At 46.2% G+C, this 72,089-nt stretch overlaps 1 protein-coding gene across 1 annotated transcript; it reads right to left on the reverse strand.

Moving 5' to 3' along the window:
- Nucleotides 1–19,210: 19,210 nt before the first annotated feature.
- Nucleotides 19,211–23,651, reverse strand: ZMYND12 (zinc finger MYND-type containing 12). Its single transcript, XM_085652448.1, has one exon. The coding sequence runs from the start codon at nucleotides 23,584–23,586 to the stop codon at nucleotides 22,507–22,509; it is 1,080 nt and encodes a 359-aa protein (XP_085508574.1). The 5' UTR covers nucleotides 23,587–23,651; the 3' UTR covers nucleotides 19,211–22,506.
- Between the last annotated feature and the right edge of the window lie 48,438 nt (nucleotides 23,652–72,089).

Here is a 72,089-nt window from a genome sequence, read left to right on the forward strand (position 1 = left end):
TACCACTACCTACTTCTGCTGAGGTGGTGCTTGTGCTGGATGTAGGACGCTGCCGGCCCTTTGCTAATGTAAAAATGGAAGCTGGAGGTCGTGTTGGTGTTACCTGTGTTGGAGGTATGCGTGCTACATCCCTCGCAGCCATTTTGGATAGTGTACAAATGTTGGTCTCAATCTCCTCAGGCCCGGGAGTGATGTTCGTGATGACTGGCTCATCATCATCATCATCATCCTGCTCTTCTACATCAACCTCCATAAGTGTAAGGCTTTCTGGAACCTTCCTATTCCCATGCCTGCACTTGTGACGTGTTTCCCTCTCAGACTCAGTTTGTGGCTTCCAAGTGGCATCTAGATCATCAGAAGGGGGGCTTGGTGAAGAACTTGATGTACTAACCCTCCTTTTTCTTGCTGGGAATTTGGAAGACAGTGGAACTTCTGAAGGAGTGGCTTCATCTTCTTCCTCTGCATGAGGCTCAATTTCCTGAACTGCCCCTACTTTGGGAGGAACTACAGCTACTATTGCGGGCGGTGGTTGTGGCTGTTGATCACTTATCTGCTGTGTTCCTTCCTGTGTTGATTGTGTACTACTTTGAGATGGCGATAAGTTTAGTTCAGGCTCAGCATCACTGCTTTCCACCATAAGGCTGGCTACCTCTTCCACACTCATCTGCTTTTGCCTGGGTTGGTGGATTGGGCCAACTGATGCAGAGGTGCTGCCCCCAGCTTGGCCCCCGGACACCGCTGCTGCAGGAGTCATTTTTGGTAGGCACACCAGACTTAAGTGACACTTCCTTCTTCTTCTGTTCCTTCTTCTCCATGGCAACTTTCTTGGTACCGGAGGACCTGCTACCCGCTTTCTTTGGGGGCATCTTCTTCAGATGTCAAAACAGCACTCAGTTGCACAAGTTGCAGAGATGCCTGGTCAGGTCACTCACACGTCACGTCGTGTACAGCAGCAGGACATCGGTCTGGCACCACAACGGTCGATGATGATGACACACCTCCTCCGTCTTTTGTGCACCTAAAAGCAAAAAAGCCAGAGGAACATCAGACAAAAGATCAATAATATAATATATAACTTCTTAGTGTCTGGTGGGTGGTCATAATTATTAAATTTTATGAAGTCAGTGAACAACAACAGTATAGCCATTTATGAGACTGACAAGGCCAGGGCTCCTGGTGTACTTGTACTGTGTACACTCAGGAAGAAGAATAGCAAAGAACAAAAACATAAATGTAGTGTAGCCTGTTTGCCCTAAATAAAAATGTGTGCATCTTATGGGATGGATGCAGTATCAGGGAGCAACAACAACAAACATATACACATAAACTAAAGGCATTTATTTACCACAGTCAAAAAGTGAAATATACCCCTGAAAAAAAGTAAAGCCCACATTTTACAATTCAATCCAAAGCCATACATGATGTTGAAATTTAACGCACAACACAAAAACAGTTGTTTAACTTCCATGCACCCGTGATGATTGATGAGTAGTACCACTGGGCCTACTGTACGACTAGGCCACAAGCTTGGAGGCCTATGGAAAAAGCACAGTGGCTGGTACCACAAAATGGCCGCCACCACATGGCCAGGCCACTCACTTAAAAAAAAGAAGAAAAGGTCAGGAATACAAGACAGACAATGGCCTATTGCAAAAGCACAATGCCTGCCTCCACAAAATGGCCGCCACACGTGCTCAGGCCACCCACCACAATAATAACAAAAAAAGTGATTAGAAAGGACAGGAACAGGAAGTCGTAGTCTCTGTGGAACTTACTTCCTCTCCTAAAAATATATTTTTTTAAATAAAAGTGACTCCGTGCTCCAAAACTACAGCTGAATGACAACCTGGGGAGTTTTTGTAGCAAAATGCACAAAATCGGCGTTTTCGAGAAGGATTTATGTTGCTCGCAAGATATTGTTTGCCAGATTGCAAATGCTGCGTGTTCGGGATCGTGACCTGTACAAAAAGGCTTTATCGCGTGCGCGAACACGCATATTGAGAGCGTGAAAATGACAAAAACTGTAAGTCCGCGTTGTCGCGCTGTGCAGAGTTACCAAAAGTACGCGAGCTGAATCCCTAGGGTTACCTACTGGCTGAAAAGCCCTATTTATTTAACACAAACCCAAAAACTGCTATTCCACCCCAAAAAACACCTTTTGCAATGAAATCCAAAGCCATCCATGGTGTAAAAAAAAAATCAACAGACAACACAAACTGTAAATTTAAATAATGCACCAAAGATTTGAGGCTGACTACCTCTGGGCCTACTGGCATACTAGGCCACAAGCTTGGAACAGAATGGCAAAAGCAAGCACACTGCTTGGATGGCTCCACAAAATGGCCGCTACACACCCACAACAACAAGAAATGGAAGACAGTCAATGTAAGCCTATGGCAAAAGCAGAATGCCTGCCTTCACAAAATGGCCGCCACACACATGGCCAGGAGGACACAACAACAACAAGCATAAGCCAAGGGGAACAAAGAAAAGAAATGCAGGCCTTTATGGAAAAAGAAGCACACACTACTAAACTACCACCACAAAATTGCCACAAGCCACATGGGCACTCACAGTCACAACAGGCCATGGAAAACAATTAACTGAAGCAGGCCTATATATGACCGGACAAAGGAGGCCTGCTAAACAACACAGCTTTAATACAAAAATGAAAATGAACAGGGCTACGAATGGATTGGAAAGAAGTTACACATCAAGCACACACATCCAACAAAGGTATTTCACACACACACACACCAACAGTGAAATACACCACAGCCACATTTAGCATTTCAATCCTATGCCATCCATGCCTTATATGATGTTGAAATTCAACAGACACCACGAAACATGGACCCATGGGTACCCTACTGGCTGAAATTGCAGAGAAAAACAACTAGGCCCCTATTGAAAGTACAGGCCTCCCACAACAATAATTTTTAAAAACAATGAAAATCCCAGAACAAGCCCCAATGAAACAAACACACCAATTCTCCAACTTACTTGTAGTAAATTAAATCTCAAATCAAAAAGTCCTCAAATAAATCCAATCCAATGGTATGATGCAGCAGACAGACACAAAAAGTGATCCTTCCAGCTCCAAATCCAAATGAAAGTGAACAGCACATGGACAAAGCACTGGGAGGAGCCTGCTGGACAGGAACAGGAAGTTGTAGACTCAGGGGCACTTCCTTCCTCTTGAAAAAAAGAGTTAAACAAATTAAAGGACTCCTTACACAAAAGACTACAGCAAAATCACAATCTGAGGAGTTTTACTGAGCAAAATGATCATTTTAGAGAAGGTTTTATGAAGCTCAAGAGATATTCTTTGCCAGATTGTAGTTTTTGCATGTTCGGGATCGCGATCTTACCAAGACAGCCGCCGGAAGTCAGCTTGCGCGCCCGAATGACATGTTCACGTTCGCACACTCTCGCGGGCTTGGGCAGCCATATTACAAATCTCGTGGCGCACGCGAACGGACAGAGAAGCAAGTTGGCGATCGCAGAATCACGGTAAGACGTTACCACGCGTGCAAGAATGAATATTGAGCGCGCGAGGAAGTGAAAATACTACGCTACACGATAGATTGCGTAGCAATCTGCAACTTCGCGCTCTACGCGAATCGCAAAGTTGCCTAAACTTCGCAAGCTCCGCGAACGGAGCGTAGTTCAACGCCCAGGCTTAGTTCATATGCAGTAAGTTGTATATGATTTCCACTTTATTCTTAAAGAATGTGGCAAACACATTGCATCTCTCCTCAGAGGATTGTAGGGAGGATGAACTCTTATCTCGCACTTTGGGGGAGTTGGCGGCCATATTGATCCTTTCTTCATAGGTTGTGTCTGGGCTTCCTTAATATAATTGTGATATTGTCTAATTGCTTTTTTGTACAGTGTCTTAAGATTGAGGGCATAGGTCTTGCTCCAGTTCCTTTCTAGTCTCTTGCATATTTTCTTTTGGGATGCTAAGTGACAGTTGAACCAGGGAGCTCTTTTGGGTTGACATTGAGTTTTCGTGTTAGGTTCCTAAAGCATTTTTCCACTTAGTCCTTGATCCAGTCCAACATGCATGAGTGGGCCTCGTTGGCATGAGGTCTGCATCAATATGGTTGCATCTCTGGCAACAGTGAGGGTCCCCACCATAGACTACCTGGAGTCTATGGGGTATCATATATGTCATGTGTAAATTGTTAACCGGTGTATATTTAAATCTTGTTTTTCTCGAGACCTTCTTGGGATAAGCTACAAACCCGCAGCGATGCAGTGAATTGGAGCTCCAGGCAATAAGGGAAAGGAGCAGTCAAGGGTAACGTCCACCATGCAGTTAAAGTCTCCCCCAATGATTAGGTCTTCAGGAGCCATTGAAGCCAGTGAAGTGGAGAGCCCATGTAAGAATCTGGTCTTGATTTGGGGCATCAATACTGCCTAGAGTAGTGACCCGGCCCAGCAGCCTCATGGTCAATAGGACATAGCTTCCCTCCTTGTCTACGGATGTGTGTAGGGGCACAAAGGGGACACTCACTCTAATCCACATCAACACTCCTCGGGCGTAGGCCAAGAAGGAGGTAGCAAACAACTGCCCCCTCCATTTACGGCCCAGTTCTCCACTTAACTTTGCTTAAGATCTGTCTCCTGCAACATGACTGTTTGCACTCACCTCCTCCACAATAATCTGTGTATATTATGGAGTTTTGTAGCCGATCCTATTCCCCTAATACTCCAGGACAGTAATTTTAAAAGGAATGGTACAGCATCATGGAAAACCAAGCGTCGCATATTCCCCCCCCATCCCACCCACTCCCTCCAGTCCAGGATCCCATAGCCAAGAATCGTAAAGAATCGTAAAGTCATCCCTGCAAACAAAGCCAAACGCAACAACCAAAAACTCCCATAAACATAAACCCCTTATCCTAAGGGCAGCCTGGCAACAGCCAGCTGCTGAAATTGTGAGAACACCAACATATTCATCGGAGAGTCTCTACCAATCCAGGGTGAGACTATCCATGAGGGGGTAACAAACGGCCTACTGACAGCGACTCTCCACTCAGTCCGTGGCAGCCCAAAGTATTAACAGCATTCAGGTGGGCCGCACAACTTAGAGTCAGAGTAGAACCAGTCACAGTTTGCTGCATTACTGCTAGAAGGGTTAACTTCAGAGAAGGTCACATGCTGGGTTTATTTTCAGCATGAATAAGCTGTCTGCCTGTGAGCAATCTGATTCCAATTCTCCTGTCTCCTTCCAAGAGACAAAACTAGCCTCCGAGGCAGTCCCCCGCATGTTCACAATCTCGACTACCACTTGAGGGGCAGCAGCCCTTTCCCGTTCCCTTTGAGAAGGATTTGGCTTCTTTGGTATTCCTCCGCAGGGCCTCCGCTGGGGTCTTTTCCTTACCACTGTGGCCTGGGGGCAGGCTCTGCCCTCTGGAGCGTTTGTCCAGACCTGTAAGCCTCAAGCCATTCCCAGGCATCTTTGGGATCATCCCAAAAGTGTTTGGTTGCCTCCAGGATTATCCGGAGTCTAGCAGGGAATATCAAGGAGCATTGCAAGCTGTCTGTGCAAAGAGCTTTGTTGACTTCAAGGAAAGAGGCCAGTTTCTGTTGTACCTCAACCGTGTAATCTGGGACTATGGAAAACATATTGTTGTCCACAACAAACGGGCCTTCAATGTGTTTCATCTGGAGTAATATATCTCTATCTATGTGGTGGAGAAGTCGTACCACCACTGGGCCCTAGGGGCGACCCGGCACAGTGCCTGTTCTAACGTGCAGAAGGCAGACAGACCCTCTGGTGCGAGGCACGGTTCGAGATATGCAATCATGTCTTTGACTTCCACCCCTTCGGGCAGCCCCACCACTCTAATATTATTGTTTCTATTGTGTCCTTCGGCGTCTTCTATCCTATGTTCGCAGACTCAGAAAATTCCATAACTTGGTGTGATATTGTTTGTTGCGTAGGTTGTAGATCAGCAATCGAGTTTTCGGCCACATTGACCCTTTCAGGTAGTTTGTGATGTTCTGCTCTTAGCATCCCCGGTGCCACAGACACAGTGCTAATATCTTGGTGCAGAGTAGACTTAGTGTCATCAATAGCTTTAAGTATCTTAGATACTTGCAGCTGAATGGGGTCTTCCAGGAGCCTGGGGCCCGGTCCCTCCAGTACCTGCTCGTGGGTGGCATCATCTACTTCAGGAGGTACCCCCGTTGTCCTTGTCCTGGCTTTGCCAATATTTACAGTGTTTAAATGTCACTATGTAGAAGGCAAGCAGTACTCAGAGCCACTGTATGCCACCAGCTACATAGTCTCCAAATATATGAGGCAGGAATTCCTCCAGGAGCGGTTGTATAGTATAAGCTCTATTATATCTCCTACTGTGTGTAAGATGTTGTCTCCCTGGGTCTCAAACAACCATGGGTCACTTTGGTAAAGTGCCTAGAGGGCTGCACCCCTGCCCTCTAGGCACTGCGAGGTGTGGTTTGGTCAGCGATCAATATCTTTCGGTGTTGTGGTAGGCTTTCCCAACTCAGCCGTAAGATGTAGGTGTCTGCCCTCAAAGGCCTGCCAGTTTGTAGCAGCCGGGTACTTTCTCTGCTTCCTTAGGCCTCACAGCAGGTCACAGGGGCCCATCCCCTACTTTGATAAGCCAAAGTCTCAGTGTGGGGGGCTCAACCAAGAGGGCCTCTTCTCGCAGCTTGTGCCTGATACAATGTCGCTCACCGGGCTCTGATCTGGGGTCTGAGTTCACACGCCACTAAGCGGGCTTTAAATCTCCATTTAGGCTGCCCCGGGCCTAGTTCCCGCTTACCGCAACTGCCAAGTTCTCTGCCCTGGGGTGTCTGGACTCCCCCGGATCCTCAATCGGTGCCACTGCTGGTACACCGTCGCTCCTCTCTCCCAGGAGCACTCACCCTGACCAGCAGTGGATAGCAGGCACTCCTCCCCTATGGCATCTGCGGCAGGTCCGGCAGGTCCACCCCATGTCTTTCTCACTTCCTTCAGGCACTCCACTGCACTTTTCTCATCTGCCACAGGTGAGCCCGCCCTGCCCACTGCATCCTCAGTGGCGAGTCATGCAGTATTGCTCCGCCTGTACCTTTATGTCCCCGTGATTTGCTCAGCCTCCAGATGTGTATGGCCTCTTCCTACGAATTCTAGCAAAGCTCTGCCCGGTCTTGGGCGTCTCACCAGATCGCAGCTGCCATTTGAGCTCCGGACCGAATATTCAATAGACTCTGTGTTACAGCATTAGACCACAGTACGCCATTGCAGTCGCAGTCCTTCGTATCTCAGGATGCCCCGTTACTTAGGACATGCCGTGCAAGCTGCATTAGCCACTCCGGGCTCGGATGGTTGGGGATAATAGACAGGCTGGTGCGGAGAAACAGGTTCTCGCATCCGCCATCTTCGGCCCCTCCACCCCATGCCTTTAATTACAATAATCACTGGAGTTTTTTAGTACAGGCCTTATAAGCAGCATGTATATATCAAGCCACTCGGGGGAAAAATAGAGTCAAAACCGGTGCAGAGACAAAGTACAATGACAGCTTTGCAATGTCTAATACTACAGTTAATAAGAAGAGGACTCAAGGAAATAGTACGAAGTCACATAAAATGCACTATGGTTCCCTCTCCTCCCTGTTTCAAGTACACCGCACGTAGTTGTGCCACTAGGTTTGTTTGACCACATGCTACGAGATGACAATACACGAAGTGTGCCTAATCCAAATCTTATATAAAGGGATCTTTTCAATTCCGAAAACAACTGGACCATATGTCGCTCATATAAGCAACAGGGCTTAATTTCATGAAATTGCAGCATTCATGTGTCACTCCACTGAGCGGTGATATAGGACCAGTATTTCTCTTATGTTAGTTGCACACTTGAGGACGACATTGACTCAGGATTTGTACAATAAACTTGGCAGGCGGTAGCTGTGAAACTGCTTGCAGCATAGCTGTATCAAGATATTTTATGGGACTTATTCGTTTTGTGTAATTCACATATAACTCTTTGATACTTGGCAAGCTCTGGCTTTGTCCATACACCTTACCAATACAGAATTGGTTTAATTGCCAAATATGCTTTAGTAGTTGCCATGCCTAGGTGCATCCTAAGTGCAAGGCCAAGACATAATAAACGTTATAGAAAATGTTTGTCATATTTCATCAGGCCTGCGACCTTTTTATAGCCATACATCTTTACCCCCTAGCGGCCAAAACCTTCATTCGCTATGCTTGCAACGCAGGGGCACTTAATCTACGGACAGCATTTGCACATTGACTTAGAGCAGACTAATTTTTCACCACCTGTTTAGCCCAGGACAATGTTTCATCAAATCAGACGCCCAAATAATCATAGTGGCACAGGTTCTAGGGGTCTACCATATATTCTAAATATATGTGTTGGATTTTGTTTGTAATTTAGAACCATAAACTGAGCCTCCTCGTTATTAATCGGCCCTTTGCTTTAAAATAATACTTAAAACCTCTCAATAACTTGTGCATTGACAGTTCAGTGCAGGCCAGGAGTACTGCATTGTCGGCAAAAACAGGAGTATGGCAATCTTTAGCTCTTCACAGATTGGTACATCCAAGTGCAAGGCCAATAGAAATGTATCAACAAGGTTGATAAAGATGTTAAAAAGGGCTGATGCCAGCGTGCCGCTCCCTCTGACGCCGATGTTGATCCCAAAGCTCTCTGGGATTTCTCCGCCGGGACCCTATCTAACTATGGATGAGCGTCCTTGATGAGGTAGTTTTATGGCATCTGCAAAAAGAATACCTTCCTGGAGAGACTATTTCTACTCGATGTAATCTTATCCTGGTCAGACAACTGATCCAGTGACTTCAACACAATGTTCATGTACAAAACCAATGACGTAATGAACACAAATATATTTATGAGAATTGAATCCAAAAAACATCATGCCCGTTATGAGTGATTACATTACAAATAACTCTTATGATACAGCAGTACATCAGCAAACCAACCATACCACACCCTTATGATCTTTATATTCATATTCATTACATTTGGGGATCTAAGAAAGTGCATGAATCCTCCTAACCATAAAGGTCCAAGACACCCAACTCCATACAATATAAATATTCACATTTCCCCTTTGAATGAAGGACGGCAATCCCCATGTGATGTCATTGATGTTGTTAGAAAGGACAAAATGTTTACGTTTCAGTCTCAAGTCGTTTATGGCAGTTCCAAGCTTCTCTGGGATACTGAAATTTAGCAAGTTTTGAAGAGCAGTGGCTGTAGTGTGGAGGCTGGCTCACAGGAAAGCGAGCAGGCCACTCAGCGCAGCAACATGAATGTAAGACACCACACAATTAGTTCACATGTCAGTAAAATGGCCCAGAGCGACCAACTGCCCCTTTATTTATCTCCTTGGACAGAGCCTGGCCCTTGGTGTGAAAAGTCGATACATTACATGGTAGAGGCCGGGTGCCACTCTAAATCCTAACATCTTTTAATAATCCTGAGATAGTGGCTCATGCCACCTGGGTGGAACACACAAAATGTTGCAGTCTCTGACTGAGAGCAGGGTTTGGCCTGAGAACGTACTTCTGGTTCCGAGAGGTGCTTTCAGTTCCACACCCAGCAGAGTTGCCGTAACAGATTTCCCCAGCCGAGGAAACCAGTAGTCTTCTGTTTGTACCCAGCAGTGAAGTGCCAGCAGTAGCGGGCCCTTCATTTCGGCCAGTGTTCAGGGGGGCTGCTCCTCCACAGAAGTGTGGGCGTTACGAGTAGGGGTGGGCGGAATTTGTGAAATTTACTTTCGCAAATTATCGCGAAAATGTAAAAAATCTCCGCAAACACGCGGAAATATTGCGAAGATGCAGAAGTTTTTTTCCCGCCCGTTCGCGGTATTTTCTGCGTGGTCGCGGCTCGCCAACTTACCCATGCGGTTGCTCGCGGGCGCGGCCATCTTGTTTTCACTTGTCTCGCGGTGCATGATCGCGAGAAGAAAGACGTGATCGCGCAACGAATGACGTTACTGCAGGCGCGAACTGTCGCGAGACAGCGCAAATGGCTACCAACAATCCAACATCTCGTGGAGAACGCGACCGGATCGGGAAAACTTGTCAGCGAACGCGGGGATGCAGGTACGGCGATCGCGCGCACGCGAGAATGTATTATTTTACAGCGCGAACAAGCAAAAAATTTCCGGTAAAATGTGGATAGCGTAAATTTTGACATTTTCGCGCTCTCCGCGGAACGCGAAAATTTCAAATTATCGCAATTTCCGCGAGCGGAACGGAATTTTAGCCCAAGCCTAGTTACCAGGCACTTTTCAATTACTCCAGCATCCTCCCCGACATCACCTCCCACCAGATCGGTAGCAGCCGCAACCTCCTTGAACCATGAGATGTTTCTCGCTCCTGTGCGGTGCTCTCACTAAATGGTGAGCACGGTGCCATGGAGTGGCCGCTTTCCTCGAATAGTCGGTGTTGGGCCTTAGTCTCCCAGTCCAGCACACTTTTGTGAAGTGGTTGGCTTACCTGCACATCGAGCATCTCTTTCTCTTGGATGGGCACAATCCGAGTATCTTGTCCTCTAGGCTGCACTTGGTTTGGGGTTCACACTTGGTTGGCACTCACTGAGGCACATGCATATGGGGCTGGGTCAGGTTGAGCCTTGTTTACTTGTTGCTTTGGTGCACTCGTGCTGGTAGGTAGCTGTTCCTATCTTTCTTTGCTCAGTCTGCCGCTTTGAGGACATGTGGGTGCACAGGTGGCTGTAGGTAGACTGTGCAGCAATATTGTGAGAGGGTGGGCCGAGGCCTGGCAACGTGGTGTTCTTTTCTTTGTCTTCAGCAGTGCATGCATCTTTCCTGTTTCCTGTTCTACTTTTGTGCTTTGACGTCTGATCAGTTATTTACTCTTGTTTTTTTTTTCATTTTGTTCTCAGTAGCTTTTTAAGTGTCCATTGCCTGGATGTCCATGCTTGGCTCAGGTTGTATGCAGGAAGTACTGGCCCGTACATTCCTCTCACTGTCTTTGAAAGGGCTGCAGGCTTTCCTTTCTGCCCCTCCCCCACCGGAGGATGTGTGCATCAGCGATTCAGGCAGTGCATCGAACTGCGACCGGGCTGCGTACTTCAGTTCTCTCTTTTGGGAGTGAGATGGCCTCCAAGCAGGCACCACGTTTGCAACAGCAGGAGGACATAGCAGGTGTCGGTGAGGCCGCACAGACCAGAGTGGCAGTAGGCAGGGATGTATGTGCACCTTTAACAGCTGCAGCTGTGAACATGGAGCACGGAGGTGCTGGGGACTCTTCTATGAACTGATGGGTGAAACAGCTGCCGGTAGGGTAGTGGGAGCCAGCTGGAGCATGCCACATATGCCGGGGGCCAGGGCGCACACTCACCCGTTCTACCGGCACCAGGGGCTGCCAAGGAATGCAGAGGGCGATCATCCACAGAGAGGCACTCTCCTTTGATTCGGAATTCTCTGCAGCTTACCAGAAACCCGGGCAGGGTTGTGCTGACCTTGTCGCCAGTGCACCGTGAAAGCTGGCTGGCAGGAACAGGAGCAAGTCTCTCAGCATCGTGACATGCTCGTAAGACACCACACAATTAGTTAACGTGTTTGCAAATAGCCTCAAAGGACCATCTGCCTCTTTATTTATCTCCTCGGACCGAGCCCTGCCATCAGAGTGAAAAGTGGATCCATTATATTGGAGAGGCCAGGTGGTAGATACAGTGACCTCTCCACTGAATTGATCAGTGCAGTTGAGAGCATTGCAACAATCTGCAGAAATATTTTTGCTTTCTTCCATTCAAGGCTTGCATGCCCACCACCCACCGCCACACCCGACTTTTCTTGGTGTTTGATGGATCCCGCTCTCCCATTCCTGCTCCTGGTTCACTGTTACACATCTTAGGCTACAGACCTACCGTCTGTTGTCCTCCCTGCTACATTTGCCTACCTGAGACTGTATTATACAAAGTATTCCGGGGCACAACGGACATTTGCACCTGCTATTCATGCCCCAGGGGACTTTGGTATTACAGAAGGGGTCACAGACGCTTGTACGGCACCTTCTGTAATACAGCTAGTGCTGGCGCATACATAGCGCCAGCGCTATCATCAGAGGGCGTGCCCTCATTTGCTTGGGGGCGTGAGGGAATCTCTTTACCTCTGTGCCCACGCCATATTATAGCCGGGACGCAAAGGTAAAGAAGCTGTCAGGAGGTGTACTCATAGTGCACCACCTAAAAGGGATGTTGTGTCTTATACTTATTTACCATTTTGGTGTCATTAAACGCTTTACACACCTGTCTCCGAAGTTAAGCGTGTCTGTTCATTAGCCAAGCTGCCAGTCGTTGAGCAAGGATTCGCTTATTGAAACTTGAAAGGACCTTATTTGTTATAGTAAAGAACAGAAGCACTCAGAGAAGTCCAATAGTCAGATATTAAAACCGGAGAACACAATAGTGAAGAATTCCAAGATAGGTTGATTATTTTTATTATTTTTCGGCACATCGACAAGTTCGCTTTCGTGGGACACTGACAGGCTGTGAGGCTTATCCTGGCCCAGCTTGTGATAGTCTTTTTACTCTACGAAATACATTGTGTCTCTGTTGCAATTACTCAGTACCAGATTGACTTTCATAGATATTCAATCAATCATATAACTTGTAAAGCGCACTACATACCTGGGCGGGTTTCAAGGCGCTGGGGCGGGGGAGGTGGGGTGGTGCTGTTAGGGGTCGAAGAGCCAGGTCTTGAGTTGTCTCCTGAAGGTCAGCAGGTCTTCGGTTTGACGTAGGTGGAGGGGGAGGGTGTTCCAGGTCTTGGCGGCGTGATGGGAGAAGGATCTGCCTCCGGAAGTAGTTCTCCGGATGCGTGGGACCGTGGCCAGGGCGTGGTCAGCGGAGCGGAACTTTCTGTTGGGTACGTAGAAGGAGAATCGGCTGTTGAGAAAGGCGGGGCCAGTTTTGTGGAGTGCCTTGTGTGCGTGGATCTGGAGCTTGAAGGAGATTCCTTTGTTGATGGGGAGCCAGTCCAGGTTCCTCAGGTGGGGGGTGATGTGGTCGCGGCGCGGGACGTCGAGGATCAGGCGTGCAGAGGCATTCTGGATTCTCTGTAGTCTGCTGATGAGCTTGGACGAGGTTCCGGCGTAGAGCGCGTTTCCGTAGTCGAGCCTGCTGCTGAACAGGGCCTGGGTGACTGTTTTCCTCGTGTTTGTCGGGATCCATGTGAAGATCTTGCGGAGCATGCGGAGGGTGTTGAAACAGGTGGAGGAGACTGCGTTGACTTGTTTGGTCATGGAGAGTTTCGAGTCGAGGATGACTCCCAGGTTGCGTGCGTGGTCGGTGGTGGCTGGGGGGGGCCCCAGTGATGTGGGCCACCAAGAGTCGTCCCAAGCGGTGGGGTTGGACCTGAGAATGAGGATTTCCGTTTTGTCTGTGTTCAGTTTGAGGCAGCTGTTCTCCATCCAGTCGGCGACGGCCTTCATTCCCTGGTGGAGGTTGGGTTTGGCGGTGAGGGGGTCCTTGGTGAGGGAGAGGATCAGCTGAGTGTCGTAGGCGTAGGAGATTATGTTGAGGTTGTGTTGTCGGGCGATGCGTGCGATATTGGAAGATATATGAAGTTTTGGAGATACTTTTAGATAATTACTTTGTATATTATATTCTGCCTGCACAGAACATTACTTGCTCTATATTTGGTCTGTTCTGCGGGACGGTTCGCGGTAAGGGATCTTGTTGCTGGTTACATTGTTTTACATTGGGCATATTTTCGACTCACTCAGCCCTGAAAAAGTTGCAATAATGAAATACGTTTTGGCTGCCTATGAATATTGGAGATTTCTTGGACTTTTCTACCCTCTGAGCTCAGGTAAATCATCATTCCACTCATATTTTCCACTTTGGCATGTAGTTTTAGAAGAAATATTGGAAGTGGAGTCACTAACCAAACCTCCGAATACAGCTAATCTCTTGGCATGCCACACCTCCCTTTCACTCAACAAGGCTGAATTACACAGAATTTTGACAACCTTAATGTATTCAGAAAACTTATTGTATCCCTTACATAAAAGTCTGCCTTTCTTTACCTTACCAACATCCCCAACTTGAAGGTTCACAACCTTAGCTCCATGGAGGTTATCATACCTTTTCTTGTACTTCTCCTGCCCGGAAACCATGCATGCTCTAACCTTTTTCCCAGACCAGATGACTCTCCTGGTGCGTCCTAACCATCCCATGTTGTTCTTGGTACATGAAGACCTTCCCCTCATCAACTCAAATAGTCGATGGCCCGTTACATCACACCTAGATACTCTATAACCGCATATGGTTTTCCTTAAATCACTTTTCCATTCCAATCCATTGCTGCTGGCCAGTTCAATTATACCCTTTATCACCCTGTTGAAGCGTTCAATTTTTCCATTTCCTATGAGATGATAAAGGGATGTAGTTCTATGAGTGATAGCTGTTATTTTTATAAAGTATTTGAAAATCTCCGTAATAAATTGTCCTCCATTGTCACCAACATACACTTTGGGAAAACCTTCACACCCAAGTACTTCTTCCATGAAATTAAGAACTTCCCAAGAATCAGCTTTATCAACAATCCTGAATTCAGGCCATTTGGAAAAGTCATCCACCATCAACAAAACAAGTTTAGGCGTCCCCTTGACATCCTGAACAGGACCAAATACATCTATGTCAGTCCTTTCCCATGGCATGCTAGGCACTTCCTGGGGTTGTAAAGGAGGTTTAAAAATGTCACCATAGTTTTATTTGAATTGGAACACTTAACACAATCCCTTACCAATCTCTCAATTTTCTTCTTCAATAGGACTGCTTGGCCCGGCTCTTTGCTTTCACAGTGCCAAGGTGATCCTCATGGCATAAATTGATAACTCTTTCTCTCACACCCTTGGGTGGAACAAGTTTCCCAACTCTCAACAGGAACCCTTCCTCCTCAGATAACTCATCTTTAACTTCCCAAAACGGCATTTTTTTTTTTTTGCCTCCCTCTCACTCCTCAGTCAGTTGCTTTCCGCCCCCTCCCTCAGCGCCAAGAAACTGTACAGTGTACGCCGCACTTTATAAATGCTTTTCACATCACATCACATCACATCAGCTCCTGTTCCAACAATGATTTACTAGGCCACCCCTCCTTGGTGTGCTTTAAGACTGATAATAACACCATATCTTGCACTGGAAAGGCAGACCACACCTCAGATTCAATAGTTTGCAATTCTTCTGTAAACACCATAGCACACAGACAATCATCCCACTCACTACTGGAGTCACCACTAGTTGGGAGTGGTTACCTGCTCAAAAAATCCGCTATTCTGTTGCGAGACACTGGCACATACCGCACTTCATACATGAAATCCAAGAGTTGCATGGATAATCTAGATATCCTGGGTGATACATTACTAAGTCCTTGTGAGGTCAGGACCATGGTGAGAGGCTTGTGATCACTCCTTACAATTACCTTGGTACCCCATACAAATTGTCTAAAATGCTTGAGCCCTCAAACGCGCCCAAGGGTCTCTCTTTCAATTAAGGAATTTTTCTCCACAAGGGTAAGAGCTCGGGACGCAAACATAACAAGTTTCTCAGAGCCATCATTCTGTTATTGGGATAGGACAGCCCCTAAACCTTTCCCATTAGCATCAGTAGTAATGGTGACCCTGATTCAGCCACCAGATTCACTAGAATGCTTCCAATCATTAGATTGCACACAGTTTTTTTTCCTGTCCTGACCTTCAAATTTGCATTATGTCATCCTGTATACAAAAAACTTGAGGATTATCACAGTCGGAACTGGAAGAATCCACCTCTCATCAACAACACACTTCACATGGTAAGTCTTATGATACACCCAAGCAAAGTACCCCTTCACCCCACACTTAGCACACTTTTAACTCAAGGCTGGACATCACCTATCATTGGCAAGATGGAGGAGCTACTGTTGCAATAATATTTACCTTTACACTCATCTTTTCTTTATTTGGTTTAATATGGGTTTTTCAACATTCTTCCCCTCCTTTTTTCACCTTCATATTCACTTTTAGTAGGATTCTTTAAAAAAAAATATATTTTAGTCACCTAATCACCACTTTCGTTCCTACTAGATGATATAACTGCGCTTGCACACGTAGAAGTAACTTCAGATTTACTTATGATATAAGTGACTTCTTGTAAACTGGATTCACAATGAACCCATAACTTATCCTGTTAGTTAGGATTGTTACAGTGCATAATGACTTGATCCCTCACTAATGTATCTTCTATACTTCCAAATCTACATGACAAAGCTAACTTTCTTAAGGCAGCCACAGAGACTTTGTTAGCACCTTGTTTCCAGTGATAAAAATTGAAACGGTGAATAGCTTTACATATCGTAGGGGCAAAGTATGCATCCAGATCTGCAAACGCTTGTACAAATACATCTCCTTCATCACCTGAACGGGCTTTCTTTTCCATACGATGATATACCTTTAGCCCCCCTGGGCCCAAACAATGTAAAAGTATTTTCTTTTTCCTCTCCGTTGTCAAATCTTCACAGTCAAAAGTATCAGTATAGTTAATAAATTAATCCTTCCACTCTTCCCATTTCAAATCATTCACCTCAGCCTCTTTTAACATGAAGGCTTGCGGAGATGAAAGATGAATTGCTGCCATATTATCCAAAGGTAAAATATGCTAAGACTAAAATTTCAAAGGTTAAAATGCTATATACACCTAGTGTGCACCCCCCTTGGAAACGAAGGTGTGCTAGGAAAACGGAATGAAAAAATAAAAGGGAAGAAAAGAGAAGAAAAAAATATGAGATAAGACCTAAGCATGCAACAATATCAAAGATACACATGTATGTATGTATGTGTTTTTTGTAAAGTGCACTGCTGCCGAGGCGTTGTGGCGCTGTAGACTGCTGGGGAACACGTCCTAGCTATCCCTGTGAGATGGTCCCTCCTGGGTATCTCCAAGGTGAAACCAGGCATCCCCGGCGAATGTGGGGGGCCGTTGTGGAGATGAGGCAAGCTAATGCCCAGAGTTGCCGAGTGTGATCCCTGGTTAGAGTAGGCACTGAGGCGAGAGCTGGCCCTGGTCCACGACCCTGCCTGCGTCGGGAATTGAACCCTGGTCCCAGGCCGTCCTCTGCTTCCGGGTCTGCCGCCTCTAACCAGTGAGCCACACTACTCCACGAGTAAAAAAACGTAAAAAAGATACTATGTTGCTAAAATGTTTTGGCTCCAAATGAATGAAAGGATGTGCACATCACTGTAAGATCATGCAACTGGAATGAAATGTACCTCCCTGTAAGTGTGCAGGCTGAAAATGAAGTATACTAGGAATGTGCAACATCTCTGGTGTGCTCATCGCTTAAGGAGCCTGGGGGAAAGATTCCTGGATTACACCAACACTGAGCCCGAAAACTGAGCTTGTTACGTTGAAGTACAAGCAGGAAAAAAAGTTTCACTTTGGTATGCACATCACCGTACGATGTGTATATCCACTTCATACACTAGAGTGGATAAGTGCTGACGCTCCGATATCAAGGCGATGGTCCTGTGCGAAATCCGATGGCTCGTTATGGTCTGCACATCACCATAAGACATGCCGGCTTCAATAAGTCATGTGGGGCTGCACGGCGAATGCCGTATCCAAGATGGCCGCCTGATGTGCACACGTGCCAACATAGCTTGCCGTTGTGTGCAGAAAGCTCTAGTTAAACACAACACATACCTCCTTCAGCTAATAACCTGGCATGGGGCGGCGAATGCTCTCACCTTTCCTCCCTTACATATCATCTGAACTTTACATATTTTTCTGATCTTCTTCTGCCCTCATGCAGATTTTTTCTACTTCTCATTCTGCTGCGCTTTCCTGTCACAAGCATCTCCTTTAGGACCGATTGGCTTTGCCAATGATTTTTAGCAATGCTATACAGAATCCCCAATGCTGTGCAGCATGGATAAAGAAGAATTGTTTAAAGCCTATGACAAGGTTTTCTGCGCCATTTTGTAGGCATGTGCACTATGCATTTTCTGTCTACAAAATGGCATTGGTGCTTTTTTCTTTTTTTATCGATTCATGTTGGATCAATATATAAAAAAAGGGAACAAATTTGAGAACGTTTTTTTTTTAAAGTGGGTGGGGGAAGCAAAATGGGGGTGGAAGAAAAATTGGGGGTGAAGGTGCAACCTAGTGCGCTGAGGGGGGCAGAGCAACACGAGGGCACATGTGGGGTGAAGCCACACAGGGTGCACGGGTGGAGGGAAGCAACACGGAGGATGCAGGTAGGGAATCCAACACGTAGGGTGCAGGTGAAAAGGAAAAAAGCAAATGGGTGCGAGACAGAGCAATGTGGAGCACGTAAGGGAGGTAAGCAAACTGTTGAGAGAGAGGGGCAGAAGCACACTCGGTGGAGTGCATCAAGGAGAGGGGCAAGAGTGAAGCACATGGGAGAGAGACCAACACGAAGCATGGAAAGGGGAAGAGAGGCACCCATGAAAGACAGTTGAAAAACACATGCCCCCTTTTGGAGTGCTAAAGACAAAAGAGAAAAGTAGTTACCTAAAAATTAGCAGTGAAAGGTCACAAGTAATTTGAGTATGCTAAGGGGGAGGGACAGTCACGAGAGAGACAAAGCAAGCCATTGAATAAGAGAAAGGCAAATGAGAGTGACAGAAAAGCCAAATGATGCTAAGGAATGGACGGGCTGCAAGCTCCTCTATGTTCTTGGTAATCCAACAATGTGTCTTTCATGAACAGACAGCAGCGCTGTCTAGTAGGCCCGACCTAAAAGTAATTGGATAAGCTCCACCTCGGCAGCCTGCCCCCTGTAAGCCCCCTCTCTCATCCTCAATCCCCACTGCCTCACTTAGGCTTAGTCTGCATTATGTACTATAAACCCTATCGTCCACCACTCATCTGTCACGTGTAGCCAGATGCTCGCTGTACATCGGCTACATACATCTAATCCAATCATAGTATTAAGTGTTGCAGCACTGCTGCATGTGACAATACATGCTTTTTAATATTGCTATTGTCTATTTGGGTGTATTTGAGAAATACACATGCATAAACATTTAATTTGCTCAATCTTTAAGTTTACCATAATTTCTGTGTCATAAAAATGTAAAATGTGAAAGTGTGCTATGCTCAATTACATGCAATAATAATAGTTGATAGTATGATGCTCAAAAAAAGCACTTTCGTTTACGGAGCAGTCAATAGTCAGAACATTTTTAATAGCACTAATGTTCATATGTTTCAAACCTATTTTCAAAGTGTTTTTCATTTACAGACCATTTACAGATTTCAAATATATATTTACTGAGGCACGATTTAATTATAAATACTTATGAGTGGAAATATTTAAAAAGGCACATTTCATTTATTTGTTATAAAAATACTTTTGCAAAATGACTATTACAAAATATTGTTTTATACGCTGATATCACCTATATTTGTCGCTTATAAAAACTGAAAACCAGTCAACTCTAATCAACTTCAAAAATGATTACAAATAAATTCTTTGCAAGCCAGAATATCCTTTGTAGGGAGCATGAAATTTTGATTTCCGCAATTTAAATAAACATAATTTCAGACTTGAAAAACAATTAGGAAATAATAATTTGGTTAGACTCTTCCTACAAAACAAACCGCCACTTGTTTCAGTTCTCGGGCCATTTTGATTTTGTAATGTTAAAATTCTTCTACCGCACAAGTGTTCATTACTACCTAGTACGTTTGACATTAGTTATGGAAATGAAAATTTCAATACTAATCAGAGTACAAGAAAAATGAACATTTACATCTTGCATGTAGAAGAGAAAATCATACTAGCATTAAGAAACAATAGCACCTAAAACTATTATGGAAGAACAAAAAGGAGCCTAAAAACACGGCAGTATTACAAACAAAACAGAAAACACAAAAGGCTTAAGAAACCAAGACAGCTGAAATCACAGGGATAAAAGGTCATAGTGTAAAGATACAAAGAATTACCAGACAGACAACAGAAGGCAGCAGCAGAGAAGGCAATCAATATCAAAAGACATCTAAACTAATGAATGACATTTATAATCCTATTGGGAAAAGAATTTGGTATAATCTAAGAAGGCTAGACCGAATTTTGGATTTTGAGAGACGAGGTAGTGTTACTTCAGCAGTGAAGGAACTGGAAAATGACCAGAGATTACTCTAATTAAAAATCAATCCCTATGAGTTATGTCATCAGTTAGTGTCTTGGAAAGCTTTGGCACCCCAACCCGTTCGACATCAACCTGGCCTGTGATTTCTTTGTCACTTAGCTCAGCCATGAGTCCACTGGAGGTGCTCTCAATTGTTTTGCTAATGCTCAACAGCGTAACTATAGGCAAAGTGTACCCACACCTCTAGGGGAAGGTACTTACTACCCACTCGTACCTGGCGGTCGGGAGAGTGAGTGGTGGCAGATACTTATAGTTTAAGGACCCAGTCATTTTTTAGGTGTGGCTTCGAGATAGCTGGTGGTGTTTAACAACTTAATCTTTTCCCTAAAAATACATTCATATATACCTTCATACAGGGGCTTTTGTTGGACTATCTTCATCTATCGGACTGTTCAAGTGTTATTCATTTCTCATTTTGGTTCCTCCGACCACAACAAACAGTAGGGGGCAAGAGGTCAGGCCACTTCTTCCATTGTCTTACACTTTGAGTGAGGACATTTTACGTGCATGACCACTCGAAAAATATTGAACATTGGAGCCAGGACTGATGCACTTTGTCCAGTCATTTATTTTTATATATTTTATCAGCACTTGTTGCACTTGGCCCTTTTTTCAGGGCTATCCCCAAACATTTTGCTTCTTCCTCCTATTTTTTCCTGACCTGTTGTTGTTGTTGTTGGTTTTAGGGCTCTGGGCACTTTGCCACAGCTGATCAGTGCTAAAGTGCATATGCTCTCTGTGTAAATTGTTATTATGATTGGTTCTCCCTGACTGGCATATTTGATTCACTGGCCAGTCCCTAATAAAACGCTTGTGCAGAGCTGCCAAGGGTTATCTAAAGTGTGTTTCCCCCTTAGCCTGGCTAGAAGCAAGGGTCCCTATTTGGACAAAGGTACCTACCTCTGCCAACTAGAGACCCCCATCTCTAACAGCACTCGCCTAGTAATTCACTACAGTTCCCAATAACTACAGAACGTCTCATTTTTCCTACAGAAGTTCCACAGTGTTGGTAAAGCGAGCTGTGTGTAGCATACTACACAAGTGTATGAGTGAAACGGGTGCAGTGTGAATGGTTTCTCATTTTAGGACCTGGGAAGCAACTTCCCAAAAGGGTTCTTACTCAGCAGATTTGATGGAAACATTCGCACACATTGCGGTTACAAAGCCCATTCTCAGGGGCTCCCAATTCGTACAAATATGTAAACTAAACCATGTGAACATAACGTGTTCTGATCCGGATAAAGTCATTATTGGCCAAAGTAGAAAGCTGGTATAACTAAACATTCCGGCTCCAAAGTCAGCAACTTGACCTCTTCTCTACCTGCTGCCGAAAACGATAGTATTAAGTACTATGCAAAAATATGTGAATTTGCAGGTATGATTTCAAATGCGAATAGATATTATGACTTATATGGACTGGACAGTAAACAATCCAAGATGAAGGGAGAGCCTTTCATATCGAGTGCTAATCATGAAGACCAGTGAAAAACACTTGACAATTGCAGAGACACATTTGCTTGTTCCCTTTCACGCTGGGGACCAAACTGGAAAACAAGTAAGTTTGCAAGTGATCAAACCAAACCATCCCCGCACATAAAGAGCCCTTGAATAGAATGAGATGATATGGGCGCTCATTGTTAGGCCGAAGCAGCCCACATAGCTCTTAGCTGGTGCCTAACGCGTACCCACAGTTCATGGGGCCTTGAAAGGGGGAATCCTTCAGGGAGCCGCAGTGAGCCCAAGGCCTATGAATACCTGTGAAACTATAAGAGTCTAGGAGGAGGTTCGCCATCCTATGGAGGCTGTCTCATCATTATGCCTTTCATCTGCTCCAAGAGCAGCCCACGGCATACCCAGTCCAGTCCTCTGCACAACTAGCACAACAAGTGGCCTAAAGTAACATGGCGACTAACTCGTGCAGGCAGTGAACAACCACCTGCTGTTTACTGAGACGCAAACTTCGGCATTCCACTAACTTAAAATAAAGAAATAATGTGCAAAAGGAACGGAAACAACTGAGCCTGTGACCTGCACTAACGTAGGTGGAAATACGAGTGAGTACAGGAGTACAAAAATTGCAAAAATATTCAAGCTTTATTTTAATGTGTTCGTTTTTGCTAGTTCAACATTTCGGAAACTGCATTTACACATGCGAACGTGTTGGGTACTTGGCAAGTCTAGCATTGGCACATGATGTTCTAAAAAGCAGCGTGGGGATGTTGAGTTCCGGTGACAGGGCTGCTTACGCCTTCCGTGGTATGGCTGACATGTGTCAGTCAGGCTGACACATCAGTAGATCATGCATTGCTTCATTTGCAGACGGGGAGTTTAGACTCGGCCAGTGTCAAGAACGTAGTAATTGCTTCAGCTTCGTCTTGGCTTGGCATCTCTTTGGCGATGAGAAGACCCTTAAGGGCCACTTCATAAGCTTTTGACACATCACTGAGCAGAAAGTGGAGCATTGCCAGTGCGTGCAGGTTGCGTGCCACCTTGGCGCTGTCTTGCTTCAAAACCCGCTCTCTGACCTCCCAGATCTCAGTTAACATCTTCACGGCTTCAGCCGCCCGAGCCTCCTCGATACACTCTTCCTCTGCACCCTCCGTCTCGCGGGAATTCTGCAAGCGGCCCCTGAGCATCTTGCTGAGGTGCGCGTGCCAGATCTCCGTGACCTCAGCATAAAACGAATCAGCGATGTCTTCCTTCCTCTGTCGCAGGAAGATGTTAGCCATGTGGAAGTAGCCGGGAGCAGTGCGGATGTCGCCGGCGCCATAGGCGCAGCTGCTGTAATAGATGTCGTTGGCCAAGTGTCGAAGGGCCTCCGCCATGTTTCCCTTGGAGAAAAAGAGTAGAGTGCCGTGAATGCGGTGCAGCTTGGCCAGCAGTGTAGGACTGCAGTCGGGGTTTTTGAGCACGGTCCAGTCAGCGTGCGAGAGGTATTCCTCGGCCTGAGAGTAGTGGCCCATCCCGGTGCTGGTCTCGGCGAGCAGCAGGTAGGCGGGCACCAGCTGCAGGGAGCGCAGGCCGTGGACCGCGATACCGAAGCGCAGGGCGTGCATAGCGGCAGGCAGAGCCTGACTGTACCGCCCGGAAACAAGCAACCGCTCGGCCGCTTGCTGGCAGATATCCAGCAGGTGCCGCCTGATCTGAAAGCTCTTCTCGGCGCTACGCTGTCGCTCTGTCTCGCTGCAGAGCGCGGGCTTCGGGGCACGCAGTGGCATGAGTAGGCTGCAGAGCTGCGGGTGGATGCTTTCGAAGTCGCTGCGCTGGTGCTCGATCGAGCAGTAGTAGGTGACCCGGCAGTCTGGGCACTGCAGGAATGCCGGGGCCTGGCATAACTCGCACAGGAGACGCACCCCTTTGGGATTCGAGAGAGGGTTGACGCTCAGCATCTTACTCAGCTGTCTAGTTCTCTCGCACTAGCCTGGTGTTAAAAGCGCTCCATGTTTACAAGACGCCAGGCTCCGTTACCAAGGCAAAGAGAGCGACGTCATTTCCTTGGAAACGTTCAGGCGTTCCTAGAGTACGAAACTAGCACCGCGTCACTGAACTTCATTGATTTATTACTTCCTTGATCAGTCATTAGAGATATGTAAACGTTGTGCGTGAAACCTCTAATTAATTTATTGGATTGAAATGTCAAACCGAAGAAAGGAGCCTTGGACGTTTGATAAAATAGCAACAAAAAAACCCACTGCATTTATTGAGTCAAGCTTCACAGTACTAAGTACGCATTTGATTTTAATGGAGCACAACATATAACATTTGCCCTTTAAAATGGATGAGCTTGTGTTACTCAATAAACAATTTAAAGGAACGCGCATTGACAATACAAATCGTCCTGTCCTTAATGTGCCAAATGTCGACCAGCCCTGCCAAACCAATTTCTCATATTTTACCAGGAGCACGTCGATGTAGTCTCTAAAGGAACTTTGGTGTTCCCCGAGTGGACTCGTCTCTACCTCTTGTGATCTCAAATCAATATTAGGAACGGTGACATTCTCAGGAGGAATGACAGACATGGGTCAACAAGTTTATGTAAAGATTTATTAGGCAAAATACTTGAAATATATAATCAGCATGGTTAGCAATAAAGAATACAGATCATAAGAATAAAGAACTACGTCAATTTCAGTGTAAAATCCAGTATAGATTCGCCTTATATGAGTGGGGTTTGGGGTTCCTGGTTCCAGAAGGTAAGCATGTCTTTTTATGGGACTTTAGACAAAGGATTTCGCACATTACTACACGGGACATGCACAAATGAGGAACAAGCAAGAAGAACATTTTACTATAGAATACATTACAATATTCCCTTATAATACTATTTCATGGAATTTAGTTACTCTCACAGTTTATTCGAGTACACTAATCAACACATTGTATACACTATAGCCCGAGAGTCAGGATGTCCTTGGTTAGGTACAGTGTGGTAAGAAGCTTCTAGGAAAGCTCACCATCTTTTAGTGCAAAGCTTACAATTCTTTATTTAGAGCTGGAAAACAATAACAAGTATCTCATGGTATGCTGCAACATCAATTCAAGATGGAGGAAAACATAAGCTTGGTTCATGTTAATGCAAGTTCAGTTTCTACGTTTAGAGCTAAGAGAGCAAACATCTCTCACAACCCCCCTCTCACATGATGATGATGTCTACATCATCCCTTTACAACTGTATTATAGTACAGTATTCATCAGCTTTGGGTCCTTTCCCTTTGATTCTTCAAAGTCCTTTATCGTGTCGTAGATGTCACTTTGCATCTTTTCAACCTTTCCATCAACTCTTTCTTTTTCTTTTTCTCATTGCTGACAGCTCATTAAATCCACAGTTCATCCCATTGCTTGATAAAATTACTTTGCAGAAATTTAGGAAGAAAAGCACACATGCAACGGCAATTAGTAATATCAAAAGAGGAGTTTAGAGCAATTTCAGTATTTCTCCACCTATACTTCCTTGCCAATCTTAGCAAAACCTCTTCCTTTAGACTCAGATACAGACACTATTCCATCCCAGGCTCCTGTCTCTTCCAGTTTGGTAAGTTCATGCATGATATTCATAATGTTAGCTACATAACTGTTAAGCTGATTATCTACTTTCGAGATATAGGCACAGCATTCCCGGGCATGAATGACCTTGCAGACTCCTCTTTCCTTTGCGAGAAGCTCATCTAACACATGGCGGTTCTGAATGATCATAGCTCTCATACTAAGCAGTTCTTTATTTTTTACAGTTGGAGCTCCTGCTTCATTAGTAGCAAGCTGGTGCACTAGAGTTGATAGCTTTCTAATGTAAACATTGTTTAATACAACTCCTATAGAAGGTGTGAATGCTCTAAAAATATCTCTAAGGATCTACTTAAAGCTCCGCTTAATTTGTTTTATATAACTAATGGGTGAATCTAGCTCATTAGCATGATAGATTCTGGGGAAAACTACAGTTGTGTAACCGCTACCAACACATTTATGTGATAACTGGAAACAAGTCAACTTCCCACACACATCATAGATGTCTTGGATACTCATGTCTAATTCAGTAAAAGTCCTGCCTTTTGACCAAATAACTACGCTCACAATCACTCCACCCCAATACCTCAACCGTCTTGTTTCCCTCCTGCTTTCTTACTGTACATAGTTTCCTCTTTTAGCAATGTCAGTGCTCAATCTTGGGGGTGTTCCCTTTCTCTTTCCTTGTCAATAATGTGTTCTAGACAGGCTTTCTTTTCCATTCTCTTTGTCTCTTCAAATCCTCGTGTTTAACTCATCTACAAAAACTCTTTCATCTTTGTTAATCCCACAGGTTACATCATGCATGCTCTGATTAATAGTGCTCATGTTAGTTACAGGAATAAAGAATGTCATCGTTTACTCAAGCTGATCCCTTGGTCTAAAAGTTTTGGGCAAACAATACAATTTTTAGTAGCCTACAAATGCATATTTGCATCAGTCATGATTGGTACATTTGCTAAAGGCCTGTCATAATCAGAATAGAATAACGTAATAGAATTCTATTGATAATATAGATTCAGAAAAACAGTGCAGGAAAATGTTATAATTATTAAAACTCTCATGATGCGAGACATTGTTTTTTTGCTTTCCCGCGCTGGTTTACTTCCAATCAATTGAATGGTGGTGTTTAACGTAGGATGAGGGATCTTTCCACCCAGTAAATAAATGTCCAACATCCACCCAATTATAGAAACAGAAAAGGAAACTGCCAGAGCTACAATTAAGAATTTAAAGCATTGCTGTGACATGTTATCCTAAATCAAATCAAGGAAATAGATTGAAATCTAAAGATATGGCAGTTAGTCTTCGAATCTCTACCCTATATCTACAGTGGTTTTCACTCTGCATCAGCTGGAGGACGATGACCCTAATGTCCCCTGACTGTTGACTTAGCTCTCTAGTCATCCTTTTAAACATTTGTCAATGATTCACATAAGTGAGTTCCCTTTGCAACTGTCCTGACTTCAAGGAGGCTTGTCAATGTCGGTCAGACAGTCATCAGATTCAATATTAGTTCTTGCACGGCAGGTCCAGTCCAGACTTGATTACTTTCAATTATCCTTTCTTTCTCTTTTTGGTCATTTGTGAGTTGTCAAATTTATGCTCTCGTCCACGACATCAGGTTGTCCAGCAAGTTCTAGTTCTTCTAACTTGCTAACATCCCTTAATGTCTCTGGTCTTTTCCTAGTCATTAACAGTCTCTTTTTGCTTTTTGTAGTCAATGGCCAACCTTCCTCAGTTAAGCCACAATCTTGAGAGGCACTTGTTATCTTTTGCTCTGATGGGGCCAATTCACTATCAGAGGTGGAACTTTTCCTGACCGTCCCACTCACTGATTTCTGTGACCATTCCTTTGGCAGACTTTAATTCAGCTCTCCATGAGTTTTCACTGTCTCTGTGAATGCCTATTCTTATGCCAGTTGTCAGGGATTTAGTTGACACTAGAGATACAACCCCATCACCTGGCTCTCATTCTAGTTGATGCTTTGCTCTGGGAGACCATGAGCCCTCAGAATGGACTTCCTCTTATTTGGAAGCTTCAGAAATTTGAAACCTAGGTTGACTCAAGGAATTGGTGGATTTTGCTCCCATTTCTTCCTCTTCTTGTTTTACCCATTTAGTCTGGGAGGCGTGTATACAGTTTGGCAAATCAGCACACTTGCAGTAGTGTTGCTGACCAGGATCACCTGTTACGGGCCTCTTCAATGCTCCTCCAGCCTGCACTTGTGTACATACTTTTTTATGTGAACCCAGTCACCGGAGTTCAAATCATGCCTTGGAGGCTCTCATCCAGCTGGAGTAGCAGCATCAACATGATGGGAGCTAGAACATACCACATCAGCCAATCCATTACAGTCTTCAAGTATCAGATCCTCAGTGATGGTCACAAGAGCAGTTGCTGGAACAGAAGGATTTTGCATGGCTGTTCCCATCAATATCTTGTGTGGAGACAATCCTGTTCATCTGCAAGGGGTGCTTTGTATGCTCATCAACACAAGAGGAAGTGCATCTGGCCATTTAAGAGTTGTAGCGGCACAGGCTTTGGGCAATTTAGCTTTGATAGTTTCATTCAGTCTCCCTACAATGCCTGAAGCTTCGGTTCTATAACTGCAATGGAACCTTTGTTCTATCTCAAGCGCTATACATAGTAACTGCATCACCTCATTCTTAAAGTGACTTCCTTGATCGAATTCGCACTGGGTCCCCGGTTATGCACCATTTTGAATTCTCAGAGTTTCCAGCAGCATATCAAACCAACCTGGTTTTCATTAATGAAACTGGGGCGACGATAACTCGGGTCCGGAACGTAAATCAGCGGTCCCTACTGGTTATATCTTCCACCTCAATAGACCCAACAACAAGGGCAGAGGGCTAGCAGTAGTTTATCGAGACCACTTCCCAGCTGCTTTTACTCCAGTTTCAGGGCAAGGGCTTGAAGCGCTGCTGTTTAATATCGAACTGAACAAGACTCAGTCATTTAACAGAATGCTTGTTTACTCTCCCCTAGGACCTAAAGTGAACTTTACTGACATGATCTGCCCATTCCTAGAATCACCTATTCTGTGGTCTAATTTCACAGTAATCTGTGATTTTGATTTCCATTTGGAAAATAATTCAAATCCCAACTCAGAATGGTTAATATACACTTTTTCATGTTTTGGACTATCGCAGGTAGGTAACGGTCCCATGCATCGTGTGGGACATTTGCTTGACAGGATATTCTCAAACAATCCCAACATTGCAGACTCTATCTCCCTTCCTCTGACTTGGTCGGACCACGTGGTGAATTGGCAGATAATACTTCAGGAAAAGCCACACCCTTTATCATATAAAAAGAAGTCCTTAGGCAGAGCCGGGCATAAAATACAAGCTAGTGAACTAAACTCCTCACTCACAGCTTGACAACCTGAATTAGTAGATAACATAGATCAAATGGCGGAGGATTAATCCAATTCGGTAAGTGCAGCACAGTTTGGATTTAGACAAGGCATAGCAAGGAGTCTGTGCTTATAGTGACTACGGAAGAAATTAGGGCGACACTGGATGGGGGTGGAAATGCAGCCCTCATTCTACTGGATCATGGCTTTCGATACAGTCAGCCATGAGCTCCTGGTTGACCGTATGCAGAGCCTCAGGATAGATGGTCCAGCACTAGCCCTTTTCTCTCCAATCTTTAACAAGTGGTGGCTCTGGGTGAGTTCACATCAAGACCCAACATTTTGTCATGTGGTGTTCTGCAGGGATCAGTGTTGAGCCCGACGATGTTCAACATGGATTTAACACCTTTGGCTATGCTTATAAAATCTTTTGGCTAATTATTGGCATCCTATGCTGATGACACACAAATAGTAGTCTCTCTCTCCAACGATGGTGTCAATTCTTGTGATGTCTTTAGGAACTGCATGAGTGGTGTAAGTAAATGGATGATCTGCAATTGTTTGAAACTAAATTGATCTGAGGCAGAGGTTATTCTGTTTGGGAACAACCCGTCCTTCTGGTCCCCTGCTTGGTGGCCATCTGATCTAGGATCACTTCCTACCCCAATTTTGAAGGTAAGAAATATAGAGGTGCTTCTAGATAAAGAACTGAAATATAAAGACCAAGTGAACAAGGTCATCTCATCCTTTTTCCACGCTCTTAGAGTGATTAAAAATATTTAGAAATAAGTACCTATCATTCTCTTAAAAACAGTGGTCATTGCTCTTATCCTGGCAAGACTGGATTATTGCAATAGTCTTTACTTAGATTTGCCTAAGGCTACATTAAAATAATTGGAAACTCTCCAGAACAATACTGTGCAGTCCCTACTGAAAACCCCTAAATTCCTATCAGTGAAAAAGGCCATCAGTAAAATGCACTGGCTACCATTTAGGCAACGTATCATCTTTAGAGCCTTATGCATGGCCTAAAAAAGACCCTTCATGGGCAGGTTTCTTCTTACTTTAAGATAAATCTGAGATTGTCCATGCCCAGGAGGACTTTGCTTTGCAGTTTTGTAAACACCTGCTGGTGCAATCCTTCAAACACTCCTCCTGGGGCGGCAGAGGTTTCTTTGGTCCACAACACTACTCTGGAACAGCCTTCCATTTGAACTTAAAAAAAGCCGCCTCTTTTTCTAGCTTTAGAAAGTCTCTGAAAACAAGGCTTTTGTCCAGAAATAGAATAACTGAGTCCGACAGTTCCTCATCTCTTATAGTGCCAAGACGCCTCCGCGCAATTGTTTACGCTTAATAAAACTGCTCATTCATTTATTCAAGATGAACTGGCATACCGAATCACGGTATTAACTCCAGCAGCAATAGTTTGGCAATTGTCAGACTGTCATATCTCTTTGTAGGATATGCCTCGACAGAACTGGAAAATAAACATACAATCACGACGATGTAGCACAATGTTGGTACAAACTTGAAAATGGGGATTGTACCAATATGGTTGAAAGGTAGACACCATGCTGTCTCTGTCTCTGTCTACATGCCTACAGCATAGGTGGCTTTAAGAATGCCACATTGGTCTCTAAGACAAGACCTCTCAACAAAAAGGGTATGATTGTATTCAGGAAGGGATACATCTAATGTCGGGATTCATTTTGTGCACAACTCAGTAACACTTATGCAGCCATGGTCAAATCTTCCATCTTCATCTCCCTCTGGAGTGGGTAGTAGAGAAGAAGGGTTTCGGTTGTTACATCTTCTGATAGATATATTCTCATTAGAATGATTCTCTTATAGCGGGTTAAGTGTCTGTTTGTCAAATGCTGAGTGCTTGTATGAGCCATTATGATTTCAATCTAATGGGAGACCGTTACAAAAAAATGGGTGGCCTATCACTATCCCTTCTGTTTGCAGAAAGCTAAGGCTTACTGGTGCAACCACTTTGAGACAACCAGGCAATGCTGCAGCTACTGGATTAAGAATCACTGAAAAATACCCAATGGGGTGCTTATTCTCCCCATGGGTCTGTGTTAGTACGGATAAAGCACACCCATCTAACTCATGGTAAAAGAGCACAAATTATTTAGCATAGTCTTGCATTTCAGGAATGGGTGTGCTGCAAAATAAATATTTTGAGCTCTTGCAAGGCTTACATGCATTCATCATCTTTTGGTACCAGGTAATTCACATTAGTGTGCGTCAGCCTCATTAAAGACTTTGCCACAATGGAAATGTTTGTGAGCCATTGTCTGCAATAGCCAACAGTGCCCAGGAACATTTGCATTTCTCTAAGTGTGGTTGGGAACTTTATCTTAAGGACTGTTTCATTGAGTTCATGGGGCACTTGTCAAATTCTGACATATATCTGATGTCCAATACATGACTTCCTTTTGACAATACTGTAATTTTTGGGGAGAATCTTTGTTCTCTTTCCAGCCAAGTGGTTGAGCAGAGCAATAATGTCTTGCCAACAGGCTTCCTTGGTCATTGATGCAATTAGAAGGTCATTGATATATTGGATCAGCAGTAACTGCTGAGATTCTAGACTCTTTTTAAGCATCTGATTGAAATAGGATGGACTTTTGGTGTACCCTTGAGGATCTTGACACCACACGTAAGTCTTCTCTTGGAACTGAAATGTGAAAAGAAATTGGCTCTCTTCATGAAGGGGAACCAAGAAGAACACCTGGCACAGGTCAATGACCATGAACCATTCAACTTCTGGGGGAATTTGGAACAAAATCATGGCAGGGCTCAGTACCATAGGACAGCATGTAATGACAATTTGGTTTATTTTCGGAAGGTCCTGCACTATCCTCCATTTTTGTTGGCTTTTTGTAAGACCATGATCAGAGAATTATCTGGACTCCCGATGACTTCCTGTAGAATGTCCTGTTCTATCATGCTGTCAATGACATGAGTGACTCCTACAGTGACCCCTTGGGCCATTGTGTAAGGACGCATTTGAGGAAAAAGTGCATTGGGTCAAAGGGTTATCTTTAGATGTCTGTTACCTTTAATCAATCCAAGCTCTCACCTTGTATAATCCCAAACTCTCCTACAGTCTCTTTCAAACCAGTAGGTGGGGCCTCTTTGGTAATGACCAGATGCAACCTGTTGACAGGTTCCAGTGTTTGCAGCATGAACTCTGCATTTGCTGCTAGGGTCTTGTTACTGAATCCATACTGCGTAAAGTAAATGATGCAGTTGAGTTTCTAAAGGAGATCCCTTCCCAGCAAGTTTACAGGGCTTAAATCACACACCACAAATGGGTGTCAATGTCTCCAATTGTTACTTGTCCAGAAAAATGAGATAAGTTGATTATAAATGGTGCTTATCAGAAGTATTCAAAATAGTTTGGTGAGCGTGCTACCCTCCTTTAGTGCCTGCCTGGCATATGTAATAAACAGAAAAAGGGGAGGGCAAGTTTACCAGATAACTTGGACTAGAGAGTGCACAGCTATTTAGGACAAAAAGTCTCTAGTTATAATCAATAAGCTTGACTGCAGTTTATATGTTCTTCTCATGAATGAGTTTGTTCTTCATTTTTAGTCATGACTTATATGTGTGTGTGTATATAATACACCAAACAATTACTCATTATTGGTTTAATATGAAACAAACCAACTCTCATACAATGCATGTACAATTTCTGTAAACAAGCCTTAGTAGGTGATAAGTTCCTTTTATTTTCAAAGAAGATTAGCCAGCCAACGCGTTTCGTTCATAAAATGAACTTCTTCAGGGCAAAATAAAGGCGCTCTTGTCACACTGGATTCGAAAACACCTAGGTCTAGGTGGGCACAGGATCGCGCACAGGCCACCTTGATAAGGGCCTGAATGCGCTATGTGCTGTACGCCGAAATAACAAGGACTCGTTCCTTCTGGGAAAATCAGAGTGGGTGCCCACTCTGATTTTCCCAGAAGGAACGAGTCCTTGTAATTTCGGCGTACAGCACATAGCGCATTCAGGCCCTTATCAAGGTGGCCTGTGCGCGATCCTGTGCCCACCTAGACCTAGGTGTTTTCGAATCCAGTGTGACAAGAGCGCCTTTATTTTGCCCTGAAGAAGTTCATTTTATGAACGAAACGCGTTGGCTGGCTAATCTTCTTTGAAAATAAAAGGAACTTATCACCTACTAAGGCTTATTTGACTCTTTGACTACTATCGAGATTTTAATAAGCGGTGCACCACTCCACCAACCTGTTTCTTCATTTGTCTGCATAAGCAGTTAGCACTCTTCAACGGCAAGTGCTGGAGTTTGTTTTTGTGCACGCATTTTCGACTTTTGATGACTAAGTATTAACAAGGGAACAACAGAAGGTAGTGCGGTCTCTGTGTCCGCCGTTGCCCGGTACCATAAACTCAATTTCTGTAAACAAATTCAATACAAGTATCAACAGAAGATTCATTTGAGCCCAATGCATTCCGGGATGGTGGTCCCTTCGTCAGTGGTATAACCTGTGAAAGAATATATTGTTGAAAATAAATAATTAACAAATACAGTAGATAGCGCAAAGGGGTTAACTTGCAACAAACGGTGAATATAACCATGGTTTCACCTTACTGCAATGCTTACATGCTTCTGTGGTTTTTAACTGGTGTCTCTAAAAAGCACTGAATGGAATGTGTTCCTTTAAAGACCAGCTGCGCTTGAATCGCGATGGATGCATAAGATCTTATGATGTGCATTCAGCCACTATAACCCATGCACAGTGAAATAGTGTACCCGTGCATGAAGATGATCAAAACGCTGGAAAGCACCCGTCATATTAACTATGGTAACAAACTGTGAATAGCTTCTAACTGCCATGAATGTTATGTTGTATCCAAACAACAGACGGCATCAAAGTGTAATCACTGGTCTGTGAATAAAAAAGGCAATGTAAGTCTAGCCTGAAAGTCACAGAACTGGGGAGACAAAGTAACAAATGTAAAACGTTCAATTTCCTCAAATAAATGGCCGATCGCTGTTCCCAACTTCAATGATCCCTGTTCTAAGAACCTCGGTTCTCTGCCAGATAGAGCGATAGAATATGAGCAAACACAAATACTCTAGTCCCTTTCGCTACCACATTCGCTCATAATCCTTACGTTGGTCTTACCTAAAAATTCAAGCTTCGGTACCGGAAATGTACTCCACACCAACTGGTCACCTGTGTAACGGACATCCTGCTTATAAGTGACTTAACGCGAGAGCGTGCGGCAATGTCAGCCGCAGACAAGAACTTGGACGCCATCTTGGAGTGTGTAGCTCGCCACTGACTTCATATATCATATTCAACCCAAAAAGCAGTGTTTTTCAAAAACTGAAGCAATGGAGTGTAGACTATGTCTACCATGATGGAATAGCTAGTTGACGGCGACCCACTTCTACCATATACGACTTAGAGCAATGAATTTGCTAAGGGCGCGAGTAGTCATATTGAATGTCCTTTTTTATTCAAAACAAAGGACAGTGTACCACGTTCAGCCAAAAGAAGTCGCATACAACTAGATGGATACTCAAAGCGATGCCCCTGAGTCACAAGACCGGCGTGCATATGAGTGTTAAAGTGTGTAGCAAGAAATTATATAAATATAAAGCGCAGATTGATATAGTGCTGTGTGAAGTTATTCATGTAAGATACTGAGTTGTAAAGTGCTGTGTAAGGAGACAGCGAAAATTCAGATACAACTTTACAGTTTACATACATCTTAAGGAAACACAACAGAAATGTTGACAGTAAGCAAAGTTCATTACAATACTCATGTCATATGTTTTAATTCATACAAATATGCGAGAGAATGTAATATGATCTGAACTGAGTATATATATGTGTCACTCTGAATGTAAGAGATAATTAAAATGAGTACTATATGTTGGCAGTGAGTTCTGTCTATTAATCAATTAAAAGGAAACATGACATTTCAAATATGTGATTAAGCCCCAGGGGCATTAATGAATTCATCCTTTTAATCCAAACTGCTTCTCTCTGCAGAAGTCTTTTAGTTTTATCTAATCCTTCAACAATTTCTACTTTTTCAATGATTTGAAATTTGAGTTGGGCAATCATGTGTCGAGAGTGTGCCCAGTGTGTAGCTAAACTTGAAGTAAAGTTTTTATTTCTGATTTTACTCATGTGTTCAGTCAGTCCTATTTTCATTTTTAGGTCTCGCCTAGGCAGCGCATGCGCTGTCTCGTCGAGAGATGCTGTATATATGATACGATGTTTGTAACCACCTCTTTTTTTCCCGTAGTTTCTATTTGTTATTTCGAGTGCCACTTAAACTGTCTGACTTGTGGTTGGTGAAATGTATTCTAAAGTCCCTCCTTTTAGAGAGTTGTTCCCGCCTATAGCTATTGGCCCCTTTACTCGTATTACTTTGTTGTTCTAAATATACAATGGTTTCCTCTGACTTTTTTCCTGGCTTTGGTTCGGTTTGTTTCGGAAGGCATTGCATTCCCTAATTTTTTTTTTAATGCATTTTGTTTGCCTCCGACTTTTTCTATGGATTTGGTTTGCTTCATTTTCGAAGGTATTGATTTTCATCTAAGTTTTTCAATGCATTTGGTTTGCTTTGTTTTGGAAGGCATTGCTTTTCGTGTTATTTTTTTAATGGCTTTTGTTGGCTTTGTTTTCGAAGGCATTACTTTCTGTACTGTGAGTAATGGTTTAGTAAGTGTACTTCGGTTTTTTAATTTACTTTTTTTTGCATTCTTGTTTGTAGCTCCTGTCGTGCACAGCAGTCCCTTGTTTGTGTCGTGACTCACACGGCTCCGTTACCCGGAAGTGGAAGCATGGCTGTAAGAACGTTCAATGTCAGCACACAAACTGTAAAACGATCTGGACCCCAGGCAGTTCTTTTTCGGCCCACACAGCCTCCATATGGAATGTCCTACTCCCAGATCTCGTCCTCTCGACTTGCTGCTATCAGTCACAAGAAACACAAACGTCCTCCAGTCATTCGCACCTGTCTTCTCAGTGCCTCGCATTCGATCCCTCCATAGGCACTACGGAATGTGCCCCTAATGTCTACAGTGCATGTTTCTCTTTGGAGCACCATTCCTTTTAGAGGCTGTCTCTGCTCTCACCGCTCGCTCCCACCCGAGGCTTGCTTGATTTTAAGGTTCTCATTGTAATGTTTGTTGTTTCTTGGGGGGGTGCAGTGCGCACACCTGGAGTCCCTTAATTCTGACAGGCACTACTGAAAGGAGCTCACTCCGTGGAGGCGCTAGAACTCTGAATGGGTCTACTGGGGGACGCTCACACTGCCGAGGTGCCAGAGCATGGACAGGGCACTGTTGAGATCTCGAGCGCTTACAGGGAATTGCTGGAGGGAGCGCACACTGCCCACAGGTTAGAGTGCTGCTGAACAAAGCGTAAACTGCCAGGTGCTAGGATCCCGAGACGAGAGGGCACAGCTGGGGAAACTCCCACTGCTGTCATGCTAGATACCTGAGCAGGCACTGCTGAAGGACACAAGCACTCTCGAGGCGCTAGAGCACTGACAGTGTACTGCTGGAGGGATCTGCTCAAACTCTGGAGCACTAAGGAGGTACTGATGAAGGACTCACTCTTGGGGTGCGAGAGCACGGACAGGGCACTGTTGGAGGACATTCACACTGCTGAGTTACTAGTGCACTGGAAGGCACTTCTGGGGATAGCTTACACTGCAGAGTTTCTAGTAGATTAACAGGACCATTCAGGAAGAAAATTATGTGGCTGTGTAGAATTGGGCAAGGTAGAAAACGTACAGGAAGAGCCGAGACAGAGTTGAGCAATGGGTATGGCTTGGTTCTAAGACCAAAACATGAGCCGAGCCAGAAAAAACTTGTCATTCAGATAAGCCAGAGGGGGTGCAACTGTGGTGAGTGAACAGGATAGCGGCAGACTGACCTATAGCTGGACATGGACAAGCTGTGACAGCCTGGTGCCCTGATAACAATGCTTAATTTGTAACATTATAAGTGCCAGTGCCCAAGGTTTTACTTAAACGCCGGTGTCCAGCGTCGCAGAAGATTGGGGTTGCAGACTAACAAAGATGTCCAGTTAATTCCACTTCATGCCTCTTCTGTACACAACTCTACACTTCCTGCCCCTTTATTTTACTCTTGCGGTTTATTTTTAATTTCTACTTTCACCAATTGTCATTGTTTGTCCCTCATTCTCTTCCTCCTTTTTCACCCATTTCTGCTTGTCTTACTCTTCTTGGTCAAAGTCCGATGATTAAAATTAAGTTCTGGTCCCCAAAACCAACTGCTGCTGATCCCCCTCCTCCATGCAAGTATTTGATCAAATTAACCACTGCCTGACATGCAGACCAACTAAGGCACATTTGATAATATGGCACATCTGCCGTTCACACCAGCCTGTTGCAGTCTTAGCTCTCTTTCACTATATTTCTTTCCTTCTCTGTTTTTTCTCTTCTCTCCCATGTCACTCTGCCCCCCATAGCAATTTTCACTCCTTTCTCCCTCACCAGGCTTTCACCTGCTTCTCTCTCTGCCCTTCTCATCCTAACCACTATCTCCCTTCCTTGGCCTATTTCTCCTTCTCTCCAGTTTCTCCTCTCTCACATGCCAAGTGCTGGCAACGTCGGGGTTGGAACTTGGAAGAAGACCCCCTGGAAAAAGCATGAACCGAGCTCGAGTGGCTGTGTCTCACCCACCTCTCCTGACAGGGGCTGCTAAGCAAAAGCTTTTACTGCTGGGGTATTACAGCACTCCCTGGACACTGCTAGGGTCTTAGAGCAGTCCCAGGACACTGCCGGAGGCCTATAGTAGGTACTCCCATGACACTGCCGGAGTCCTACAGCACTCTCAGGACTGTGCCAGAGTCCTACAACACTCTCAGGAAGCTGCTGGAGTCCTACAGCACTCTCAGGACGCTGCTGGAGTCCTACATCCCTCTCAGGACGCTGCCAGAGTCCTACAGCACTCTCAGGACGCTGCCAGGGTCCTACAGCACTCTCAGGATGCTGCCAGAGTCCTACAGCACTTTCAGGATGCTGCCGAAGTCCTACAGCACTCTCAGGTTACTGCTGGGGTCCTACACCTTTCCCAGGACACTGCTGCAGCCCTGCAGCACTCTCAGGACACTGCCCAAGTCCTACAGCACTCCCAGGGCACTGGGTTCCTACAGCACTTCCGAAGGCACTGCTGAGGTCCTACAGCACTTCCAGGGCACTAATGGACTCCTACAGCACTCTCAGGGCACTACTGGACTCCTACAACACTCCCAGGATACTGCTGGTGTCCCCGAAAACCAGGACCCTGCAGGGGAAAGCACACACCAGTGCTGTTAGAAATCCTCCCACTCCCACACCGGAAAGGGTGGTGGTAACGGGGTCTCTCCAGACATACACAGTGGTAGCTTGGCTCGAGTGGTCAGGAATCAGGCACCGTGCTAAGCATACGTCATACCCATACAATAACCATGCGTGCATCCGTTCCAAAAACGACTCTACACCGTAAAAATTATGAAAATATCTCTGTTTATCTTCTTTTTCTCTTAGTTGCTGATTAAATAAATAATAACACAATCACCATATACAAGGCTTTTTCTGTGGAAGGGTACGTCAAATAAATACTGTCTTAATGATTCAATAAATAGGGGAGATCATAAATAATTAAGGCATAAATATAAGTGCATTACATACAGCCAATTAAATATTATGAGGCAATAAATACTGCAAGCCAATAAATATTGTGCGACAATAAATACTGTGGAACAATAAATACAGTGAAGCAATAAATAGGTTAAATACAATAAATACAGTGCTCTCAATAAATAATTAAAAGCTGACAGTGACACTCATAGAATCAGATCACATTTAGATTTCTATGGGCTGATTTGGCCCAGTCACAGCTTGTGGTTAGATGGATGGCTTGAGGTTGTCTACTCCCTGGCTTGGACAAGGCTGAGGCCTAAACTGAGGTAGATCAAGGGGGGAATTCTAGAGACCTGGCTCCCTCACTCTACATAACCCCTCTGAATTAGTCTCAGCTCACCCCTGGCACAATCAAGCTGGTTCCAGCACCTCTCTAGCCCCTAGGGTAGTCTCTCAGGATTCCACAGGGCCTTAGGCGCCCTCTATTCCACTTACTGCCCTTTTTCTGAAGCTCCGACGCCACTGGAGTCGTGTCGACGCCGTGAGGCGGTTCCGGTTCGATGTCGGCGGCCTCGGCGCAATGTCAGTTCTTGACGACGCCGGTAGGCGGTTCCGGTTCGATGTCGGCGGACTCGGCTCGATCTCGTCCTCCGGTTCGATGACGTCGGGCAGTCTTGGCTCGATGTCGACTTCAGGCGGCTCCGGTCCGATGGCGACCTCAGGTTCGATGACGTCGGCCGGCCTTGGCTCGATGTCGACTTCCGGCGGCTCCGGAGTGCGATCCCCACTCCCGACCTCCGGTGCTCCTCTCCTCAGGTTCCGGCGACTCCGGAGTGCGACCTCCACTCCCGACCTCCGGTGCTCCTCTCCTCAGGTTCCGGCGACTCCGGAGTGCGATCTCCACTCCCGACCTCCGGCACGCTTCACCTCGGTCTCCGGCCACTCCGGAGGGCGGACTTCACTCCCCCGTTGACGCCGCTCACTCGACCTCGGGTGACTTCCTCCTCGACCTCTGGTACTCTCTACGACCTCCGTCGGCGCCCTCTCTCGACCTCTGGCGGCTCCGGGTACGACGTCTGCTTTTCCAGTCAGCGCCGCTTCTCCACCTCGGGCTCCGGGTCTCTAGGCTTCTCGACGTCGGACTCCAGGAAAACCAATAATCAGGTCAGGACTTTGCTGTTCTTTGCTTCTAAGGCCTGTTCCTGCTGTCCAGGTCCTTAAGATGGTTTTTCTTGCTTCTTCCCACACAGGGCTCCAGGCTGGGCTCAGTCAGTAGGGACTAGTATCAAGGGTGGGTTTATGGACCCCACTCCAGGCACAAGTTTCCACCCCTGCTGCCTCACTCCTTCCTCCTTCAGGTTTCTGCTGCTCTCTCTTCACCAGTCAGGTGCCAACTGCCAGCTCCAACTGTCAACTCTGGCTTAGCTTCCCAACATTCCAAACTGCCTCCAACTATCACAGGGTTCTGGAATGTTCTGGAAGGTGCTGGTAGGTTCCAGTGGGTTCTGATGATGTCACAGGTGGCCACCATTTTGTGCTCCAGGCTCTCAGACAGAAGTTCCAGGGGTAGATAAAATGGCTCCCTGAATCTGCATCAATACGAAAAAGTCTGGTGGTTCCCAAAAAGGAAAAATACTAACAGGGTTTGAGGCAAAAGTGGGACAAAATAAATAATGATGAGGAGGGACCACCCAAAGGGCTGACAGGTCCAACACGCGTCCCCCCCAGCTGAAAGTGGGGAGAGCTACCCAACCCATTGGGAGTTCTCATCACTAAGGCGGAAATACCTTGAGAGACCGTCTGCATTGGTGTGGTCCACTCCTGGCCGATGTTCCACCTGAAAGTCCATTCCCTGTAGGGAAATAGACCACCTCAACAACTTGTGATTCTCCCCCTTCATCTGCATCAGTCAACGAAGGGTCTGTGGTCGGTCTGAACCAGGAAGTGCGAGCCAAACAGGTATGGCCGCAACTTCTTCAGAGCCCATACCACTGCAAAGGCTTCACGCTCTATTGCACTCCACTTCTGTTCCCTGGGAAGTAGTCTCCGGGATAGGAAGACCACGGGTTGATCCAGACCCTCTTCATTGAGTTGCGATAATACTGTCCCAATGCCATGTTCTGATGCATCTGTCTGGACAATGAACTCCTTGGAAAAGTCTGGGGCCCTTAAGACCGGGGCCTCGCACATGGCTTGCTTCAGCTTTACGAAGGCCTGCTGACAAGCCTCCGTCCAGACTACCCGTCGAGGTTGTTTCTTGGACGTGAGCTCCGTGAGGGGGGCTACGATGGTACCGTATCCCTTCACGAAGCGGCGGTAGTATCCCGTGAGGCCCAGAAAAGCTCGGACCTCAGTCTGTGTCTTGGGGGGTTCCCAGGCCATGATGGCCTCGATCTTCGCCTGGAGGGGTTGTACCGCTCCCCTACCCACCAAGTGTCCAAGGTACACTACCGACCCCTGCCCGATCTGGCACTTGCTGGCCTTGATCGTCAATCCAGCTTGTCTCAGGGCCTGGAGAACAGCTTGCAGGTGACGCAAGTGATCCTCCCAGCTGTTACTGAAGACGGCTATGTCATCCAGATAAGCAGCAGAGAAACTCTCCATTCCGGTGAGGATCTGGTTTACCAGGCGCTGAAACGTGGCAGGTGCGTTCTTGAGCCCAAAGGGCATCACACAGAACTGGTAGTGGCCATTGGGCGTGGAGAAGGCTGACCTTTCCCTTGCTCCCTCAGTCAAAGAGATCTGCCAGTACCCAGAAGTAAGGTCAAAGGTACTTAGATATTGGGCAGCTCCCAGCCGGTCAATCAATTCATCCGCCCTAGGGATCGGATGAGCATCAGTTTTGGTTACTGAATTCAGTCCCCGGTAGTCCACACAGAACCTCAGTTCCGGTTGGGCACCCGGTGGTGCAGCTTTTGGTACTAGTACCACCGGACTGGACCAGGGGCTGCTAGAAGGTTCGATCACTCCTAGCTCCAGCATCTTAGTGACTTCACTGTGAATGCTGGCCTTCACCTTGTCTGACATCCGGTAGATCTTGGACTTCACAGGTGGGCTGTCTCTTGTGTCCACATCATGGACGCACAGGTGAGTCCTACCCGGAACAAGGGAGAACAACGAAGAGTACTGTCCCAGGACCTGGCGGCAGTCCTCCTGCTGTTCAGGAGTTAGAGATGGGGAGAGAATCACTCCCTCCACCGACCCATCCTTTTCTTGAGACGCAAACAAATCGGGGAGAGGCTCGCTTTCCGCGTCCTCTGCTCTGTCAGTCACCATCATCAAGATGACTTCGGGCCTCTCGTGGTGGGGTTTGAGGCGGTTGGCGTGCAGCACCCGTAGGGGCTGACGAGGGGTTTTAAGATCCACCAAGTAGGTAGCCTTACCCTTCTTCTCCAACACCTCAAAGGGTCCTGACCAGCGATCCTGGAGGGCGCTAAGCTCTCCTGGTTCGATCACCCACACCTTCTGGCCAGGCTCCAACTCCACCGGGTGAGCATTGTGGTCATACCACGCCTTCATCACTGCTTGGCTGGCTTCCAAGTTGTCAGAAGCTTGCTTCCACAACTTAGCCATTTGGCTCCGGAAGGCCAGCATGTAGCTCACCACGTCCTGGGGAAGCTTTCTGGGAGTTCTTTCCCATCCGTCTCTCACCAGGTTGAGAGGTCCACGTACAGGGTGCCCATACAGAAGCTCGAAGGGGCTGAAGCCCACTCCCTTCTGTGGCACTTCCCTGTAAGAAAAGAGTAGACAGGGTAGGAGGACGTCCCATTTCCTCCGCAGGCTTTCAGGCAGACTTCTGATCATGCCTTTCAAGGTTTTGTTAAACCTCTCCACCAGACCATTGGTCTGGGGGTGGTAAGGAGTTGTGAACCGGTAGGTCACTCCACACTCCTTCCACATCGCCCGCATGTACGCTGACATGAAGTTGGTCCCCCTGTCGGACACAACTTCCTTGGGAAAACCCACTCGGGTAAAGATTCCCATCAGGGCCCTAGCCACAACAGGTGCTGTTATGGTCCTCAGAGGTATTGCCTCTGGGTACCGTGTGGCATGATCCACCAGAACCAGGATAAACCTGTGACCAGCTGACGTTGGCGGATCTAACGGACCCACAATGTCGATGCCCACCCTCTCAAAGGGGGTGCTAACGACAGGAAGTGGTTCCAGGGGAGCTTTCAGCTTCACCCCTGTTTTCCCACTGGCTTGGCAAGACACACATGTCCGGCAGTAGGTATCGGACGACACTTTCATTTGATGCCAATAAAAGTGTGGGACAAGACGGGCGAAGGTCTTGTCTTGCCCCAGGTGTCCTGCCAATGGGATCTCGTGAGCCAACTCCAGAAGGAAGGCTCGATAACGTTGAGGGACTACCAAGGCTCGTGACGATCCGTGTAGGGGTGCCTTGGGTTCACTGTAGAGGAGGCCATCCTCCCAGTAAACACTGTAGTTCCCTTCAACGTTCCCTGCTGCCTGGGCTTGGGCCTGACGCCTTAGCCCCTCAAGGGTAGGGCACTCCCTCTGGCCCTGGCAGAAGTCCTCCCGGGACGGGCCTCCCTCCACGTGCCCCTCGGCCGGGATGGGTAGGTCCTCCAGTTTGGTAACGTCCCCCACCGCAGACTCCTGGTCCACCACCTCCGGTGGCCTATCCGTCCTACGGGGTGTGGACGCCGAGGCAGGCTCCTCCTGTCCTCGGTTCTTCCCTTGACTGGCAGCTGGCTGGGCCTTTGTTCCAGGCTCCAGCCGAAACGAACTCCCTCTCCGGGTAGTCGCGGACCCTGTGCTCACACAGGCCCAGTCAGGTGTACCCAGCATCTCAGTATGAGTCCGGTATTCCACCTCCTTCCAAGCATTGTGCTCCATGTCATTCCCCAGTAGACAATCGACTGGCACGGCAGGGCTTACGGCAACTCGAAGTGAACCTGCAACCCCCTCCCATTCAAAGGGAACCTCGGCCACCGGATAGTGGCCTGTTCTGCCGTCAGCCATCGAAGCTGGGTGGAGTACATCGGGAATTACCTGCTCTGGAGACACCAGTTGACTACGTACCATAGTCATACTGGCTCCTGTGTCTCTCAGAGCCTCCCCTCTTTGGCCGTTGATGGTGACCCACTGCCCATACTTTACGGTATTTGCGGGCACCTGGATCTTAGGAACCATCTCCCGTTCTCCCAGGGACACTAAAGTGACACCCGCCCACTCCCTTCCCTTAGTTAAGGGCATCTCCTCCCCGAGCACTGCACTAGCTACTCCGGGGTTCTTTCCTCCAATGGGAGGGGGTGGTCGTTTCAGGCACTTCGGATCTCCCTTATAGTGTCCAACGCCACCGCACTCGTAGCAATGGACAACCCTTGGCTGCTGACTCTGGCCAGGATTAGGGTTTCTGGGTGGGTTAGCCCTAGGGGTGTATCCTGTTCCCTTTCCTTGGAAATTATTTTGGGGGCCTTTGGAGAACCCCTTTTTCTTTTCCCCTCCAGTCCCCCTTGTGGACACCCGGGTACTAGCCCAAATGTCCGCCTCCTCAGCAAGCTTCCGGGGACTGGTCAGCTTGCTATCCACCAGGTGTTGACGGAGTTCAGGGAAACATTTTTCGAGCAGGTGTTCCTTCAGTACTAAATCAAACAACCCCTCGTAGTTCCTTACTTCACTGCCCTGAATCCAACCCTCTAATGCCTTCTTTGCATAATCCAGGAAGTCCACCCAATTCTGTGTGCCCAGTTTGTGGCTACCCCGGAACTTCTGCCTGTATTTCTCGGGTGTTAGTCTAAACTTTTGTATGAGCGCCACTTTCATGGTGGGGTAGTGGGTCTGCTCATCCTGCTCTAGGGCCAATAAAGCATCCCTACCAGCTGGAGGCATGTACTTGTACAATCCCGCTCCCCAGTACTTCTCTGGAACCCCATGGGCCCTTAACAAGACCTCATAGGCCGCTAGCCACTTGGCGATATCGTCACCCGCCCCATAGCTAGCTACTATGTCCTTTGGCAGGTAGGGTTTGGGTTCCCTGGTGTACTCTCGTTCTTCGCTGCCACCGTTAGGTACAGGGTGTGCCCCGATTCTCAGGATCTGAAGATCTATCTCTTTCAGCCTTATCTCATGAGCCATCCTCTGTTCCTCCTTCTCTTTCTCCAGCCTTGCTAAGTCCCATGTGATCTGTCTTTTCTCCCTCCGGTCTGTTAACTCCACTTCAGACAAGCCACCGATAGAGGCACTGCTGCCCTTCCTGGAAAGTGTCCTGGGCCCCGCTAACAGGTTCCCCACCTCAGGTTGGTACAAACCAGCTCCCTCACTGTCGGGCTCTCTATCCCTGTCCTCCTCCTCAGCCTTGCTTTCTCGGCGTGCCTCCCCCCAAGCCCTTAAGCTGGTTTGGAGTGCACCCTTCTTTGCTCCTGGGGGACAATACACCCCCTCCCGCTGACAAAACTCCCTGAGTTGGGCCACAGTGTACGTTTCTAAATTCTCCAGTACAAACTCCATCTTGCCCACTCAGGTCAGAGGACAGTTATTTGCAGTAACTATGCAGGGGGGTACCTTTAATAATACCTCCTCCCACCACCAGAGTAAATTTGGAAAAAACAAAAACTCACAATTAGGAAGGCCGCTTTGAGAAAACTCCAGGTGTAGGCCTATGGACTACCCACAGTTATTGTCGAGTATGCGTAGGCACAGCTCTATCCCGCCGCTGAACACCAATTATGTTAGAAATCCTCCCACTCCCACACCGGAAAGGGTGGTGGTAACGGGGTCTCTCCAGACATACACAGTGGTAGCTTGGCTCGAGTGGTCAGGAATCAGGCACCGTGCTAAGCATACGTCATACCCATACAATAACCATGCGTGCATCCGTTCCAAAAACGACTCTACACCGTAAAAATTATGAAAATATCTCTGTTTATCTTCTTTTTCTCTTAGTTGCTGATTAAATAAATAATAACACAATCACCATATACAAGGCTTTTTCTGTGGAAGGGTACGTCAAATAAATACTGTCTTAATGATTCAATAAATAGGGGAGATCATAAATAATTAAGGCATAAATATAAGTGCATTACATACAGGCAATTAAATATTATGAGGCAATAAATACTGCAAGCCAATAAATATTGTGCGACAATAAATACTGTGGAACAATAAATACAGTGAAGCAATAAATAGGTTAAATACAATAAATACAGTGCTCTCAATAAATAATTAAAAGCTGACAGTGACACTCATAGAATCAGATCACATTTAGATTTCTATGGGCTGATTTGGCCCAGTCACAGCTTGTGGTTAGATGGATGGCTTGAGGTTGTCTACTCCCTGGCTTGGACAAGGCTGAGGCCTAAACTGAGGTAGATCAAGGGGGGAATTCTAGAGACCTGGCTCCCTCACTCTACATAACCCCTCTGAATTAGTCTCAGCTCACCCCTGGCACAATCAAGCTGGTTCCAGCACCTCTCTAGCCCCTAGGGTAGTCTCTCAGGATTCCACAGGGCCTTAGGCGCCCTCTATTCCACTTACTGCCCTTTTTCTGAAGCTCCGACGCCGCTGGAGTCGTGTCGACGCCGTGAGGCGGTTCCGGTTCGATGTCGGCGGCCTCGGCGCAATGTCAGTTCTTGACGACGCCGGTAGGCGGTTCCGGTTCGATGTCGGCGGACTCGGCTCGATCTCGTCCTCCGGTTCGATGACGTCGGGCAGTCTTGGCTCGATGTCGACTTCAGGCGGCTCCGGTCCGATGGCGACCTCAGGTTCGATGACGTCGGCCGGCCTTGGCTCGATGTCGACTTCCGGCGGCTCCGGAGTGCGATCCCCACTCCCGACCTCCGGTGCTCCTCTCCTCAGGTTCCGGCGACTCCGGAGTGCGACCTCCACTCCCGACCTCCGGTGCTCCTCTCCTCAGGTTCCGGCGACTCCGGAGTGCGATCTCCACTCCCGACCTCCGGCACGCTTCACCTCGGTCTCCGGCGACTCCGGAGGGCGGACTTCACTCCCCCGTTGACGCCGCTCACTCGACCTCGGGTGACTTCCTCCTCAACCTCTGGTACTCTCTACGACCTCCGTCGGCGCCCTCTCTCGACCTCTGGCGGCTCCGGGTACGACGTCTGCTTTTCCAGTCAGCGCCGCTTCTCCACCTCGGGCTCCGGGTCTCTAGGCTTCTCGACGTCGGACTCCAGGAAAACCAATAATCAGGTCAGGACTTTGCTGTTCTTTGCTTCTAAGGCCTGTTCCTGCTGTCCAGGTCCTTAAGATGGTTTTTCTTGCTTCTTCCCACACAGGGCTCCAGGCTGGGCTCAGTCAGTAGGGACTAGTATCAAGGGTGGGTTTATGGACCCCACTCCAGGCACAAGTTTCCACCCCTGCTGCCTCACTCCTTCCTCCTTCAGGTTTCTGCTGCTCTCTCTTCACCAGTCAGGTGCCAACTGCCAGCTCCAACTGTCAACTCTGGCTTAGCTTCCCAACATTCCAAACCGCCTCCAACTGTCACAGGGTTCTGGAATGTTCTGGAAGGTGCTGGTAGGTTCCAGTGGGTTCTGATGATGTCACAGGTGGCCACCATTTTGTGCTCCAGGCTCTCAGACAGAAGTTCCAGGGGTAGATAAAATGGCTCCCTGAATCTGCATCAATACGAAAAAGTCTGGTGGTTCCCAAAAAGGAAAAATACTAACAGGGTTTGAGGCAAAAGTGGGACAAAATAAATAATGATGAGGAGGGACCACCCAAAGGGCTGACAGGTCCAACACGCGTCCCCCCCAGCTGAAAGTGGGGAGAGCTACCCAACCCCTTGGGAGTTCTCATCACTAAGGCGGAAATACCTTGAGAGACCGTCTGCATTGGCGTGGTCCACTCCAGGCCGATGTTCCACCTGAAAGTCCATTCCCTGTAGGGAAATAGACCACCTCAACAACTTGTGATTCTCCCCCTTCATCTGCATCAGCCAACGAAGAGTCTGTGGTCGGTCTGAACCAGGAAGTGCGAGCCAAACAGGTATGGCCGCAACTTCTTCAGAGCCCATACCACTGCAAAGGCTTCACGCTCTATTGCACTCCACTTCTGTTCCCTGGGAAGTAGTCTCCGGGATAGGAAGACCACGGGTTGATCCAGACCCTCTTCATTGAGTTGCGATAATACTGCCCCAATGCCATGTTCTGATGCATCTGTCTGGACAATGAACTCCTTGGAAAAGTCTGGGGCCCTTAAGACCGGGGCCTCGCACATGGCTTGCTTCAGCTTTACGAAGGCCTGCTGACAAGCCTCCGTCCAGACTACCCGTCGAGGTTGTTTCTTGGACGTGAGCTCCGTGAGGGGGGCTACGATGGTACCGTATCCCTTCACGAAGCGGCGGTAGTATCCCGTGAGGCCCAGAAAAGCTCGGACCTCAGTCTGTGTCTTGGGGGGTTCCCAGGCCATGATGGCCTCGATCTTCGCCTGGAGGGGTTGCACCGCTCCCCTACCCACCAAGTGTCCAAGGTACACTACCGACCCCTGCCCGATCTGGCACTTGCTGGCCTTGATCGTCAATCCAGCTTGTCTCAGGGCCTGGAGAACAGCTTGCAGGTGACGCAAGTGATCCTCCCAGCTGTTACTGAAGACGGCTATGTCATCCAGATAAGCAGCAGAGAAACTCTCCATTCCGGTGAGGATCTGGTTTACCAGGCGCTGAAACGTGGCAGGTGCGTTCTTGAGCCCAAAGGGCATCACACAGAACTGGTAGTGGCCATTGGGCGTGGAGAAGGCTGACCTTTCCCTTGCTCCCTCAGTCAAAGAGATCTGCCAGTACCCAGAAGTAAGGTCAAAGGTACTTAGATATTGGGCAGCTCCCAGCCGGTCAATCAATTCATCCGCCCTAGGGATCGGATTAGCATCAGTTTTGGTTACTGAATTCAGTCCCCGGTAGTCCACACAGAACCTCAGTTCCGGTTGGGCACCCGGTGGTGCAGCTTTTGGTACTAGTACCACCGGACTGGACCAGGGGCTGCTAGAAGGTTCGATCACTCCTAGCTCCAGCATCTTAGTGACTTCACTGTGAATGCTGGCCTTCACCTTGTCTGACATCCGGTAGATCTTGGACTTCACAGGTGGGCTGTCTCTTGTGTCCACATCATGGACGCACAGGTGAGTCCTACCCGGAACAAGGGAGAACAACGAAGAGTACTGTCCCAGGACCTGGCGGCAGTCCTCCTGCTGTTCAGGAGTTAGAGATGGGGAGAGAATCACTCCCTCCACCGACCCATCCTTTTCTTGAGACGCAAACAAATCGGGGAGAGGCTCGCTTTCCGCGTCCTCTGCTCTGTCAGTCACCATCATCAAGATGACTTCGGGCCTCTCGTGGTGGGGTTTGAGGCGGTTGGCGTGCAGCACCCGTAGGGGCTGACGAGGGGTTTTAAGATCCACCAAGTAGGTAGCCTTACCCTTCTTCTCCAACACCTCAAAGGGTCCTGACCAGCGATCCTGGAGGGCGCTAAGCTCTCCTGATTCGATCACCCACACCTTCTGGCCAGGCTCCAACTCCACCGGGTGAGCATTGTGGTCATACCACGCCTTCATCACTGCTTGGCTGGCTTCCAAGTTGTCAGAAGCTTGCTTCCACAACTTAGCCATTTGGCTCCGGAAGGCCAGCATGTAGCTCACCACGTCCTGGGGAAGCTTTCTGGGAGTTCTTTCCCATCCGTCTCTCACCAGGTTGAGAGGTCCACGTACAGGGTGCCCATACAGAAGCTCGAAGGGGCTGAAGCTCACTCCCTTCTGTGGCACTTCCCTGTAAGAAAAGAGTAGACAGGGTAGGAGGACGTCCCATTTCCTCCGCAGGCTTTCAGGCAGACTTCTGATCATGCCTTTCAAGGTTTTGTTAAACCTCTCCACCAGACCATTGGTCTGGGGGTGGTAAGGAGTTGTGAACCGGTAGGTCACTCCACACTCCTTCCACATCGCCCGCATGTACGCTGACATGAAGTTGGTCCCCCTGTCGGACACAACTTCCTTGGGAAAACCCACTCGGGTAAAGATTCCCATCAGGGCCCTAGCCACAACAGGTGCTGTTATGGTCCTCAGAGGTATTGCCTCTGGGTACCGTGTGGCATGATCCACCAGAACCAGGATAAACCTGTGACCAGCTGACGTTGGCGGATCTAACGGACCCACAATGTCGATGCCCACCCTCTCAAAGGGGGTGCTAACGACAGGAAGTGGTTCCAGGGGAGCTTTCAGCTTCACCCCTGTTTTCCCACTGGCTTGGCAAGACACACATGTCCGGCAGTAGGTATCGGACGACACTTTCATTTGAGGCCAATAAAAGTGTGGGACAAGACGGGCGAAGGTCTTGTCTTGCCTCAGGTGTCCTGCCAATGGGATCTCGTGAGCCAACTCCAGAAGGAAGGCTCGATAACGTTGAGGGACTACCAAGGCTCGTGACGATCCGTGTAGGGGTGCCTTGGGTTCACTGTAGAGGAGGCCATCCTCCCAGTAAACACTGTAGTTCCCTTCAACGTTCCCTGCTGCCTGGGCTTGGGCCTGACGCCTTAGCCCCTCAAGGGTAGGGCACTCCCTCTGGCCCTGGCAGAAGTCCTCCCGGGACGGGCCTCCCTCCACGTGCCCCTCGGCCGGGATGGGTAGGTCCTCCAGTTTGGTAACGTCCCCCACCGCAGACTCCTGGTCCACCACCTCCGGTGGCCTATCCGTCCTACGGGGTGTGGACGCCGAGGCAGGCTCCTCCTGTCCTCGGTTCTTCCCTTGACTGGCAGCTGGCTGGGCCTTTGTTCCAGGCTCCAGCCGAAACGAACTCCCTCTCCGGGTAGTCGCGGACCCTGTGCTCACACAGGCCCAGTCAGGTGTACCCAGCATCTCAGTATGAGTCCGGTATTCCACCTCCTTCCAAGCATTGTGCTCCATGTCATTCCCCAGTAGACAATCGACTGGCACGGCAGGGCTTACGGCAACTCGAAGTGAACCTGCAACCCCCTCCCATTCAAAGGGAACCTCGGCCACCGGATAGTGGCCTGTTCTGCCGTCAGCCATCGAAGCTGGGTGGAGTACATCGGGAATTACCTGCTCTGGAGACACCAGTTGACTACGTACCATAGTCATACTGGCTCCTGTGTCTCTCAGAGCCTCCCCTCTTTGGCCGTTGATGGTGACCCACTGCCCATACTTTACGGTATTTGCGGGCACCTGGATCTTAGGAACCATCTCCCGTTCTCCCAGGGACACTAAAGTGACACCCGCCCACTCCCTTCCCTTAGTTAAGGGCATCTCCTCCCCGAGCACTGCACTAGCTACTCCGGGGTTCTTTCCTCCAATGGGAGGGGGTGGTCGTTTCAGGCACTTCGGATCTCCCTTATAGTGTCCAACGCCACCGCACTCGTAGCAATGGACAACCCTTGGCTGCTGACTCTGGCCAGGATTAGGGTTTCTGGGTGGGTTAGCCCTAGGGGTGTATCCTGTTCCCTTTCCTTGGAAATTATTTTGGGGGCCTTTGGAGAACTCCTTTTTCTTTTCCCCTCCAGTCCCCCTTGTGGACACCCGGGTACTAGCCCAAATGTCCGCCTCCTCAGCAAGCTTCCGGGGACTTGTCAGCTTGCTATCCACCAGGTGTTGACGGAGTTCAGGGAAACATTTTTCGAGCAGGTGTTCCTTCAGTACTAAATCAAACAACCCCTCGTAGTTCCTTACTTCACTGCCCTGAATCCAACCCTCTAATGCCTTCTTTGCATAATCCAGGAAGTCCACCCAATTCTGTGTGCCCAGTTTGTGGCTACCCCGGAACTTCTGCCTGTATTTCTCGGGTGTTAGTCTAAACTTTCGTATGAGCGCCACTTTCATGGTGGGGTAGTGGGTCTGCTCATCCTGCTCTAGGGCCAATAAAGCATCCCTACCAGCTGGAGGCATGTACTTGTACAATCCCGCTCCCCAGTACTTCTCTGGAACCCCATGGGCCCTTAACAAGACCTCATAGGCCGCTAGCCACTTGGCGATATCGTCACCCGCCCCATAGCTAGCTACTATGTCCTTTGGCAGGTAGGGTTTGGGTTCCCTGGTGTACTCTCGTTCTTCGCTGCCACCGTTAGGTACAGGGTGTGCCCCGATTCTCAGGATCTGAAGATCTATCTCTTTCAGCCTTATCTCATGAGCCATCCTCTGTTCCTCCTTCTCTTTCTCCAGCCTTGCTAAGTCCCATGTGAGCTGTCTTTTCTCCCTCCGGTCTGTTAACTCCACTTCAGACAAGCCACCGCTAGAGGCACTGCTGCCCTTCCTGGAAAGTGTCCTGGGCCCCGCTAACAGGTTCCCCACCTCAGGTTGGTACAAACCAGCTCCCTCACTGTCGGGCTCTCTATCCCTGTCCTCCTCCTCAGCCTTGCTTTCTCGGCGTGCCTCCCCCCAAGCCCTTAAGCTGGTTTGGAGTGCACCCTTCTTTGCTCCTGGGGGACAATACACCCCCTCCCGCTGACAAAACTCCCTGAGTTGGGCCACAGTGTACGTTTCTAAATTCTCCAGTACAAACTCCATCTTGCCCACTCAGGTCAGAGGACAGTTATTTGCAGTAACTATGCAGGGGGGTACCTTTAATAATACCTCCTCCCACCACCAGAGTAAATTTGGAAAAAACAAAAACTCACAATTAGGAAGGCCGCTTTGAGAAAACTCCAGGTGTAGGCCTATGGACTACCCACAGTTATTGTCGAGTATGCGTAGGCACAGCTCTATCCCGCCGCTGAACACCAATTATGTTAGAAATCCTCCCACTCCCACACCGGAAAGGGTGGTGGTAACGGGGTCTCTCCAGACATACACAGTGGTAGCTTGGCTCGAGTGGTCAGGAATCAGGCACCGTGCTAAGCATACGTCATACCCATACAATAACCATGCGTGCATCCGTTTCAAAAACGACTCTACACCGTAAAAATTATGAAAATATCTCTGTTTATCTTCTTTTTCTCTTAGTTGCTGATTAAATAAATAATAACACAATCACCATATACAAGGCTTTTTCTGTGGAAGGGTACGTCAAATAAATACTGTCTTAATGATTCAATAAATAGGGGAGATCATAAATAATTAAGGCATAAATATAAGTGCATTACATACAGGCAATTAAATATTATGAGGCAATAAATACTGCAAGCCAATAAATATTGTGCGACAATAAATACTGTGGAACAATAAATACAGTGAAGCAATAAATAGGTTAAATACAATAAATACAGTGCTCTCAATAAATAATTAAAAGCTGACAGTGACACTCATAGAATCAGATCACATTTAGATTTCTATGGGCTGATTTGGCCCAGTCACAGCTTGTGGTTAGATGGATGGCTTGAGGGTGTCTACTCCCTGGCTTGGACAAGGCTGAGGCCTAAACTGAGGTAGATCAAGGGGGGAATTCTAGAGACCTGGCTCCCTCACTCTACACAACCCCTCTGAATTAGTCTCAGCTCACCCCTGGCACAATCAAGCTGGTTCCAGCACCTCTCTAGCCCCTAGGGTAGTCTCTCAGGATTCCACAGGGCCTTAGGCGCCCTCTATTCCACTTACTGCCCTTTTTCTGAAGCTCCGACGCCGCTGGAGTCGTGTCGACGCCGTGAGGCGGTTCCGGTTCGATGTCGGCGGCCTCGGCGCAATGTCAGTTCTTGACGACGCCGGTAGGCGGTTCCGGTTCGATGTCGGCGGCCTCGGCTCGATCTCGTCCTCCGGTTCGATGACGTCGGGCAGTCTTGGCTCGATGTCGACTTCAGGCGGCTCCGGTCCGATGGCGACCTCAGGTTCGATGACGTCGGCCGGCCTTGGCTCGATGTCGACTTCCGGCGGCTCCGGAGTGCGATCTCCACTCCCGACCTCCGGTGCTCCTCTCCTCAGGTTCCGGCGACTCAGGAGTGCGACCTCCACTCCCGACCTCCGGTGCTCCTCTCCTCAGGTTCCGGCGACTCCGGAGTGCGATCTCCACTCCCGACCTCCGGCACGCTTCACCTCGGTCTCCGGCGACTCCGGAGGGCGGACTTCACTCCCCCATCGACGCCGCTCACTCGACCTCGGGTGACTTCCTCCTCGACCTCTGGTACTCTCTACGACCTCCGTCGGCGCCCTCTCTCGACCTCTGGCGGCTCCGGGTACGACGTCTGCTTTTCCAGTCAGCGCCGCTTCTCCACCTCGGGCTCCGGGTCTCTAGGCTTCTCGACGTCGGACTCCAGGAAAACCAATAATCAGGTCAGGACTTTGCTGTTCTTTGCTTCTAAGGCCTGTTCCTGCTGTCCAGGTCCTTAAGATGGTTTTTATTGCTTCTTCCCACACAGGGCTCCAGGCTGGGCTCAGTCAGTAGGGACTAGTATCAAGGGTGGGTTTATGGACCCCACTCCAGGCACAAGTTTCCACCCCTGCTGCCTCACTCCTTCCTCCTTCAGGTTTCTGCTGCTCTCTCTTCACCAGTCAGGTGCCAACTGCCAGCTCCAACTGTCAACTCTGGCTTAGCTTCCCAACATTCCAAACCGCCTCCAACTGTCACAGGGTTCTGGAATGTTATGGAAGGTGCTGGTAGGTTCCAGTGGGTTCTGATGATGTCACAGGTGGCCACCATTTTGTGCTCCAGGTTCTCAGACAGAAGTTCCAGGGGTAGATAAAATGGCTCCCTGAATCTGCATCAATACGAAAAAGTCTGGTGGTTCCCAAAAAGGAAAAATACTAACAGGGTTTGAGGCAAAAGTGGGACAAAATAAATAATGATGAGGAGGGACCACCCAAAGGGCTGACAGGTCCAACACGTGCTTAATTTGAGATGGTGGGAGCTGGCACTTATTTTTTCACACATGACATTTACAGAGAGCAAGAAGGAAAAAACACACAAAACGGAAAGACGGAGGGAAAGAAACACAGAAAAAACAGCACAAGGGGAGAAAGCAGGAACCTGCAAGAGGGAGATAAAAGAGAAGGGAGAGCATGGTGGTGGATTAAAGAGGCATGAGGTGGATTTAAGACAATGCAGCCTTGGTGTTCAGTGTGTCAACACTTAATAGCACTGGCCGCAGCTTCTGAAGAGAGTTTTGGGTACAGGCACTCATTCTTTTACAGACTGGGCTCGCTGGCACTGACTCGAACACTGTCACTGAAATAAGTTATAACTATAGATGGACGTAACTCGTGTAATTCTGTGCAGCGTAATCACACCGAATTACCCAAAAATTCAGTGATATCACACAGAATTACGCAAGAACAGTAAATGTTTCAGCACCCAGGCTAATGTGCTGCGTAGCTAAATATGTATAAGGTCCCAAAGGCGAGACCGATTGCTTTGCAAATGCTTGTCCTTTCAGTCTTTCCGATATATAAGAGACCGCAAGGACATTTAATGGAGTAGACCACATTAGTGGTGTTGCAGTCTGTAGTGTCTCGGAGTTTTATACATTTTCCAGTTCTGGGGTGTAGTAAAGTATCACCCTCAATTACGTTATTGCAATGGATACAGTTTATACACTTTTTCGTGCTGGGTTTCCCCAAGTGAATCCTAGGTTTTCCTGATGTCAAAATTTCTTTCAAATTATGCGATCTTGTGCGCGCAAATACTGGTTTGTCTGCAAAAATACCATGGAAATTAGGTTCTTCCTTCAGCAGTTCCAATTGGGTATGGATGATCCTCTTAATTGTTTGAGATGATGTAGAGTATCGGGAAACAAAAACTGCTCTGTTTGTGGCAGTCTTGTTTTATTTTGTAATAGTTTCTCCCTTATATGAGACTTAGCGCTTTCTGCGTGTTTGACCAACACGTTTTCAGGCTAATCTCTTTCCATGAATTGCTTTTTCTGTTGTTCAGTGGTTGTGTCAATCTCAGTTTCTGACGTAACTCTGCGAGTTCGCAAAAATTGCGGGAATGGTAGGTTTTTGACTAGTGATGGAGGGTGAAAGCTGTCAAACATTAGTGCATTGTTACGATCCGTGGGTTTCTTATAAATTCTGGTTGAGATATTTTGTGTGTTCATTTCTAGCCACACATCCAGGAATGCTATTCCTGTTTTATTGATATTATAAGTACATTGAATACACTGGTCTTTAGTGTTCGGTGTCCTGATGTTCTCTACTAGTGATTCTTCTGTTTTATTCTAAATAAGAAAGATATCATCGATGTAACGGCAAAAGAACACTAGTTCAGCCTGCCACGTTGTGTTGCGCGAAATATGGTCTTCTTCAAATTTCGCCATGGCGGTATTGGCATAGGATGGAGCACCGGGAAAACCCATCGCAGTTCAGTTGAGTTGTAAATAGAACTGATCATTCCATTCAGAATAACTGTTTTGGAGACAAAACTCCAATAGCTCTATGATTAAGGTGACATCCCTTCAGTAATGCCCACTCCACTGCTTCTAATCCACTTGAGTGTGGTATCGAGGAATACAATGCCATGACATCAATAGTACAAAGGTACCACTCCTCTTTTTTCTTTTCTGGTAGTGTCGCAATGCTTTTGAGAAAATCTGTGGTGTCTTCAATGTATGTTTGCCAACTTTTGTCCAAGGGTTGCAGGCTTGCATCAATAAATCTTTCTGGTGCCTCAAACACTGAACCACAACCCAACACTATTGGTCTAAATGGAGGATTAGTGATGTTTTTGTGAATTTTTGGCAACATATATAATTTGGGCCATATAGGACGCTGTGTCATGAGGTATTGTTTAGTGCTTTCATCTATCACTACTTTAATCAGGACCAGGACAAGAAGCTTCGAAATTTCACGTGTAGGGTCTGCGTCTAGTCGTGTGTAGATGGTGTCATTGTTAGCATGCTTGTTGACCTTTGTTACATTATTTTCTCTGTCCATCATGACCAGGCCTCCACCTTTATCAGCTTTGTGGAATGTTATATCAGACCTGCTTGCCAAATTGTTTAGGCTACTCAGTTCGGTTCAACTCAGGTTATGTTTGTTTTTCTTAGCTTTCGCGTAGTTCAGTTTACTCATATCTCTCTTTACCAGAACTTCGAAGGAATCCAGTGTTTTATGTGAAACAGGAGCCATGAATGTGCTCTTGGGTTTAAACTGTTTACCTTCAGGTTTGACAGTGTCAGAGGTACAATATTGGTGAAGACGTTTCTGAGTCTTAAAACTCTCATGAATTTAAAGAATGCGATCTCATTCTCTAAGGCTGTACTGTGGTAAGTCGGTACAAAAGATGTTCCTTTATTAAGTATCATCCGCTGTTTCGTTGTCAATTCAATGGAAGAGATGTTTATTATGAGGTCTTGTTCTGACTCCTTAATCCGTTTTTGCTTTTTACTTTTCTTTTCCCTCTCCTGTTTTTTAGAATAGATTTGTCTTGTGGCGGATTTGGTGGTTGTCCTGGATCCCTAGACTGGGATAAAAAAGAGCTTGTGGAAGAGCTGGTGTGTGCTCGTTCTCTATCATCTTTGTTCGTGGTCTCGTCAATACTTACTACTAGCCTAGAGGATGATGGCTTCAATAGTGGTCTTCGTGGATCAGTATCTTTGTCTGATGTGACACTTTCTTCAGATGATGTCATTGGGCATACACCTTTGCCCACATGTAAGCTTCATTAAGTTTGTAGTCAATTTTGTCACATTTAAATTTCCTTAATTTCATCTCTTGCAGTTCTTTGCCATACACATCGAGTTTATTATTAAGTTCATCCAAGAAGTCTTTCAAATGTTTTTTGTCCATTCTTTGTGAAAGGTCACTCCTAGTTTGAGAGATTTCTTCCTCCAACTCACAAATGGTCTTAGACAGTTCTTCAATGATAAGTAAAATTAAATCAAATGAGCACTTATTAAGAATGGCATACCATTTTTCCATAAAAAGTTGATTTTGTTGCAGTCTGAATGGCTTTGTTATATTGGCAAGTCTTACAGCTCGAGGTATACGTTTTACTTTGTGGTAGTGTATGAGCGTTGATGCACGTAAACATTGGTTTAACTCTCTGCGGGATAGAAACTCCAATTGTTTAAGTTGTTGCGTGATGGACCCACTTTGGGCTTAAAAGGTTTTTTTTTTTCCTGAATTAAACTGTAGATTTTATTAGCTTGTTCATTAGTGTAAGCTTTTATGACAGCTCTGTTGTCTGTAATGTCCGATATCGACTCGAAAGACATTGTAGACATTTGGGTGCTGCAATCGGTAGGTAGCTTAAAGATCCAGAAGAATGAGATAAGTTGATTGCACACACCATGCTATAAATGGTGCTTATCAGAAGTATTCCAAATAATTTAGTGAGCGTGCTACCCTCCTTTAGTGACTGCCTGGTATAAGTAATAAATAGAAAAAGGCGAGGCCAAGTTTACAAGATAACTTGGACTAGAGAGTGCACATCTATTTAGGACAAAAAGTCTCTAGTAATACTCAATAAGCATTTCAGTACGGTGAAACCATGGTTATATTCAGCGTTTGTTGCGAGTTAACCCCTTTGCGCTATCTACTGTAGTTGTTATTTATTTATTTTCAACAATGTGTTCTTTCACAGGTTATGCCCCTGACGAATGGACCACCATCCCGAAATGCATTGGGCTCAAATTAATCTTCTGTTGATACTTGTATTGAATTTGTTTACAGAAATTGTACATGCATTGTATGAAAATTGGTTTGTTTCATTTTAAACCATTAATGAATAATTGATTGGTGTATTATATATATACACACACATAAAAACATCAGTAAATAATGAAGAATAAATTAATTCATGAGAAGAACATATAAACTGCAGTCAAGCTTATTGATTATACCTAGAGACCTAAATAGCTGTGCACTCTCTAGTCCAAGTTATATTGTAAACCTGGACTCCCCTTTTTCCAATTGTTACTGGGACAGGGGCAGTAATCTGATTTGTATACTGCTGATTGGTAAAGTCTACTACTTGGACTTCTTTTCCGGAGAGGGAAAGGTTCAGGACCTCAAATATTCCATCAGTAGAGCGAGTGATTCCTGTGTTTATCAAGAAAGATACAAGGTGATCTTTGACCTCTCCATCTACTTACAGTCCACTCTCGTCCACTTCTAGGACTATGCCAAGCACACACCCTCAGGCATTGGGCCTGGTCAAAGTCTGTAGAACCCTTGAACATCAAAGGAACTGTTGTCCACTTTTAGGAATGCGCCAAGTACACACTCGCCTCCCTCTTAGACATTGGGCCTGTTCAAAGTCTGTAGAACTCTCGAACATCATAGGAACTAGAACATTCCGGGACACAAATATATTATGGGGTACCCTATTGCTCTCTTGGAAATGGGGATTTCCTCCCTGAATCTGCAGAGGGCCAGGGCGAGACTCCTGGACATGCCAGGTTTTGGGATCTTTCGAGCCGGCATAGAGGGTGTGGCTATCGGGGGAAGCTCTTCCTCCACTGGAAAACTTGAAACCCGGTTTGATCAGGATTGTAGTAACACTCCAACTTCCAATGCCCAACCTTGTTACAGATTGGTTGCATTGGGCAACCTTCTTAAGGGTCCTTATGCTAGTTCCTGGTGTGTTGCCTCGACCTCTTTCTGTTCCCTGAATATTTGCTCCATATTCCATGGAAACCCTCTGCATGCTTCTCCCAATACCTGGGTGAATTTAATGTACCTGATGGAGTTCCATGAGTCCCTTTATGCCTCTGTTCTGTGCTATTTGGGTCTGAGCTATCATAAACCTTTTCTTGATTCCCTTTTGCTTGACTTCTTACATGTCACTGCAATATTTTGCATACTGCAGAATTTCGTTTATGCTGCCAGTAAAGAACACCTTGGATGATTTGGTTGCTGATTTTGGGTCGTAGCCCTTGCACAAAAGAGGCAAGAAATTCCTCCATGTTATCTCCAAGTGGATCATTCAGTCCACTATGCTCCAGATACGCCTGCATCAACCTCGCAAAGTATGCATGTATGAATACTTTGGGTTTTGGAGAGGTCCGAAAAATCTTGGGCCAGTTTTTTCCTCTTGGAGAACCTTGGTTTTTAAGTGTTCTATGACTTCCTCATATTTGGTCTTTACCAAGAATGAAGGTGTATTGGGTCGGCTACCCCAGTGCTCTCTTGCATTTTGCCCATAGGTCCTTTGAGACCGTCACTTGGAGCAACCCATGCAAATCCTGCTGTAAGACCTTCGAAATGATCAGATCACCTTCTGATCATTTCGAAGGTCTTACAGCAGGATTTGCATGGGTTACTTTCATCTGCCACTTGCTCCATTTTCATTTGTGAAAGTGGGAGTATGAGCATGTGTTTCTCTTTCCCTCATAGTCAAGTTCAATCTAAAAAGGATAATTTCAATTTTGTGACACAAGAAAATGATCATCGACGATTTGAGTTGAAGAAAAAAGTTGTTTTATTGGCATCAACCACTTTGTCATTTCATTTGGACTTAAATACCTGTTGAGGAGCCGTTAGCGGTATGGATCAGTTGTGACCCGGAGATTAGGGGGCTGCAGTGGACTGAGGATCATGAAGATCGCATCTCCCTGTACGCGGACAATATCCTCTTATATTTGGCCTCGCCCTCGCGGTCTCTTCGCTGGGTTCTCCACATCTTTCATATCTTTGGCTCCCACTCAGGCTATACTACCAACTGGACTAAATCCCAGCTTTATGTGCTAACCGCCGTTTTGCCCCTGTGGCTACGACATACCAGTCGCAGCAAAGGGCTTAAAATATCTTGGCATCTGTGTTACTCCGGACCCTAATTTGTTAGAAGAGTACAAACTGCTTGTGCCCCTCACTCGCCTTCGGTCCGATGCCAAATATTGGCAATCCCTTCCCCTTACACTGCTGGGGCGTGCGGCCCTCTTTAAGATGCCAGCACTGCCATGATTTCCCTATGTGTTGCAGAACACACCGAACAAGGTTCCTGACAATTATTATGTCGTGATCGAGGGTGTTGTACGTGGGCTGCTGTGGGACGGACGGGCCCCTAGAATAGCTATGTCAAAATTGACAATGGGGTGGTACGATGGGGGTATTGCTTTACCCGAAATGAGGCTCTATTATCAGGCTTCTTAGCTGGTCCCAATCAATAAATGGGTGCATGGGGAATATGATGACCCGGCATGCACAGTGGAGGTTTGGCATGGCGTGAATAAGAAATGGGGGTGGCATGGCACGCTCACGAAGGCCACACCACTTTGGGAACCAGATCTGTTGGGACGGCTTAGTAAATGCCCGGGTTTTGACAAATGGGATATGATAGGCATCTTCACAGTGGGGGACATGTGGAAGGGGGGTAGATTAGCTACATTTGCGGATCTACAGAACAAATACCAAGTAGCAAAATATGAGGCCTATCGCTACCTATGAATCAGTCATGCAGTCAAAGCAGCTTTGCCCAAGGATGCCCCATCTCCCTGAGGCCTCTCCACTGGAGGACCGCCTGATTCTCGACCCCATGCACAAAAAGGCTATATCTCTCACATACAAAAAACTAATTAACAATTGCCCAGACCCCTTAAAGCGTCTACGACAACTCTGGGATGCAGATTTGGGAGACCTAAAAGATAACGACTGGCGTGATGCTCTAGCCTCTCCCAAGGGAGTGGCTATCCCTATGGGATTGCGCCTTGTTCAATTAAAGATCCTGAATCGTGTATATCTAGAAGCTGGGATTTTGGTTAAGATAGGAAGGAGGACTGGCCCCCTGTGCCTCTGGCAATGTCAACAACCGGGAACCTTCTTTCATGTTCTCTGGGACTGCTCGATGGTGCAACAATATTGGAACAGGGTCACACAGCAAATGGAGAGGGCGGGTGGTAAATCCCTTAAGGCCTCCCCCCCACTGTGCCTCCTAAATATCTGGGAAGCTACTGAATTAACACAAATAAAGCAAACATGGGCTTCACTTGGGTGGGCTATTGCAAAGTGTAACATTGCCCAGAAGTGGGGTGTGAAGATGGTTCCAACCCTGCGCGATAGGGCAGCCGACATGGACAGGGCAATGCTTGCCGGAAAAGATGTCTTCAAACATAGGGGCTGCCCCAAGAAATGGGACTACAAATAGGGGAGGTGGAACAGATACACGGGTACTATTTGCCTATCCCCCACTATAGAACTACAACGTGAAAGGGATAGATTGCTGGAGGTCTCTGGGGTGGATGACATGCCTCCTCCTGGTACTGAATAAGGTAGTCACCTGCATACTGGGGGTCGGGAGTGTGCGTCTTGGCTTGGTGAGATTATTATGTACTGTACGATCTACATACTGTATATGCCGGCACACATTGATTTGATGGAATTGAAAGATTTCTACTGTGTCTCCCTGGGGTCAAACGCATTGAAAAATGATGCACATACGCTGTAGACTGCTATACTGCCATTTTGCTGCCATGTGTCCTTTCTTTTCTTTCTCAATAAAAACGTTTCTAAAAAAAAAAATACCTGTTAATGCATATATGAATCCTCTGACCGCATGATTGCTGAATACGATAATTAGCCTTGAGAACCCCTGACTAAAATCGTCACGAAGGGCAAAACACGTGTCAGCTGTTCCATTTCGCCCAAAAAATTGATTTGTTTGCACAAATGAAATGACACAGTGGCTGATGCCAATAAAAAACGTTTTCTTCAACTCAAATTGTCGTTGATGATCATTTTCTTGTGTCACAAAAAATGGAATTATCCTTTTGATTGAACTTGACTACGAGGGAAAGAGAAACACATGCTCGTACTCCCACTTTCACTTAAAATTTTGAGGCTGGAAAGGTCCAGAGCCTTGTTATGTTATTGTATTTTTATAACGCGCACAGATACTCCTGGGAGTGTCGCACCCGAGGAATAAGCGCAAGCAGCTGCGTCGACGATCTCAAATGCCTGGTAGGCAGGTAGAAAGCAAAACGCTTTCTAAGATAGGGAGGACCTCTATCATACAAAGCGCGATGAGTAAGGACCAAGGCCTTAAACTCAACACGTTTCCTGACCGGGAGCCAGTGCAGCGTGCGCTGATAGTGTCCAATGCACTTCCTAATAGGAAAATTCAACACCAGCCAAGCTGCCGCGTTCTGAAACACCTGCAATTTTTTGAACATATAGTCCGGAAGACCTAGATACAGTTCGTTAGCATAGTCGAGCCAAGAGAGGATCAGTGTCCAGACCACTGTTTCCTTTGCTGGTCTCGGTAAAAATGACAAGAACTTCTTGAGAGACCTTAGTATCCCAAAGCAATTCTCTGTCAATTTTTTAATCTGGGTCGAGAAGCACAGTTTCTCTGTTACAATAGGAATTAATATCCAGATCCAGGACCTCTGGACCTTCCTTTTTTGCTTTAAACTCCATTTTCATATGTGCCTCATGTGCTACTTTGGAGGCTTCCTTGCTCATGTAGAGCAAATTGCTCTCATGATAGTGTCCTAAGAAATCCATCCCTACATTACCCTCAATGATTTCTTTAAACTCAGCTTTCAGCTGGGCAACATTAAGTCTCTGTGGAGTATGTTCAATACTTAATGGGTTAACTGGTAAAGTTGGGATAATCATTTGACCTCCCGCCACAAAACTTGTCAAGACCTCTCCTTGCAGAGGTTCTAGTGCTAATATGCCGTGCGCTGGTGTGGAGTCCTGGGGAATACTTGGATGGGTCTCCTGGTCGGAGTGCTAGCAACTGTTTCATCAGGGGAGTTGGTTGAAACACCTGACAAAAGCAGTGTTATTGTTGAGGGCTGGGCAGGGGTTAAAATGTAAGTTTCTGAATAACTTGGGGCCACATGAGATTCTGTGTCTATCCTAGTCTCAGTTGCCCGAGCTGTAGCGCTTGTGCAGTTCTGAGTTTTATGAGGTTGGTCTTATGCTGGGTAGCTCATTTATGAAGACATCCTCCTCCTCATTCTTTGCTTCTGACTAGTTTTTTAAAATTTCCCTTTCTCCCCAAGTTTCTTCCTTGATATTTTTCTGCTGCCTAACAAAGGGTAATCTCCAATGGCCTCAATTACTGGTTCCCTCCTTCTTTTCATCCTCTCGTCTTCCTGAGTCCTTATTCATGAATAAGCTCTATTGTGGATTCTTAACGCAAGCTTTTTCCATTTATTTTTGCTTACCACCTGCTCCCAAAGGATTAAAGCTTCAATCTGTATGGGTCTAGGCTGAGGATTCAAATCATACATCCTCCACCTCAAATTCTCTATTCTGGGAATATGAAAAGTCCCACTGGGTGGGAATTGTAAGTCTCCATCTTTGGACATATATTTGTGCCACATGCATGTGTAACCCTTTCTTTGCTGCTATTTGCCTAGCTAATGTACCTTCAAGTGGAAATTTCTTTTTCATATTCACGACTTTCTCTTTTTTCAAAAATGCATTTTCCATGTTGACAAATTCTCAATCACTCTCTGTCCCAATCTCATACTCTCCCCATACTATTATGTTCACAGTTTGCCCACCAATACTAGCACGTCTCTGTCAAAGGTCACCGTATTGTAGCATGGCCTTTGCAAACCATTCCCTGCTTGGCACCAAAATGACACAATACCACAATACTACCAGGACTTCCTGAACCACCTTCCACTACAGTTCTTCATTAGTCTGCTTCATCTAGAGAGAAATCCCTACAACAGCAAGAAGACTGCCGACTTTAACACAACGGTAGATTGTAAACTCTTAGTAATCACCGTACTCAGTGACCTCACTTCCATGCAACAAGGAATGAATCGCCACCAAGTGTATCGGCTCTCCTGAGGGGTCCACCACTCTTCGGGCCAGCTCTCTGTAATGTCGTCTTCTGTGTCCTCTCGGTTTTCCAGGACTTGGAATCGGCATGTGGAGTCTTCTTTCTCCACATTTGGCGTCTTGTCCACGTCTTCACGCTGTTCTTCGGCGTCCTCTTCAACTTCCTGCTTCCATTCATTGTTCTGGCTCTTCCCCTTTTCCTCAATTGGATACTCCTCTTCAAGGCTTCCCAGAGAGGCGGACTTGCCGTCAACCTGCATGGGGAGGGTCAAAGGTTTAACCCTTTGGTCACTTCCCCTTGTCTTCACATGCCCTCGCTTTGCGCCAGCTCTCGGGAAAACGTCCACCAGGTAGGGATCGGGGCTCCGGTCGTGTCTCTCCCTCACATTGATGCTGCTAGCAAATCTACAGACCTTTGCATACATGCTTTCAGGAAGATGGTGAGACTTACAGCAGAGACATGTGAAGGATTGCTGCTTTATATTTGGCTAGGCCCAACACCCTATGTAGTCGTACAATGGTGAAGCAGCAGCACAAAAGTGAGGTTTAAGGCATGTAAGGAGGTGGATTCGTTATTACACTACTTTGTTTGAGTCTGTGGAAACTGTCATGTTTTAAGGTCTGCATGGTGTTGGGACTAAGGTATGTCTCTACTTGCACATGTACTCTGATAAGTATTATGCATCTGGAGATGCTAGATGTATAAAACACAAGTATACATCTATTTGAATATTAAGTATGCCTGAGCTAAAACTCCGTTCAGCTCGCGGAAATTACGATAATTTGATATTTTCGCGTTCCGCGGAGAGCACGAAAATGTCAAAATTTCCGCAATCCGCATTTTACCGGAAATTGTTTGCTTGCTCGCGCTGTAAAATAATACATTCTCGCGTGCGCGTGATCGCCTTACCTGAATCCCCGCGTTCGCCGACAAGTTTTCCCGATCCCGTCGCGTTCTCCACGAGATGTTGGATTGTTGGTAGCCATTTGCGCTGTCTCGCGACAGTTCGCGCCCGCAGTAACGTCATTCGTCACGCGTTCACGTCTTTCTTCTCGCGATCATGCACCGCGAGACAAGTGAAAACAAGATGGCCGCGCCCGCGAGCAACCGCATGGGTAAGTTGGCGAGCCGCGACCACGCAGAAAATACCGCGAATTGGTGGGAAAAAAACTTCCGCATGTTCGCGATATTTCTGCGTGTTTGCGGGGATTTTTATCATTTTCGCGATAATTTGCAAAAGTGAATTTCGTAAATTCCGCCCACCTCTAATATTAAGCCTTTATAGTCTTGTGACTGAGGTATGTTTCTACTTGCAGATGCATTTTGATACGTGACATGCATGTGAAGTTGATAGACATAAAAAACATAGGTATACATCTATTTGTATATTACTTTTATATATGAAGTTGCTAGCAAAAGGTATACACATATGTATACATGGCTTCAGGAATATGGTGAGACCTAAAGCTGAGACATATGATGGGTGTGCCTGAGTGATTGCATGACTCCCTGGGCAGTGCCTGGGTGATTGTGTGAGTGCAAGGGTATTAGCTGGGTAATTGGAGGAGAGGATGGATTGTGACTGACTAATTGCATGTGTGCAGAGGTAGAGTGTGAGTGCATGGATAAGTGCATTAATAGTGCCTGAATGCATAGATGAGTGCATGATTAGTGCCTAGGTGAATGGACGAGTGCAACAGTAGGGCCTGGGGTATTGTATGAGTGCAAGGGTAATGCCCGGGTCATTGGAGGAGAGGATGGATAGTGACTGGCTGATTGCATGAATGAATAAGTACTGCCTTGGTGAGTGCATGGGTAAATGGAATGAGTGCTGGAGTAATGACTGAGTGCACGGATGAGTGCATGGATAGTGCCCAAGTGATTGCATGAGTGCAGGGGTAGTGCCTGAGTGAATGGAGGAGCACATGAGTACTGCCTCAGTGATTGAAAGAATGCATGGGTAATGCCTGGGTGATTGCATGAGTACAGAGGTAGTACCTGGGTGATTGGAGGAGCACATGAGTACTGCCTGAGTGATTGAAAGAGTGCATAGGTAATGCCTGGGTGACTGCATGAGTACAGAGGTAATGTCTGGGGGATTGGAGAAGTGCATGGGTAGTGCCTGGGTGCATGGAGGAGTGCATGGGTAGTGCCTGGGAGCATGGAGGAGTGCATAGGTAGTGTTTGGGTGATTTCATGAGTGCAGGGGTAGGCATGTATGAGTGCATGGGTACTGACTGAGTGATTGGAGAAGTGCATGGATAGTGTCTAGGTGATTGGAGAAGTGCATAGGTACTGCCTGGGTGATTGAATGAGTGCACAGATAGCACCTGGGCAATTGGAGGAGTGCATAGGTAATCCCTGGGTGAGTGCATGAATACAGGGGTAGTGCCTGGATTATTTAAGGAGAGCATGGGTAGTGCATAAGTGATTGCATGAGTGCAGGGGTAGGGCCTGGCTGATTGAAGGACTGCTTAGTGCCTGGGTGATTAGAGACTTACAACTGAGACATGTGATGGGTTGCTGCTTTATATTTGACTAGGCACAACATCCTGAGTATTTGCAGAATAGTGAAATTACAGCACAAAAGTGAGGTTTATGACATTGTGTACACTTTTGTACTACAGCTTCACCATTCTGTAACTACTTCAGGGTGTTGGCCCTACCCAAATATAAAGCATCAAACCTTCACATGAGTCTGTTATAAATCTCACCATACTCCTGAAAGCATGTATGCGTGTGTCTGTACCTTTTTCTAGTAATACCATATATTATAGAAACATAGAAATAGGCCTATATCTCTCTTTTATACGTCTAGCATGTTCAGATGCATAACACATATGAAAATACATATGCAAGTCGAGACATACATCAATGACAAAACCATGCAGACCTTGAAACTTGGCAGATTCCATTTAACATTTCAAACAGACACCTAGATTTATGTGGCATACCTTTTTTTTAAAAGTTTTACATAGACCCTTTTAAAGCACCATAATCGCCAATTTCTCATCCAACATATCTTAAACATTACTTTTCTGCTCCTGCTGCTTCACCATTCTTCTACTACTCAGATGTAGAGCCTAGCAAAATACAAAGCAGTACCCTTCACATATCTCTGTTATAAATCTCCTCATATTTCTAAAAGCATGGATGCATGTGTCTGTACCTTTCACTAGTGCCATCATATATAAAAGAAACATACAAATAGATGTATACCTGTATTTTATACGTTTGGCATCTTCAGATGCATAAGACATATGTAAATACATCTGCAAGTACAGACATACCTCAGTCACAAGACCATGCACACCGTAAAACTTAAGAAGCTGCACTTCTCATTTATATATGGTGCACTAGCAAAAGGTACAGACACATGCATGCATGGTTTCAGGAAGATGGTGAGACGTACAGCAGAGACATGTGAAGGGTTGCTGTTTTGTTTTTGGCTACGCTCAATACCTAACTAGTAGTAGAATGGTAAAGCAGCAGCACCAGAAAAGTAATATTTAAGATATGTTGGGTGAAGAATGAGTGATTATGGTATTTTGTAAGAGTCTCTGGAAAAGTTCACTTGAATGTGCTGAATAATTCTAGGTCTCTCTTTGAAATATGAAGTGCAGTCTCTCAAGTTTTAAGGTCTTCATGAACTTCTGATTAAGGTATGTTTCTACTTGCACATGTAATGTGATATGTCTTATGTATCTAAACATGCTAGACACATAAAACACAGGTATACATCTATTTGTATGTTTCTTTGAGATATGATGCTACTAACAAAAGGTACAGACAAATGCATGCATGCTTTCAGGAAGATAATGAGACTTACCGCAGAGACATGTGAAGGATTGCTGTTTTATATTTGGCTAGGCTCAAACCCTATGTAGTTGTAGAATGGTGAAGCAGCAGCACAAAAGTGAGGGTTAAGGCATGTTAGGAGATGGATTAGTTGTTACGCTGCCTTGTATGAGTCCGTGGAAAGCTACACTTCAAATGTACCACATAATTTTCATTATCTGCTTCAAATGTGAAGTGCAGTCTGTCAAGTTTTAAGGTCTGCATGGTGTTGTGACTAAGGTATGTCTCTACTTGCACATGGATTCTAATACGTGTTATGCATCTGAAGATGCTAGACGTATAAAAAATAGTATATTTTATATATAATGCTGCTAGCAAAAGGTACGGACATATGCATGCATGCTTTCAGGAATATGGAGAGACTTACAACTGAAACGTGATACATTTCTGCTTTATATTTGGCTAGGCCCAACACCATAAGTAGTCACAGCATGGTGAAGCTCATGCACAAAAGTGAGGTTTAAGACATGTTAGAAAACGGATTAGTGATTAGGTTAGTTTGTATGAGTGTGTGGAAAAGTACACTTAAAGTACCCCACATAAATGTAGTTGTCTGTTTCAATCAATCAAATAACTTTATTTGCATTTAGTAAATGCATAAAAGTACAAATAATTATCATAATAAGAATTGATCGAGAGATATTTTAAAACAGTTAAAACTTCATTTTGTACATTTGCCAAATAAAAATAATATAATTTAAGTACATCCGCCTTTCTAAAACTTACAGCTATACATCATAAGTGGAACATTTACATTAATCAAATTGTGATTATATCACCATCATGTAAGCATTTCATTTTTCTTTTACAGATTCAATTTAACGTGTTAGCTAACTAGCAGCAATATAATTAAAAACAGTATTAACAATTGATCATAGTTGGTAAAAATAATCACGTAAAAGAACACCCCTATCTGTGGATCTTCTGCTAGTCTGAAGGACTGAATATTAAAAGTTTGCCAATGTAAAACAAGTGTAGGGTGCTTCCAAAGAGTAAAGATTCTGTCTGAACCTGCCCGGGCTTAGTTTTGTTTCCGAAAAGTGACGACGAGCAGGGGATACACGATACCGTGGGGATACCAGATATTAAACAACACCGTACTCTGTTGTGCGCGTTGCTGTTTACTCGTGGTCCCGAGGTCCCGTGGATACGCCCTTACGCCAAGACGCTGACATGACGTTGCTGCTGCTGGTGAAGCTGGTGGAGACTTAGATGCGAAAACGAAGAAACTGCGAAACTCGGATGGCTGAGAATGACCGCGGAGCCAAATTAGGAGCGGAAGTGTGCTGAACTTGAGCTGCATCGGTGTACGGGGGAAATACCCAGAACCAATAAGGCAAAAGGCAACGTGTAAAAGAAAATACTGCAAAGGCTGTCACTGTGAGGAAGGAGAACACGTGTAATCAGCCTCGGTGGAGGAGAACTGTCAGCACAGGAAGGGCAAGGGCACGAGTACTCGGCTGGAAGCACAACAGATGTAAGTGTGAAAGCTTGTGGATCGTTTGGACTCTTTTAATTTTAAGGTCTGAGCTCGAAACGGGGTGTCAGTAATAGAGGGGTAACTGAATTTGGACCCAGGGAGGTTGCCTCATTGCACAAAGGCACTAGTTATGGCCCCCAGGAAGAAGAAAAGTACCCTGTAACAAAAGCAGATGCTAAGAGATCTCTCAGCGGACCAGAGAGTCTCTAGAGAAAGTATGGAGAGCCCAGGGACAAGAGTTAAGAAAGGAACAAAGAAAAAAGGAAAAGGAAACAAGGATGCAATTTCAAGTGGAAGAAGGGGCGGTTTAGCCTCAAATTCATTAAATGATTTTGCGGGGAAACATTTAAAAAAGGTATTCTCACCTGCAGAGCCACCAGACATAGAAGATGTACAGGCCGAACAGCAGAATAGGAATACCTCATTAGTTTTTGATGTGCATACGATGGATTCTGTAATTTCGGCATATCAATCTCTTCGGTCTTTACTATGCCAAAAGGGTCTAATAATGTCTCCACGGCTGTCCTCATCCCCACGGGGGTTTTTCTCTCAGGTCCTGGAACCAACGATCCAGGACTATCTGGAATCTAACAGTGAGGACTTAAGGACTGAAGGGGAGGATGTACTGGGCACAGTAATAAGGCTGAAAGGAAATGAAAGCCAAGCCAAGCATGGCAACCAGAGTTCGGTGTTAAAAGAAAACGACGGACGTAATCATACCTCTGAGTTGAACCTAGAAATATCTGCAACACCAGGGGCCCGATTCACAGAACAAACTTAAGACAAAATCCTAAATTTAGTACTATTTTGGTATTCACAGAATGCACTTACTACTTCTGGTATTCACAGAATGAACTTACTATTTTTGCGATTCACAGAATAAACTTACTACTGTTGCTATTCACAGAATGGATTTACGACTCCTAACTTTACGTCCGCACTCGGGCCGGAAATTCCGGCCCGGAGGCGGAGCTTCCGGCCCAGAGGCGGGGCTTCTGGGCCGGAGGCGGAGCTTCCGGCCCGGAGGTGGAGATTCCGGCCAACCACTGGCCGGAATCTCCACCTCCGGGCCGGAAGCTCCGCCTCCGGCCCTGAAGCCCCACCTCTGGGCCGGAAGCTCCGCCTCCGGGCCGGAATTTCCGGCCCGAGTGCGGACGTAAAGTTAGGAGTCGTAAATCCATTCTGTGAATAGCAAAAGTAGTAAGTTTATTCTGTGAATCGCAAAAGTAGTAAGTTCATTCTGTGAATACCAGAAGTAGTAAGTGCATTCTGTGAATACCAAAATGGTACTAAGTTTAGGATTTTGTCTTAAGTTTGTTCTGTGAATCGGGCCCCAGCTTCTTCAATGTTGGAACTCATGTTACAAAGAACACTTCAAGGGTCTTTAGAAGTCACAATGTGAAATAATGATATTTTAAAAACACAAAAAACGCACCTATCCAAGATTGAGGGGGAGTTACAAGGTATCAGGGGCCAAATGCCATCTATGTTAAGATCTGTTCCAGACCCCCAGCTCCGGTCGAGGTGGAGGTTGTGATTGTAGAACCACCAAAGGCCACTCACGAGGTTTACATCTCAAGATGGCCGATTATGGAAAAAAGAAGGGGTGATTATTCTAGATATGTGTTATCTAACCTTGTGAGATGAGCAAGAAGGAAGGTACAAAAAAAGGGGAAAGGCAAGGTAGCGAAAAGAAGTAGGATTAAGAAGCAGTTTAAGAATGGCCGATCAAGAGCCAACGCCCATTAAGCCCCCAAGAGAATTAAGGACGAGGAAGGAGATAAAAAAGGTTCCAAAGAAGCAAGTAAAAAAGATGCAACCTAATAGAAAGCCAACTTTGCAGGTGAAGCAAGCAAGGTATATAGTACCTACCGAGGCTAAATACTCCGGTAACATCTCTTATCATGGAGTGAGGCCACAATTTTGTAATAAACTCGTGGCAGGAACTAGAAGGAATAGCAGCCTGCTACATAGGGCACCTACTGCAGTTAAGAAAGAAGGGCGCAGGGAATAAGTGGCTCTATTTTGAATTGATACAAACGGGCAAGGGAGGGAAATAAATGAGGAAGAGTTCATCCCTAAATAGGTCACAACTTCTACAATCGTTTGCTCAGTGCCCAAACCTGAAAGGTATTGGGACTAAAGACTTGCAGTAAGTGGGTTTTAAAATAAATTATGAAGGGAAGGAGATTACCAGGGTATTAGTTTATTGAGACCTGGTAAAGATTGCAATAGAGAAGGCGGAGAGAGAGGTACTAAAGGAAGGGATACGGATAGCACCCGAAGAAGAAGTAGATGTAGAAGGAAAAGACTTCTTAAGGTGCCATGCAGGGTTAGGGAAGAGACAGGTGAGGTTAATAGAGAAAGAAGCAGGAGTAGAAATGGGAAATCTCAATATAGTAGCGAACAACTCAGACATTTAGAAATTGTGGGGGAATTGGAGTCATAGAACTAGCCCTGCAGGCCCCTCCCAGAGCTATAATGAGGAGTCTGGAGAAGAAGGATACCTAGATGATGTTGAATAGGTAAAGGGGAAGCCGCATAGCATAAAGATTGTTTAATGGAATGATAAATGGTCTTGGAGATCAAACAAAACAAGGAAATATAAAGGAGTTAGCCAAAAGTACCGAGATCATTTGTATTCAAGAAGCCTGGCTATGCGGCTAGACCCCAATATTTGATGGCTTCCGTCAACTCCATCGCCCGGCAAAGAAACAAAGGTTTGGGCGCTCTGCGGGAGGAATCATGACATTGTTATCAATCAGAATAGTGAAGAATGTGATAAAACTTACTGTAAAATGTAAATGGTTGATTGCATGCAGGATATCCCTATTGGTTGCCGATAAAAAGTATGAACATGGTATGCTTTTAAATGTGTATATGCAATGGGGAAACCCAGAGGAATATGGTGTAGAAATGGAACATTTTAAAGATGATATGGA

This window comes from Triturus cristatus, chromosome 4_1 (genome assembly GCF_964204655.1).
Source record: "Triturus cristatus chromosome 4_1, aTriCri1.1, whole genome shotgun sequence".
NCBI lineage: Eukaryota > Metazoa > Chordata > Amphibia > Caudata > Salamandridae > Triturus > Triturus cristatus.

Bases quoted from the DNA above. Each gene is read 5' to 3' on its own strand.
- ZMYND12 (XM_085652448.1), bottom strand. From the start codon at position 23,586: ATGCTGAGCGTCAACCCTCTCTCGAATCCCAAAGGGGTGCGTCTCCTG.